This window comes from Euphorbia lathyris, chromosome 1 (genome assembly GCF_963576675.1).
Source record: "Euphorbia lathyris chromosome 1, ddEupLath1.1, whole genome shotgun sequence".
Classification (NCBI taxonomy): domain Eukaryota; kingdom Viridiplantae; phylum Streptophyta; class Magnoliopsida; order Malpighiales; family Euphorbiaceae; genus Euphorbia; species Euphorbia lathyris.
In genome coordinates this window covers 14,233,115-14,290,048 of record NC_088910.1, presented here as the reverse complement: position 1 = coordinate 14,290,048, position 56,934 = coordinate 14,233,115, and the positions used below count along the sequence as shown (strand labels likewise).

The following is a 56,934-nucleotide window of genomic DNA, read 5'->3' as shown; positions in this document are numbered from 1 at the left end:
GCCGAAGGGAAGGCACCTATGGTAGAGACTGGGATAGGGGAAGGGTCGGCTCCTAAGCCCGACGACCAAGTTCTCGAGCAGTTGAAGAAGACACAAGCTAAATCCACGGTGTGGGAAGTTTTATGCCATTCTAAGTATCATCGTGAGAACCTGATGAAAGAGCTGCAGAGTTTGGTCATTTCTACCGATACTGAGCCAGCAGTGCTAGTAGGGGCAATTATGGCTCGAAAGAAAACCGAGATCACGTTTACTGACGAGGATCTCCCAGAGGAGGGAAAAGCTCACAACAAGCCTTTGTACATCCGAGCTGAGATTAACGGAAAGAAGACTAGCTGTGTGATGGTCGACGATGGATCGGCTATTAATGTTTGCCCGTTGAAACTCTTGTCTAAATTGGGAGTGGAAAGAGGAGACTTGACGGCCTCGGAAACTGTGATTAGGGCTTATGATGATAGTCGTAGGCATATTGAAGGAGTCTTTAAGGCCAAGTTGAAAGTGGGGCCGCATGAAGAAGAAACTGAGTTCACAGTGCTGGATATCCCGGTAACCTTTGCTGTATTGTTGGGACGCCCATGGTTCCACAAGTTGGGAGGTGTGCCCTCCACACTCCATCAAATGATCAAGTTTCCCTTCGGGGAAGAGATAGTGACAATCAGAGCAGAAAAATTGAGCTCAGTGGCGGCATTGGGGATCGAGCCTCAGATTTTCTCCGGATTCCAAGTTTCTGGGATCTACGAGTCTAGCATGACCACCGATGTGGTGAAGATGATGAAGGGAGGTTTCATCCCAGGAATGGGCTTAGGAGCACACCATCAGGGGTTGCCAGAATTTCCGGACTTTAAGAGTCAGAAAACCCGGAAGGGTTTGGGATATGAGCACGGAGGTCCGTCCAATGCAAGTAGTGAAGGAAAAGTGGGCCTAAGAAAATACTTCGTGAATGAGGGGCATGGAAAGGTTTATTCGGGGACTCCCGAGTCGTGGACTAGCACCGAAGGGAAGATTCTGCCGGGCTTCGAAATCTTCAATGATGTTGCCGATTGGGGCAAAGGAAAGGCGAGCTGCTTTGTCGAGGAGATTATGATGTTAGACTTGAATGCCGAGGAGCAAGTCATCACCATTGAAGCAACTGCAGGAGCGGCGAATGAACCCAGTACCTCCAAAGCATATGAGAAACCCGAGAACCTTGATGATGAAAATTGTATTACTGCTTTGTTTGAATCAGATGATGTAATCGCCAATACTATCAATGAAATGAATTCTGATTTTGCTTACTTGCTTGATGTTGATCGTGATCATACCATGCATTCTCATTCATATAACATGCCTACATTTGAAATCAATACAATAGAAATGTCAACTTTCAATCTTGGTACGGATGAAAATCCTAAACTTATACAAATTGCTCAAGATTTAACTATTGAAGAGAGGAAAGAATTCGAGAGAATAATTAAAAAATACGAAATAGTGTTCGCTTGGACATACGAAGACATGCCAGGAATTGATCAATCAATTGTAACTCACCGCATTCCAACATATCCCGAGGCGAAGCCCGTAAAACAGAAGCTCTGACGCATGAGACCAGAATGGGCAGATAAGATCAGAGAGGAAGTGAAGAAGCAGTTAGAAGCAGGGTTCATCGAAGTAATCGACTATCCCCCTTGGGTCGCAAATGTGGTGCCCATCGCAAAGAAAGACGGCAAAGTGAGAATGTTCGTTGATTATAGAGATCTTAACAAAGCGTGCCCGAAAGATGAGTTCGCATTGCCTCATATTGACGTATTGATCGACAGTGCAGCTTCAAGCGTCTTACACACGAATGTGGACGGATTCATGGGCTACATGCAAGTTCAGATGGCCGAAAAACATAAAGCAAAAACCTCGTTCACAACTGAGTGGGGGACATACTGTTACAGAGTGATGCCGTTTGGTTTGAAAAATGTCGGGGCAACTTACCAGCGAATGGCTACAGCACTGTTCCATGATATGATACACAAGGAGGTAGAAGTGTATGTAGATGACATGATGGTCAAGTCGGAGACAAGAAATGGGCATTTTGTCGCACTCGAGAAGTTTTTGGCCCGAATTGCAAAATTCAAGCTAAGGTTAAACCCGAAGAAGTGCTTTTTCGGCGTTTCATCGGGGAAAATCTTAGGCTATGTAATCAGGAATAAAGGAATCGAAGTAGATCCCGATAAAGTGAAGGCTATACAGGAAATGCCGGCACCAAAGAATGAGAAAGAAGTGAGAGGGTTTCTGGGGCAGGTTCAGTATATCAGTCGGTTCATAGCAAGGCTCACCGCAACCTGCGAGCCAATCTTTAAGTTGTTAAGGAAAGACCAACCCACAATCTGGAATGATAAGTGTCAGCAAGCTTTGGAGAGCGTCCGGAACTATTTGTCTAATCCGCCAGTGCTGAGACCGCCTAAACTAGGAAAACCGCTTCTCCTCTACGTAGCGATTGAAGAGCGATCTATTGGGGCAATGCTGGCCCAAGAGGGGGACACCGGTGTGGAGCATGCGGTGTATTATCTGAGTAAGAAGTTCCTGGAGTACGAGCTCAAGTACAACATGATCGAAAAGACGTGTGTGGCGGTAGTATGGCTAACCAAGAAACTACGGCATTATTTTCAATCATATAAAGTGATCATTATTTCTTGGATGGACCCCGTGAAGTATCTGTACCGAACTCCGTCTTTGACAGGGAAGTTAGCCCGATGGTTACTACTTTTATCCGAGTTTGACATTGAATATGTAACGAAGAAGGTTGTCAAAGGGAGGGCCGTGGCAGAGTTCCTGGCCAACCAACCCCTGAATGCAGAAGAGGAAGAGATAAGCTATGATTTCCCCGATGAACACTTGAACGCAATAGAAGTCATACCCTGGAAAATGTTCTTCGACGGAGCAGTTAATTCGAATGGAGCCGGAGTTGGAGTACTACTTATTTCACCGGAAGGAGAAAGGATCCCGATGGCCAAAAAGTTATCATTCCCTCTCACCAATAATATGGCCGAATATGAAGCGTGCATTTATGGTTTAGAGTCATTAGCAGTACTGGGAGCATCGTATGTCGAAATTTGGGGTGATTCAAAGCTGATCATCGAACAGGCACAAGGAAACTGGGAAGTAAGGGAAGAAAGGCTACGTCCATACCTAGACCAACTAGATGGGTGGGCACAAAGATTCAAAGAATGTCGTTTTCATCATATCCCTCGAGCACAGAACCAGGCAGCGGATGCTTTGGCCACTTTGGTGTCAGTTTGGGACAATCCCCGGAACCTCGCCTCGAAACCGTTGGTATTGAGGAGATCTCACAAACCATGCTACGAAGACGTAATGCTGTTAGGGGCGGATGAAAAGCCATGGTATTTCGACATCGTGAACTTCATGAAGAGTGGAACATATCCGGCAGAGTCAGAACCTAGGGATCAAGCTGTGATTAGAAGATTGGCTCAGCAGTTCGTCATCCACAACGATTTGCTTTACAAAAGGCACATCGATGGGTTACAGCTAAGGTGTTTGGATGCGGGAGAAGCCCGCGAAGCGATGGAATCTGTACACTCGGGAATTTATGGGGCCCATATGGGAGGAGCAGTGTTAGCTAAGAAAATCATCAGACAAGGCTTCTATTGGCTCACTATGGAAAGAGATTGTAATGAGTATGCGAAGAAATGCCACGATTGTCAAATCCACGGCGATTGTAGTCATCTGCCAGCCATGGAATTACATGTGTTAGCACCTATTTGGCCATTCGCTGCTTGGGGCATTGACATCATTGGTGAGGTAAGGCCTAATGCTTCGAATGGGCACAAGTTTATCGCATTCGCCATCGATTATTTCACCAAGTGGGTAGAGGCAGAGTCGTTTAGCAAATTGGGATCCAAGCAGATGAGAAAGTTCATTGAGAAACACTTGATCACCAGGTTCGGAGTGCCTCATCACATGATTACGGATAATGGGGTCCAGTTTCAGGGGGAAGTCAGAAATCTCTTCCGAGAATATGGCATTGAACATCACAGGTCTTCTCCGTACCGTCCACAAGCTAATGGGGCAGTAGAAGCAGCTAATAAGAACCTTAAGAGAATTCTCGTAAAAACGGTGGAATCACATCGGAATTGGCATGAGCAGCTCCCACTCGCATTATGGGCTTATCGCACGACAATTAGAACCTCGACTAGGGCAACGCCGTTCTCCTTGGTATACGGTGCAGAAGCCGTTCTCCCGATTGAGATTGAAAAACGATCGTTGAGAATCGCAGTAGAAGCAGAGATTCCCGAGACGGAATGGGTGAAGAAGTGATATGAACAGTTGGCACAAGTAGATGAGAAAAGGATGGAAGCCCTTTACCATGTGCAGCTATATCAGAGAAGGATGACCCGAGCCTTCAACAAAAAGATCAAGGCCAGCCCTATCATAGAAGGGGATATGGTGCTAAAACAGATCCGTGTGACGCATACCGACCCTAGGGGCAAGTTCAAGCCTAACTGGGAAGGGCCATTCATCGTGAAGAAGATACTAAGCAAAGGAGCGGTGAAGTTAACTACTATGGATGGCATGGAATTCTCCGAACCTACCAACCTGGATAGGCTTAAGAAATACTTTTCGTAGAAAAAAAAAAAGAAAGAAAAATTCCCGATAGGTTGAAAACCCACAAAGGGCGGCCTATGCAACAGTCAGGGACATCCCAATGGGTGAAAACCCGAAAGGGCACTCATTTGAAAATTCCGGGATAGTAAAAGGAGAGGAGAAAAATCGCCAGGATCCGAAAACCGAAAGGCGGGTCCTGGTAACAATAGTTATAACTTGAGCAATTACAAAAACAATGTATAAGCGGCTAAGTATATCTGTTGTTTGTAAATGAATAAAGGCATGAATATATTTGACGAGAATGATTGGAATCATCATAATCTACTGAATGCATGGTAATATGAATCATGAGTTATACATTTCCTACCTTACTTTTCACAATAAAAAGCCTACATGCTATCCACCCCACTCCCTATACATCAGCTATACATCGGGGTAACTCTGATGAAAACCACAAAGCAATACATAACAAGCCTAATAAGGAGGGATATCCCAGTAGTCCTCAAAATCCCTCAGGTGCGATGCCCGCTCCGCAGATAAGGCCTCCTCGGCGACTCGAAGTCTCTCCTCGGCGACTCGTGCTCTCTCCTCAATAACAAGGTGGCCCGCAGTCTCCCTCCGCATCACCTCCGACCAGTGGTCGTTCCTCTCCCGGTAAACCTGACCAACCCTGGCATCGGACTCCTGCACCGACTCAATCCATCTCCGCTCATGTGCGCGAAGGTCACTCTAAAGAAAAGGAAAGGAAAAACAGATGATGAAAAAATAATAATAAGTAAGAAGCATCATAGGCAAGAACGGAAATCATACATACATGCATACATTCCACTACACTAAAATAAAGTAAAGATACATACCAGGTGATCGGAGCAACGCAAGCTAAGGCGGTCTCGGAGGTAACCGGACAGTCCTACATAATCTGTACAGGTCTCTCTCGTAGTCAGAGAAGCATCTGAAGGATCAAATGGGACCCTCGAGGTGAAGATAGAAGGAGCCGTCTCGACCCCTGCATAAGCTGCCCCGGACTCATCGTAACAAACCGTGGCAAACCTAGGGAAGACCTCTCCGGTCGGGCGGCGCTGGAGGACTCGCCGACATAATAGGGTGGCTCGTCTACGGATGTCTGAGCTCAAGTACCGTCAAAGAAATCGGATAGATGGGCACTCCTCCAGGACCCCTCCTGCAAATGAAAACACAATAAATACCGCTAACCATCTCATGGATAAAGGTAAATAGGTTGAACCACTCACCGGAACCTCTCCTGACCAAAGACTGCCGTGACCGCCTCCCGCGAAAATACGTCTGCCACAGGATCCACCTCCATCACCGCCGCTGGGGCATCCCTCGCGCTCAACAGAGTCGATCAGTAAAGATCACGGCCCCTGGCATGAACCCACACCTCTCTACCGACGAACCGACGGGTCAAGTCCTGACGGATAACCGACAAAGGCATGGTCCGCACCGCGAACATGGAAACGGGAATCTCGCTCGGTGACCAGTGTGAGTCCCTAATCCCGGTGATGCCCCGGTCGCCCAAATACCAAGCCCGCACGCAGGGGCCGGTGAGCACGCACTGCTGCTCCTGGATCGAGGTCACGTACATGTAGTCGGGACCAAAGTCAAGGTCGTCCCACCTAAACTTGATCTAAAAAAAACACAAAGAAAGGTCAGAGCCGATCAAACAAGAATCTAGCACGACTAGAAGATATCTACTTGTCCCAGGGTCCGCGAGTCAATCCAATCTAGGAGCCGCGCCACCGTCCGTCTCCTCTCTGCGCCTAGGTCAAACTCTCTCCATCGAGTCATGAGAGGGAGCCTCGGTACTCGTGGCCGAGGCCGAGACTGGCTGGGAAGAATCTGCCTCTCGTACGCCCAAACCTGCGGTAAAAACAAGGATTATGAGCGTGAAAGCGCGAAGAAGATAAAATGGGCGAATCAAGGATGCGTTACGTACCAGCAGGGCAAAGGTGTAACCACCGAAGTCCTTGCGCTTCCGGCAAGTCAGATCCAAAAATTTATATAGAAAGGCTAGGCCTGCCCCCGCCCAATCATAGGAAGCCGCCGCATCCAAATCACTCAGTGCCTGAATAAGACCCGCGTGTACCTTTCCGCCCTTGGTGCGGAAAATCGTCTCACTTAGAGTATATACCAAGAAACTACGAACTGCCAAGTCAGTATCGTCGGTCTCGCAAAAATCCCGTCGACTCAAAAGGCTCGCAGTGGAAATAAACTTCGCCGGAGTAGATCTGGCGCCTGCGCAAACTCCCGGTCCAATCAAAGCAGCGAGTCTAGCGAGGTCAACCCGCGGTCGCATCATGTCAAAATGAAAGGGAACTGGAGTGCTGCTCCCCCGCAGCCCCGTCAACAAAGAGAAGTCTCTGGGCGAGATGGTCATCTCCCCAAAGGAAAGGTGGAAAGTGTGGGTCGAGTCAACCCACCGCTCGCATAAGGCACGTAGGCCAAAACGATCGCACACCCCGTTGGTGCGGGGCAATGCTGAAATAAAGGGCTCGAGGCCCAACTTGCGCACACGGGCTCTCGCTGCGGTGCCCAGCCTAGCATAACACGAATGAATCTCGGCCGTAGTCCCGGAAATCTCGATGAACTAGAAAGAACAAGACAGGAAAATTTAAATACGATTCCTAAAGCATACGATTGATGAGAACGCGTTAAGACTAAGTATTCTTTCATGATCTAACCTAGAGACATCTGGTCAGTTAGGACCAACTTCCTGTAAAAATCTCTCCTTTAGGGTCGTTTATGTAAGGTTTAGTTAATTCTTTAATCCACTCTCATCCGCATTGACAAGGAGCATAGGTTAAGTTATACTATTCACGTGACTATTCATGTTTTTACTATTCACACGCACTATTCACGTTTACTATTCACGTGCACTATTCATGTTTTACTATTCACGTGCACTAGTTAAGTTTTCACTATTCACGTTTTCACCATTCACGCGCATTAGTTAAGTTGTACTATTCACGTGCACTATTTAAGTTTTTACTATTCACGTGCACTATTCACGTTTTTACTATTCACGTGCACTATTCACGTTTTTTACTATTCACGTGCACTATTCACGTTTTTACTGTTAGCATGCATAAATTCGTAGTGTCACTATTCACATGCATATAGCGCGCATTCTCACACAGAAATAAACAAGTGTTACTTGTAAGTGAAGAAATTCATGTTTTCTAGCTAAAGTCCTCTAAGGCAATCTAAAGGTTAGCGTGCAAATCATGTTCGGATAGGGATACTAAAGCCTAGAATTTAAATCAAACAAAAGTGAGAAATTACTTACCTCGTTGCAGCGTGTCCGGCTCAGATGCGTCGTAGGGTCGTGGAAAGGGTCCACTCTATCTAGGTTCACGTAAACCTCGTCCATGCCTCTCGTGCCATCCCATTCATCTAAATCCATCCCGAGAATAATTCAAATCAAAGTCTAGAGAGAGAAAGAAGAGAGAGAAGGTGTGGGGTTGAAATGAAACCCCACCACCTTATATAGGAAGAGGGAATGGCATTCCCGTACATAGTAAAAAGGATACGATTTGACATAAAGGTAAAAAGTAAATAATTAATTACCGGATGCACAGACCTCCGATTTGCAGTCCGTTTCAGCCTGCATTTCTCCCAGACAGCAACCAATATTGTCAAGATATGAACTCCAGATAATAGCCAATTTTTACAGAACAGTGACACCAGTCAAAATACAGACGATAGTCAACAGAAAAATAATCGTTAGTCTATATCATTCCAGACTAAGACACGTTCCCATTAAACCTCCGAGACGCTAGCTCCAGTGAGAAAATACAGACAACAGTGTTGTAAGAGAATCCAGAGACAATCCCTGCTTTTGAGCCATCTTACTCACGGTCGTAGACCAGAGTTGCTTTTGAGCCATTTTACCCGCGGTCGTGGACCAGGGTCGCTTTTGAGCCATCTGACTCAAGGTCGCAGACCTGAGTTGCTTTTGAGCCATTTTACCCGCAGTCGTGGACCAATGGTCGCTTTTGAGCCATCTTACTCTCGGTCGTAGACCAGAGTTGCTTTTGAGCCATCTGACTCAAAGTCGCAGACCTAAGTTGCTTTTGAGCCATTTTATCCGCGGTCGTGGACCAGGGTCGCTTTTGAGCCATCTTGCTCTCGGTCGTAGACCGGAGTTGCTTTTGAGCCTTTTTACCCGCAGTCGTGGACCAAGGGTCGCTTTTGAGCCATCTTACTCTCGGTCGTAGACCAGAGTTGCTTTTGAGCCATCTGACTCAAGGTCGCAGACCTGAGTTGCTTTTGAGCCATTTTACCCGCGGTCGTGGACCAGGGTCGCTTTTGAGCCATCTTGCTCTCGGTCGTAGACCAGAGTTGCTTTTAAGCCATTTTACTCAAGGTCACAGACCTGAGTTGCTTTTGAGCCATCTTGCCCGCGGTCGTGGACCAGGGTCGCTTTTGAGCCATCTTACTCACGGTCGCAGACCAGAGTTGCTTTTGAGCCTTTTTACCCGCATTCGTAGGCCGAAATCGCTTTCGAGCCCTCTTACTCACGGTCGTGCACCGAAATTGCTTTTGAGCCATTCTTACCCATAGGCAACGTACGCCAGATTCCGAGAAAAGAACATCCACCGACGGCCGCTTCAGAGGCGAGGATGGAAAGAATCGGAGAACGACACCGGAACTCGCAGCACGAAGGTCAGGTATGCTCCCTCCTACTCTTTACATGTCTTTTACTTTTATATGTTTTACATTGCATGTGTTACGTTAGCAAACAAAAAAAACCTTTTCAAAACACACACATTACTGTCAAAATAGAAAAGTAGGGGCAACTGTAGACACCGAGTCGGAGGACCTGTGACGAAAACCTGGAAACAAGACGGTTGAAGCGATTGATTCCGGAATTTTGAAAAACAAAAAATAATAAATACATAATAAGGGAGGAAGAGTTACGACGGGTCGCTGTTGTCGATCGGATGGCTTGCGAGTGCTCAGCGGTATGGTGCAAGCACCTAGCGGCAGCCAACGTGCGTTCGACGACAGTCGGACGCCCGCTCGACAGCACGAGGGGCACGCTCGGCGTTCGTCGGACGCACGAGTCCAACCGCGAACGGCACGCGCTCGGCGCCCGAACAACGCACGGGCCCGGAGGCGCGAGGCGCGCTCTCGTCGGCCACTGGGCGTGTACGCCCGGCAGCGCGGAACGCGCGTCCGGCAGCCACAGTGCGGGGGCGCTCGGCGGCGCGGGACGCGCGCTCGACGGCCACGGGACGTGCACGCCCGACGGCCCAAGACGCGTCCCGGCGGCCGTTGGGCGAGCGCCCAACGATCGTTGGGCGAACGCCCAACGGCGGTTGGGCGCGCGCCCAACGCTGTTGGGCTATCGCCCAACAATTGTTGGGCGATCGCCCAACAAATGTTGGGCGATAGCCCAACGAAGGTTGGGCGGCCGCCCAACTTGCCTTGGGCGGCCGCTTAACCCTCTTGGGCGACGCCCGATTTTACTCGGGCGTCGTCCATTCCGCCGGGGATCCGTTTGCCTATAAAAGGCACGGATCCCCATGCATTTGAGGAAGGAGGAGGATTTTGGAGCTTTCTCACTCTAAACATTTTTAGAGAGAGAAAGTCAATTTTTTGGAGAAAATATTTTTTTTCCCAAAAAAATCCAAATTTTCCAAAGTTAAATTTTTACTAAAAAACACAAAAAAAACCGGAAAATCACGACTCGTGAAATCAATCGGCTTTGACTATCAGATACCGAACTTGAGGTATTATCCGAAGACTAGACTCGCTTTATTTTATTTAATTTATTTATTTCCTTTATTTATTTTTATGTTATATTTTTTATTTATTTAGTTATTCATTTATTCATTTATTTTATCATGTTTTATTTAATTTTGCGTATTTATTTAATTTTCGTCTCGTGTTGAATAAAATTTGGTTTTGTTTTAAAATAAAAACCCTCGTTTTAATATCCCAATACGAACCGTGATCCGATAAAAAGGTAGTTCGGGTATTAAAAACGTTGTAATTATAAGTTTTAATTTAAAGAAATTTCCGAATAATGTTTTAAAATAAAAACGTCGTTTTAGGGACTTCCGTTATTAACTATGATCCATTTTTTGTAGTTCGGAAATCCAAAACGATTGAATTAGACTTAATTTAAAGCTTTTGAATAAATCTGGAAATAATTGGAGTGCTGCTGTAATTTTCCGTTTCTGTCGCTAATTGCTGTTTACTGACGGATTTTCCGTCGGTAAATCTGCCAGAATGTAAAAAATGTTGTTTTGGTCCCTCCTTCTCAACTTTTAAGATTTTAATCCTTGGTACATATATGTATTATTATGTAATATATGCTTTTAAGTTATTTTTAGATACTTTGTACATATATTTATTTAATGCGTTTATATATTATTTTCAATTAATTAGACTTAATAAAGTATATACATATATATATAGATTTTTCTTCTCATTTCATTTAAGTTATATTGGGTTTTATTTTAAAATGTTATTTACTTGGGTATCTTGAGGTAATTAATTAGTAGATATTTAGAGGATAATTAGGAGTCATTTTAATGTTTAATGTATATTTGGGAAAGTTATTTTCTATATATTACAATAGTCATTTTGGAATATAGCGTTTATTTTCTTATTAACAATGAATTTTGTTTATTATTTTACATATTTTTCTTAGTAAGGTAAAAGTATATTTAGTATCTTTCATTTTCATTATTATTGATATATTTAGCTATTGAGTAGCATCCTTTACTTGGTTTTCTAAAATTATATGTATATCATTATTTTTAAATGAATGTATATATATATGCCTATATTATTTTCTTTATTCGTTGGACATTTATGGGTCCATATTTTAAATGGGTTTTATTTGGAGTGGATTTTGATTTGATATGTTCATTGTTGTAATTATGACAAGTAATGAGTCTATTGAGTAAAAAGGGGAAAATAAATCACAAAAAGAGTTTTCAATTTAATTATTTAAACTAAAGGTTTTTTAGAGGTTCCTTAATGTAAATAAATAGTGTTTTCTTGACATTTCAAATCGTTTCTCAAAACACCGCGTTTTAAAACCTTAGTCCGTTCCAACGACGGATTAAGCGAACCTTGTAATTAAAAATCGTTTTCATTGTAAATAATGAAGTTTTGAATCGCTTTCTTAAAGGATTTGTATAAAAATAAAATTGACTTGTATGTTTAACCACGTTTTCTTATTAAAGGTTTTTATCTCAGTGTTTTCAAACGCCCGAGTCGTTCCAACGGCGATTCGGGTGAACTTCATCAAACGGGGTTTTAAAACGCACTTAAATCGTTCCAACGGCGATTAAGGTGCGAACCATGTAAATAAACTCGTTTTGGGGAAATAAGTTAGTGTAGAATTAACTCGCAACACGACATGTAAATCACGTTGTAAATAAACCACTTCTTCCTTCCTCCCCTCTCTTTTATATTGAACTGATGTAAATGGGTGATTCTTTACTAAAGTGGCTTTTCAATAATATATGCTCAAAACGGTTTCCAAAATGAGAAAGAAAAGGTTTCAAATGAATTTTAAACTTAAAGAAATATGCGATTAGTCCGTTATCGCCTAACATGCTGAGTAGGAGGCCGGTGGTTCATAACCGGGCGATGTCGGGGTGCCTAGTAGCCTTTCTCCGGAAAGGAGCTAGCCTTCTCGGCTCGTACCCAAGTTTTCCGAACCCACACCGGTCTCCCGCAAGGGATCGGTGTTCATTTTCCCATTCGTGGGTGGCGACTCTTCCATATCTCCGAGCTCTGGTCCTGCCGAGCAGCTTGATTCCACGATTGGTTGCTTTCGGCGGCAATCACCGCTTACGTCGCCATGAGGTTGTCCACCCCCCGGTCCGCCCGGGAGATTAGGCCGCGACACCTCGTCTAACAGGTACACTTGCCCCTAAGTAGTGGCGTCTAGTAGAGATAGAGCATTTAGGAAGATAACATCCATAGTCGTAACGCACTTATCATAATATATATTTTTAGAGCTCTACCGGACACCCATCAAGTTTTTGGCGCCGTTGCCGGGGATTTATAATTTCTTGCAATATTAGACAAAAACGTTTTATTATTAGTCTAAGCATTATTTTTGTATAAATTGTTTATATATACTTGTTACTAACAATATTCTTTCTTGTTTATAATTCTTTCCATTTGTTTATTTTATGCACACCCGATCTCGTAGTGATACTCTCGTTCCTATTGATCTTGAAATTGAACGTACTCTTTGTAGGATTCGGAGAGAGAAAATGGCAAACCTCAACAATGAAGCTAACCAACCCGAGGTCAACCAAAGGCCGCCGGTGCAGCCCGTGAATAACAACCGCAATGGTGGAGGCAACGACATGCGCTCAATGATGGAGATCCTTGCTCCGCACGGTCCTCAAAACCGCAACGGAATCGTTGCCCCCACCATTCCGACCAACACATATGAAATCAAGACTAGCATGATCCAACTCATCCAACAACTTGGCCAGTTCGGAGGAGAACCCCATGAAAACCCTAACGAACATCTCGATAAATTTCTTATGTGTGCCGAAACTTCTCGGCAAAACGGTGTTCCGATTGAGGCCGTCCGACTAAAGTTGTTTTCTTTCTCTTTGACAGGACAAGCGTTGGAGTGGTTGCACTCGTTGGAGGCGGGTTCGATTACATCATGGGTGGAACTTGAGAAGGAGTTCCTTTCTTACTACTTCCCGCCCTCCAAAACGGTTAAGTTGAGGAACGACATCACTACCTTTCGGCAGATCGAACACGAAGCCCTTCATGCGGCTTGGGCAAGATTCCGGAAGTTGCTTCGAAGCTGCCCGCACCATGATATCCCCAAGCACGATTTGGTAAGCACTTTGTATCACGGATTAACACCTACTAATCGTGCCACCGTGGATTCCGCAGCAGGTGGGGACCTGTTTAGGAAGTCGGCCAGTGAAGCATATGAGCTCATCCACGAGCTCGCAAGGAAAAGCGTATAGTGGCAAGAAGATCGGCTTGCCGGACCTTCGCGACATCAAACGTTCGCCGTGGAGAAAGAGGCTCTGAAAAGTTCCATGGCGGAAATGAATAAAAAACTTGACGCTTTGATAGCCCAGTTGAGCCTTAACAAAGTTGCACAGGTCCTGATGTGCAATCATTGTGGTGGAGATCATGACGGACTTAATTTCCAAGCCGGTAGCCCTTTCGCCGGCGACACCGAAAATGTAAGTTACATAGGAGGCAATCAAAGGTACAACCCTAACCCGAACTCCTACTCACACCACCACAATAATAATAACAACGGATGGAGGCCTCGGTACCAACACCCTAACTTGTCGTATGGCAATAATAATAATGTATTGAGGCCCCCATCCGACTTTGATCAAGAATATCGGGAAAATGGGCTAGGGCAATCACAAACCATGCCCGGTAATCGGAACACTCCACCTCCCGATAATGTGCATGGCCAGTCAGTAACGTCCTTGTTAAAGGATATCTTAACCCGTCTTGCCGATAGTGAGGTGTTTTGCAGGGACCTTAGCCGCCAGGTAACCCACTTGAATCGTCAGTAACAGGAAAGGCCGTTAGGAACTCTTCCGGCAAACACCGAGCAAAACCCGAAGGGGAAAAAATAGAGAGTCCGGACACGTAGTAACTCTCCTTAACAATATAAGTTCGGACCCATCGAGTTCCAACTCGGACAACCTGCAATAAGCCGCCGCAAGAGAAAGTCGAGCTACTCCGACTTTAAACGTAGCCTCGGTTTGGATTTCTCAAACCCCTTGTTTGTATATATCATAACCGTTTTTACCTTATTTTTATTTCTATATTATTTGTATTTTTCTCTCTTTTATGTTGTTTTTATTTTTCTCTTTTTATCTAATTTTATTTTTATCTTCCTTTCCGCCTCATAAATCAAAAGAAAAACAAATCCCATTTTTAATCCAAAAATAGGCCACGCGGAGCGTATACACCAGTACGCCCCACGCAGCTATATGTATGTTCCATTTACGAAATAAAAGACGCATTACGCGGGGCGCCCCCTACCACGCCCCGCGTAACCTTCGGCAGTTAGCCCCCCTCTCAAATAAATGCCACGTATTGGACACGCGGGGCACCCCATAGGGCACACCCCGCGTATCCTAGGGGAGTTGCGAATTGCAACTCCCCATGGCAGCTTCCACCTTTCCCATCACTCTCTCCTCTTCCCCTTAAATCTTTCCCACTTCCACACTCCACCTCTTCTTCCCTCCAATCACCCTTCACCTTTTCAAATTCAAATTTCTTAAACTTCCCTCTTCATTAATTTTTAACCACCCTCTTAATTATTTATTAAAATAATAAAACATTAAATAACAATTAAAATCCATAAAAATTCAAAATTTCCGTTTTTCCTTTTTCCACGCGGGGCGTACCCAGTTCTACGCCCCGCGTTCTCGCCTTTCTCCCACCAATTTTTGGCTAGGAGATGCGATACGCGAGGAGTGCTCCCAGGCACGCCCCGCGTACCTCGACGATTTTGCATAAAATAAAACCAAGAGGTGGGATACGCGTGGCGTGGCCCCTTCACGCCCCGCGTACCCCTCCTGGAATTTCGAGAATCCATTGGAATTCCACTCCTCCCCTATATATACTCCCCCCTTTTTTTTCTTCTTCTTCCTCACAACTCACTCTAACTTCCCACACTCTTCCTACACTCTTGCTCAATCCTTCATTAACACCATGGCAAGACGCAAACATGTCGCCGATATGCGCCCCCCGCGGTCCACTCGGGCCCGTACTTCTCGTTCCCAACCACGCCAATCACCACCACCCCCCGAACGAGAAGGAACACCACCACTCACCCGCCAATATCGGGCTCCTTTCCATATTCTCACCAAAGAAGAGGCCCAATCCTATCAAACACTCTCCGCTGCCCACGTAATGGAACTCCCGTACATCGAACGTAGCGTTCTTGATCGCTACGATGTTGGAGGTGCTTTCGAGGACCGCCTCCGCGCTCTAAATTGGCTCGATCACTATCGGGCACGCCACCACATTTATTCTTCGTTGGTCGTGGAGTTCTACACCACCCTAGAATCCAATAATGTTCTCGGAGCAACCCTCTTCAACTTCCGCCTTCACAACCACCCCTTCTCCATTGACACACAATGGCTCTGCAACCATTTCACCCGTCAAGCGGAGGACGGGATAGCACATTGGCCCGAAGGTGTCTCCCCTCATGATTTTTGGACCTCCATCACCGGGTCCGAAAATTATGATGTCTCCAACCTCCGTCCGGCCTGCATCCGCGATCCAATCCTCCAACTTCTCCACCGCTTCATCTCCTTCTACTTCTCGGGGAAGTCCGAGTCCACCAAGGTCAATAAGCACGAGCTTTTGGCCCTTTATTGTTGTGCAAACGGCCTCACTTACGACCTTTCCTACCTTGTGGCTGTCCAACTCCACCACATGCCCACCCGAAAACGTGGCAAACTCGGGTTGGGCCATCTCATCACCATCTTCGCCACCTCCGCTCTTAGCGAAGCTGCCCTTGACCGCCTTCCCAGCTTGGAGCCGCGACCTTTGGAGAAAAATGCCTTCAAATCACTCAAGCGCCCTACCTCCGGCCCAGGTGAGAGTTCGAGGTCAGCCCAACCCCAAGACGACGAGGATGAGGGATCGAACTCGGACTTGGGCCTAAACTTTAGCCCACCGCCCAACCATGACTTCAACTCCATATATGCCCGGTTGGATGCCTTGGAAGGCCAACAACGTCAAGATCGTGCCCACTACGATTCTCAATTCGCCAACCTCAACGCCACTCTCACCACCCGCTTCGACACCCTTGAGGCTAATCGCCTCATGGACCATTCCACCTTCACCACTCGCTTCGATTCCATCGAGGCCCAACGGTGTGAGGATCGGGCTAATTTTGACGCCTTCACCAACGCGTTCTTCACACATTTCAACATCAACGGGCATCCTCCTCCGCCTCCACCCTAGTTTCCCTTTCTTTGTTTTATGTTTCCCTTTGTTTTGTGTTTTCTCTTTTCGTGTTTATGTTCTTAGTTCGTTTTGTTTTGTGTGTTTCTTTTGTTGTTTTTGTTATCTTTTTGTGTTTCTATTGTACTTTCTTTTTTTATTTTAATATATTTATGATTTTCCTTTATGTTTCGTTTTGTTTATTTCATTTTTTCGTGTTCATTTTTCTCTGTCTATGCATCATTTATAATCTTCACGCGGGGCGTACCCCATTCTATGCCCCGCGTGCCCCGCCGTTTTCCCATATAAACTGGCCCAAAGCTCGGAACATGCGGGGCGCCCCTCTTAGTGCACCCCGCGTATCCGAGTCTCTGGCCAAAATTGGCTTAAAACGCACCTCCTACGCGGGGCGCCCCCCTGGGTGCGCCACGCGTAGGACCTGACCTTCAAGGGTCCCTTTTAAATTCCATCTCTATTTTTGTTTTTGTTTTTCTTTTCTTTTGCGACGTCCTTGGAATGGACGTCATTTTAATAACGCGGAGGGCCGTGCAACCCCGCACTTACCGTTTGTTTTGCACTAACAAAAACAAAAATAAAAATAAAATAAACAACAAAATAATTAAACTAATTTATTGATTCTTAAATTTTTCCGACACACTACCCCCCTCGGAAATTAATTAAAAGTTCCGTTATTCGTTCTTAAATAAAAAGACGTTAACACAAAGGATCGGTTTAAGTAAGAAATTTTAGTCTTAATTCTGAAGTTATAGAATTTATGCAAAGCCTAGGTTCGTACTAAACAAAAACATTGAGTCCTAACCCACAGGTCATCTCCATAATGAAATTTTAAAAGGCAATAAAAATGGGATAGTTGAAAATTTGACGAGAACTTGAACGTACACAATTTAACCCGAAATTTTGTGAGATATTTTTGAGCCTAAAAGAGTTCGCACGAGAACTCTATTTCTTTCACAATTTTTCGAGAGCTTTGACTTCACTCGATTCATAGAGTTTGCACCTAATACCGGGTCAAGTACACCTATTTTGGTATAAATGGCAATAGATGATAAAATGAGCCCACTTAGGCTAATTATTTTCTTAACTTATTTTTCTCGTTTTCATTAACCTCTAGGAAACCCCCTCGAGCCTATTAACCGACTTTTTGTTGTTAATGCCCTTTTAACATTTAACCCTTTTTCCTCTTGTTTAAATACCAACAAAATCAAATCGCACCAAGACTACCCGAAATAAGCCAAGGCCTTGATGAGTAAGCACCATAAGCGTTCGAAATCGTTTTTGTGCCGCTCTTAAAACAAAAAGAAAAAAGAAAAACACAATAAAGAGAAAAAGGCATTCTCAAGCTCAACCCGAGCAATTTCGAGTTATATTTTACGAACTCACCAAAGCCAAAATAAAAACACGGTGCGATCATCAAAATGGTGTTTGAACTCGAGTTTCCAAAAAGTAACCACTAAAGCCACCCACATTACAACCCCCCTCCGGGTTCATTTTTAATATTGTTTGGACCATAACATAGGAGGAAAAACCCGGATGAAAATGCAAACTCAAAGTGACTTCGAGTAAGTGCAAAGGAGAGTGCAAAAACACCGACCCACCAAAATTTGAGCGTAAGAGTGAAATCCCTTGGTGAGGTACTATCGGGTTCTCAAAAGGTAATCGACCCCCGTTAATATTGCCTATTAAATTTGATCATGGAGGTTTCAAACAAGTTTTGGTCACTCATTTGTTTGCGTAGGTACTTGCCGAAATCTTTGCATAAAACTTTAGCTTTGGGATCACACACTTGGTAAAACCAACCAACGGTTTGTTTCTTAATAATCTCAATCCCTTGTCTTTCGATTTCTTTTACTTGAGCACAAGTAAAACTTTAAAGTCCGAGGAGGTTTGATAGGGGCGTTTCGTCCCTATCTTTTAGCGTGATTTACGGTTTAATTTTAGATAAAATAAATAAGTTTAATTGCAAAAATAGAATGTTTTAATAAAATAACGAAATAAAAATAAATTTCGTACTTTCGGTTAATTTTCCTTATTTTTGATTAATTTAGAAAATAAAAAGGTCAAGCTAACTCGGCTCTCGAGAATTATATTTCAGGTACGAGTAAGGAGCAAAAATCCACCGACATACGCGGCGCGTATCACCCTCCACGCGGGGCGTGGAACACACTGTCAAAAATAATTGCTCAATCCGCAGGCACCACGTGGAACTTACCCACCGCCACGCGGGGCGTCCCACCTTCCACGCGGGGCGTATGAGCAATGATAAGCAATAATGTCTCAATCATGAATGTTAGACTGCAAGATCTTCTAAGTCAACTGAAAATACGCGGGGCATACAACCATACACGCGGGGCGTGTATGGGAAGTTTTTCAGTCCAAAAAAACCAGAGACTTACTTACGCGAGGCGTGCTTCAGCTACGCGTGGCGTAAAAGACCCAATTCAAGCAATAAAATCTCAGAAACTCAACCACGCGAGGTGATGCGCGTTTTACGTATACGTGCATGTGAAGGCAAGTGTACCTTAGTCATGTATCAAGTAATAAAGTGAAAGTAGAGTATCATTCCCACGAGGATGGTGATTATAAGTACTAATCTCTTTGCTTACTATCTATTATTTAAACAACCGAAATGTAGAGTTTGTTGGACAACCAAACTAAGACTTAAGCAAGAAATGAAATAAAAATTACACAAATTAAGTGAGAGATTACTTATAATAAAAGAAACTAAGGCTTTTAGCTTCACTTAACCTCTTTGGTTAGTAATAACACTTAACCCCTTTTAAGTTTGTTATCCTTCTTAAGATGGCGATTTTTCTTATTAACTATTAGTTCTCGAGATTGGTTCTAAACTCTTGACTAATTACTTTCCCTTGGTCCGGCTCAAGTAATTAATCAAGAGAAGCATTAAGTCTTCTTAGTTCCAAACCTTCGATTTATTACTTTCCCTTGGACCGGCTCAAGTAATAAATCTAAGATTTGTGATAAGATTTAATCTAAACCTTTTTAACCTACTTTACCTTGGTCCGACTAAAGTGATTATTTAAGATTCAAGAAAAACCGCTCAAGTAATTAGTTCTAAACTTTCGATTAATTACTTTCCCTTGGTCCAGCTCAAGTAATTAATCCAAAGAAGCATTAAGTTTTCTTATTTCCAAACCTTCGATTTATTACTTTCCCTTGGTCCGGCTCAAGTAATAAATCTAAGATTTGTAATAAGATTCATGAAAAAACCTTGGAAAACCAATAAGCCACACTAAATGGTCATTAGGTCCAACTTATGAATTTCGATTAATCAATTTAATCACGATCAATATAAACGATTAATTATACCCAAGTAGAGAGTTGGCCCATCTCCTACAAGCATTAAGAATCATAAGTTAGTTCTTAAAAAGGATAAAGATAACTTAAATAGGTTAAACGTAATTACCACATAATTAAGGTTAAGATCCGCTTTTAGCCTTAGTTAAAGGGGGTTTTAGCCCATGATTAGATTAAAACACACATTAGTAAGATAGATAATGGAGTTCATAGTAATAAAAGAGATTAAAGTTTAGAAGAAACCGTAATGACGATTGTCGAATGAACTTCTTCGATAACTTAAAACTTACTTTTATTGAATGAACTCTTGCACAAACAACAACTTGAGCACAATAACAACAATTATAATAACACAAACAACTGATTTTTGAAGAGAAAAATCAGCAAAGTAACATTATAGAGGGAGAAGTTAAGCCTAAGCTTGGTGTGTCTTCAAATGGCACCCAATGCCTCCTTTTATAGTAAAATGGCACACAAAATTCCAAAGACCAAGTCATCCTTATGGCCTCCCACTCCTTATCATCTGAATTTAGCATTTAAGAGAGCATGGGGGAAGATTTTAATAATTTAGGAGTTGAAATGTCAAAGGAATCTTAGGCTTCAACATATTCATCAACTTTGGATAATTTTCTGGGCCTGATGCACTTCGAATTTGAAGATGATTATTATTAGACATTTGTTCATCTTTCTCTTAGCTTTCCAACACATTTTGAATCGCCTCAATCCGAGTCCGTATGAGGGTGATAAGTTGAAAATACGAAAATATGTCAAATCTGTCCTAGTGTGAACAATTGGACTTTATTTTACAGCACCTATCCGCGACGAAGTGCACGCTAGGTGTCACTAAAACTCCTTTTTCTGGTCCCTTTTAATCCCGAGTTGCTGCCTTAAGCCCCGACTTGGTTATTTGTGCCGAAAACCTTGTGAAAGTGCCTAGAAAACACACAAATTGGCTTAGATACATAAAATGAAGAAAATATACAAAAACCATTATTAAAATTTATTAAAATGGTATAAAATAACTAGTAATTAAATACTAAAAATGCTATAAATTACGACGACAGCAACACCCCCAAACTTAAGTTTTGCTTGTCCTCAAGCAAAGAAAAGCTGAAAACAAAATTTATCGTCGAATAAGCTAACGTAAAGACAGGAATTATTTCAATCGAAAATGAGTAAAAATTCTATATTCAAATCTCGGACTATTTCTTTGGATAAAATGATTTGTTTTTACACTCTTATTTTCCAAACCGACATTTTTCATTATGTTGAATAAAATTGAACAAATTTAAACACCTCGCATGGAAGTCACTCTTACGCTCAAGTGTTTAGGGCATTAAATTTTCGCTCAAATCCGATAAAAACACTAACTATTAAAAATTTGCATGGTCATCCAAATCTTTACCAAACACGACTGACTATAAACACGATCAAAAGGTCTTTAACGGGTTGTAACGTTGGTTGAGGGTAAAGGTATGGAGAAAAGGAAATTTGTGGGTAAATAAATTCACGGGTAATTATTTGATAGATTCACAAGAGGAATTTTGTCTTTCGGAAATTCAGAATTTTTGTAACGGAAATCTCTCTTTTATTTTTATTTATAAATATATGATACTATATATTTTTATTTTTATATATATATATATATATATTTTTTCTCTTTTTTTTTTGACTTTATATATATAAATATCAATATGAATTTTATTTATATGTATATATATATATATATATATATATATATATATATATATAAAGTATGAAATATACGAAAATAGAGAGGTATAACCGTTATATATCGGTAGAAGTGTTTGTCTGAATTTCGTATTTATTGTGAATCATCATCTCAAGCATATTGGTTACTAATTACCCATAAATTTAGGGGGAACAAAAATGGTATTTACGAAGGGAATGCGGCTTGTAACGTGGTGAAATGAATGGAATGTCTAGGCTCGAAGGGGTGAACGACGGAAAATATGTTTAAGGTGGGCTATCATTTTGAGTATGAAATGTGGGGGTAAAACAAGGAAGGCCTTAATCATGTCGTATTTTGAGCTAGACGCGTGAGGTTTTGATCGGTATTTGATGCAAATTCTCAAGTTTCGTGTAATTATGGAACACTCGTGAGAAAAAAAATGAAGCATTAGTGAATGCTTTTTAAATTAGGCTCAAAAACTCACTTTGGAAAGGTAATGTGTGCCAATTAACTCAATTTTATTCCTCAAAATGTAAATGTCGATTTGTTAAATACCGAGTGAAATCAAAAACTTTACGTATTCAAAATAGTCCAACATTCGTTTTCAAAATTTAAGATTTTCAAATAAAATTTCATCCTATCAAAATTTAACATTTATTCTAGACAAAATTTTGTTTGATTTTCTTGTTCGATTAAAGCAAAACTTTAGAGTGGGGTTTTTATTCAAAATTATTTAACAAAAAAAAACATTTATTTAAAAGCTAAATAAAGATAGTAAAAATAAAGAGAAAAATAAAGGTGGTAAAAATAAGGTGCAAAATAACACAAAAGTAAAAATAAAGTGTAAAATAACACAACATTAAAATTAGAGGTACGTCACACAATTGAAACAAAAGTACGAAAATAACGATTAAAGAGAAAATAAAAATAACGTTCTATCCTTTACTCCCATCCCCCATTAGTGTAGCGTTTTGTCCCAAAATGCGAAATAACACGAAAGCAAAAAGTAAAGGATAGAAGACTCCCTGTCTAAGGCAATTGCTAGTCGTGCTGACTAGCATAGTGGGCCATGAACTGGGCCATCTGCTGGAGTATGGGGTCCTGCTGTAGCTGACGTGCCTCCTGCTGCTGTTGATACGTCTCGATGCGCTACAAAGTGGCCTGATTCTCCCTCCCTAGTAGCTCGAGAGCCTCAAGCCTCTCGTGAATGGAACGTGGGTCAACTGTCGGTGCACCATTAGGATCAACTGGTTCCTCATCCCCCGCACCCTCCATCTCATTTTCCTCCATTTGATCATCCTCAGTTGGGTCCACGGGCCAAAACTCAAAATTTTCTGTCATATATTGTGCTTTCCGCAAATAGGATTTATTGAAAAATTTAGGTGCTAAGTGAGGGACGCCCCCTAGACGGTCCTTATACCCAAAATGATATGCAAATTGAGTGATGACATGACCAAATGCTAAGGTTCGCCTGGAGGTGTCTATGATGTCTTGCATTGATTTGAAAATGAAGTGGGGTACGTTAGGTCGGGTTCGGGTGGATAAACAGTGGAGTAAAATGAGCTCCCTATTGTTGACTTTATCTGAATGTTTCTTACCCAAAATGCTATGACATATGAATTTGTGCATCAATCTCAGATTTTGATCAACAATTTGATTGTTTAGCAATTTGTTAGAATCGTATAAAGCATTGTCTGTGATTGAGGCCCAAAGTGACTCAAATGTAACCTCTTCGGGGTGTAATTCTAAACCTCCCTCGGGCATGTTAAACAATGTGCAAAAGAGCCTTTCAGTCACTTCCCTTTCCTCCCCCAACAATCTAAACATTATTTTGGTTTTGTCTTGTTCATCCGTACCCATCCTAAAGCTAACAAAAAATTCCGTAATCAGTGACGGGTAACTAGAAATTGGTTTCAATGCAAAATCATTCCATCCTAACCATTCTAAGAACTCACGAATAGCACCCGAGTTTCCCAATTTATCCAACATAGGAAAATCAAAATAGTGAATATGAGCAAGAGACATGACACGTAATCGATCATACCGGTCACCTTCTCGAGGAGATTTGAGGAGGAACGGACACTGGTACTGTTCGGATAAACGGCTCCGTGGTTGAAGAATTGGGGCATTTGTCGCGGCTCGTGTTCGTGACGTGCTAACCGGCGGGTTGTTCTTTCTTCCTCTTTTTAAAGCCATTGCAATGCTTAATTGGAGGAAATTTGAGTGAATTTGGTGTTTTGGAGAGAAATAGAGAAGCTAGGGTGTGATTTGGGGTTTTTGGATTCAAGGAGTTTTTGAGAGATTTGAGTGGATATGGATGAATATTAAGCGTGTTGGAAGTGATTTGGGGTGGATTTTGGGTGTTTGAATGGAGGTTTCGCCGGAAAATGGCCGGAGATGGAGGGAGGGAGGCGGACGGTTGCGCTACAAAAGAGAAGGGAAAAGTTAGAAATAGAGAAGACAAAGGAAATCGGGCAATTAAGCCCTCCTAATCACCAACCTCGTCGAGGTTGATTTCAACCTCGTCGAGGTTGGGATTCACCTCGTCGAGGTCGGGATGCACCTCGTCGAGGTGATGAGTTCCAGAGACTTGCAAAGTCTCTGGAACTTTACACTTCGACGAGGTGATGTTCACCTCGTCGAGGTGAGGAGTTCCAGAGACTTTGCAAGTCTCTTGAACTCTACACTTCGACGAGGTGTACCTGTAGCTTTTTTTTTTTTAATTACGAAAAACAAAACGAAAATAAAATTGAAATAAATATATATTATAAAAGAGTGAAAGTTGAGATAAAGAGGTTAGAAATATCGGGTTGCCTCCCGACAAGCGCTAAGTTTAACGTCGATCAGCTCGACGTTATTGAGTGGCTAGTTGCTCATGGTCGGGGCATTGAGGTATATGACGGTCGTTCATGCTTGTGTCTCCGACCTCGTATAGTTTCACTCGTTGTCCGTTCACTTTGAATGGTGCCACACCTTCTCGTTGAACCGCGACCACTCCCGAAGGGAATGTTTCGGTTACTTCATACGGCCCGTGCCATCTCGACTTCAACTTACCGAGAAAAAGTCGTAACCGAGAGTTGTATAGAAGAACTTTATCCCCCGGTTTGAATGTTCGTGTAATGATATGCTTGTCATGCCAACGTTTAGTCTGTTCTTTATATAATTTCACGTTTTCGTATGACGAAAGGCGGAATTCATCGAGTTCGTTGAGCTGCATCAAACGTTTTTCTCCTGCAGAACACATATCAAAATTTAAAAACTTTAGAGCCCAAAACGACTTGTGTTCTAACTCTACGGGTAGATGGCATGCTTTTCCGAAAACTAGACGATACGGTGAGGCACCTATAGGGGTTTTAAAAGCCATCCTATAAGCCCACAAAGCATCGTCTAACTTAATCGACCAATCCTTTCGGGATGAATTTACCGTTTTTTCTAAAATGCTCTTTAATTCCCGGTTTGATATTTCAACTTGACCACTTGTTTGGGGATGATATGGGGTGGCTACCCGATGGGTGACTCCGTATTTCGCCAACAATTGGTCAAATTGCTTGTTGCAAAAGTGTGTGCCACCATCACTAATGATTGCTCGGGGTGTTCCGAATCTAGTGAAGATGTTTTTCTTTAGGAACTTCGTAACCACCCGAGCATCATTAGTAGGTGAAGCAATCGCCTCTACCCATTTGGATACGTAATCAAATGCAACAAGCACAAATTGGTTACCAAATGAATTCGGAAAAGGACCCATAAAATCAATGCCCCGCACATCAAAAATTTCACAAACCAATATACTCGATAGGGGCATTTCGTGTCCACGTGATATGTTACCCGTTCGTTGGCACTTATCGCAAGATTTTACAAACGCATAGGCATCTTTAAAGATCGTAGGCCAATAAAACCCACAGTGTAAGACTTTGGCAGCCGTACGGTTTGGACCGTGGTGGCCACCGGGTTCACGTGAGTGACAAAACTCAAGTATAGATCTTACCTCTTCTTCTGGAATACACCTACGAATTACATTGTCTCCACAAACCCTAAAAAGGAAAGGCTCATCCCATAGATAGTGTTTTGCATCGGTGAAAAACTTACGTCTTTGTTGGTATGTGAGCCCGTGAGGAAGTATATTACCTGCTTGAAAGTTTGCGAAGTCGGCGAACCATGGTAAAGTTGATAGGCTAAACAGTGATTCATCTGGAAAGAACTCCTTGATCTCTCTTTGCACGTCGGTTTTATGTGGTTCAGACTCCAATCGTGAAAGGTGATCGGCAACCACATTAGCTACCCCTTTCGTGTCTCGTATCTCCAAATCAAATTCCTGGAGTAGGAGAACCCATCTGATCAATCTTGGTTTTGCATCTTGTTTAGATAAGAGATATTTTAGTGCGGAATGATTAGTGTAAACAATAACTTTAGAGAGCACAAGATAAGAACGAAATTTATCAAAAGCGAAAACAATTGCTAGTAGCTCCTTTTTGATTGTTGTATAATTTTGTTGTGCTTCATTCAACGTCCTACTAGCAAAGTATATCGGTTGAAAATTCTTATCTTTCCGTTGTCCCAAACATGCTCCAACTGCCAAATCACTAGCGTCACACATTAGTTCAAAAGGTAAACTCCAATCGGGACTAATCATTATTGGTGCATCAATTAACTTTTCCTTCAATAGTTCAAAAGCGGATAGACATTCATTGGAAAAGTTAAACTCAACATCTTTCATCAATAGTTGGGTCAATGGCTTTGAAATTTTCGAGAAATCTTTTATGAAACGCCTATAGAATCCTACATGTCCTAGAAAGCTTCGGATAGCCTTAACAGAATTAGGCGGTGGCAATTTTGCAATCACCTCCACCTTCGCCGGATCTACTTCTATGCCTTGACATGATACTTTATGGCCTAGAACAATCGATTCATTAACCATAAACTGACATTTTTCCCAATTTAGAATCAAATTAGTATCTTCACATCTTTTAAACACTAGTTCCAAATTATGCAAGCAACTATCAAATGTTTTTCCAAACACGGAAAAATCGTCCATGAAAACCTCCATGAAGTTTTCAATCATGTCATCAAAAATTGCCATCATGCACCTTTGAAAGGTAGCCGGGGCATTACATAATCCGAAAGGCATTCTACGATAGGCAAAAGTTCCATATGGGCATGTAAAAGTTGTTTTCTCTTGGTCGATTGGAGCAACCGGGATTTGCATGTATCCGGAATAGCCATCTAAATTACACATATAAGCATGTCCCGACAATCTTTCAAGCATTTGATCGATGAAAGGTAAAGGAAAATGGTCTTTCCGAGTGGCATCATTCAATTTTCGGTAATCAATACACATGCGCCACCCGGTTACCTTTCTTACCGAGATTAGTTCATTTTTTTCATTAGCTTGAACAGTTATACCTCCCTTTTTAGGTACAACTTGTACCGGACTTACCCAACTACTATCCGAGATTGGATAGATGATACCTGCATCAAGGAGTTTTAGAATTTCAGTTTTCACCACTTCCTTCATGCTTGGGTTTAGGCGTCTTTGAGGTTGGGCCGTCGGTTTAACTTGTTCTTCCATGAAAATTTTGTGTGTGCAAATAGAAAGGACTTATTCCTTTGATGTCCGCCAATGTCCATCCGAAAGCTTTCTTGTGATCTTTGAGCACATTGATCAATTTTTCTTCCATTTCACCTGTCAAAGAAGAAGAAATTACAACAGGTAAGTTTGAGTTTTCACTTAAAAATGCATATTTCAAATGAGATGGTAAGGGTTTAAGGTCTAATTCGGGTGGCTCTTCCAATGATGATTTGGGCCTCGATTTGTCCCCTCGAACGACTTTCTCATACTGGTCACGGATCCACATGCAATCCTCGGGGTCATAAGTCAAGTTGGCAATTTCTCGATCTATCACGACCTCCTCTTGATTTAACCCGAGACCATTTAACATTAATTTTTCCAATGGGTCTTCACACATGTCATTTTGAAAAACATCTTTAACAACTTCGTCTGTTATATCAAGAAAGTTACAATGGTCAATATTGTCGGAAGGATACTTTAAAGAATTGAAAACATTAAAAATCACTTCCTCATCTTGTAACCGGAGAATTAATTTCCCTTGTTGCACATCTATAAGTGTTCTCCCGGTTGCTAGAAAAGAACGACCCAAAATTATCGGGACTCGATCATCCTCCTCCATATCAAGAACAATAAAATCAGTCGGAAAGATGAATTTATCCACTTTAACCAACACATCTTCTACAAACCCTTTGGGGTATGCAAGAGAACGGTCGGCTAATTGTAAGGAAACCTTAGTGGGTTTCGGCTCTCCTAAACCCAATTTTCGAAAGATACTTAATGGCATGAGATTTATGCTTGCTCCAAGATCACATAGAGCTCTTTCGAAATACATACCACCGATAGTACACGGGATAGAGAAACTTCCCGGGTCCTTCAATTTGGGTGGTAATTTATTGAGTAGGATAGCCGAACATCCTTCCGTTAATTTCACTGTTTCATTATCCTCCAATTTTCTCTTTTTGGAAAGTATATCTTTTAAAAATTTAGCATACATGAGCATATTTTCCAAGGCTTCCGCAAACGGAATATTTATATGTAATTTCTTGAAAATGTCGAGAAATTTGGAGAATTGTTTTTCTTGTTTCTCCTTGTTCAACCTTTGGGGAAATGGAATTTTTGTTTTGTAAGGTTGAACAAGTGGATCCGCAAAAAGGTTAGGAGGAGATGAAACTTGAGGTTGAGAAGTACTTACCTCATTCGTGGTATCTTTTACATGTTTACTCGGAGCCGACTGTAACTCTTTGTTGTTTCTCAATGTGATGGCTTTCACATGCTCCCTTGGGTTTGTTTCCGTGTTGCTTGGAAGGGATCCCATAGGACGTTCGAATATGGCTTTTGCTAATTGGCTTATGCTCATTTCAAGCCTTTTTGTAAACGTCTCTTGATTTCTCTTCCACTCCTCCATACCTGCAAGACGAGATTCCATTTTTGCAAGAATTGTTACAATAGCCGAAGCTTCATCACCAACATTTCTCTTTTCATTAGGATTAAATCCGGGTGGAGGTCTTTGCGGATTTTGCACATTTTGATTATTAGTCCATGAGAAATTAGGGTGATTTCTCCAACCATTATTGTATGTGTTGGAATAAGGATTAGATTGCTTAAAATTACCCACAAAGTTTGCACTAGCGGTATCCCCAAGGAATGGGTTTGCCGCTTGACAATCCTCACTCTTATGTCCATTTAAACCACATAAATCACACAAATTATTTTGGTTCAAATTAGCCATTAATAGATCCAATTTTTTATTTAACTCATCAATGCCGGATCTTGATGACGAATCAACCAAATATGTTCCCGCTCTTGTTTCGAGGTTTTTCTCCACTTGCCAATGAGAGCACCTTTCCGCCAATTCTTGGATTAAATCATAAGCCTCCGTTTGGGTCTTCTTAAGGATGTTTCCACCTGCGGCGGAATCAATTGCGGCACAGTTAGCGGAAGATAAACCATTATAGAAAATACTAACCTGTTGCCACTTTTCAAATCCATGATGTGGGCATTTCTTCAATAGTCGACGGAATCGCTCCCACGCATCATATAATGTCTCTCTCTCGGTTTGGCGAAAATAACTTATCTCGTTTTTGTACATCGCCGTTTTAGATGGAGGGAAGTACTTAGCTAAGAATTTCTTAACTAACTCATCCCATGTTCCAATGGATCCGGCCTCGAGAGAATCCAACCAGTTAGCTGCATCATCCCTTAAAGAAAAAGAAAACAATTTTAGTTTAATAGCTTCTGGTGGTACCCCATTTTGCTTAAGCATAGAACAATGTTTAACAAATTTATTTAAATGGGAGTTTGGATCTTCTCTCGGATCTCCGCCAAATTGACCGGGGTTTTGTATAAGTTGGATCATTGCTGGCTTGATCTCGAAGTTGTTTGCTCCAATGGTAGGTTCCACGATACTTGAATTCATGTCCAAACGGTTTGGAGTGAGTAGATCCATGATGGAACGTTCCTCTTGTGCCATGTTTGCTCTTCGATTAGCCAAGTTCCTATGGAAAGTACGCTCAATTTCAGGATCGGGCGATAATAAAGGCCAACTTAAACTTCTTATGTTCATAAAACAACAAAAAAAAAGAAAATAAAACGTCTAAATTAATAGAAGCTCGACTAGATTAATATTATAATTCTACTATCCCCGGCAACGGCGCCAAAAACTTGATGCGCGTTTTACGTATACATGCATGTGAAGGCAAGTGTACCTTAGTCATGTATCAAGTAATAAAGTGAAAGTAGAGTATCGTTCCCACGAGGATGGTGATTATAAGTACTAATCTCTTTGCTTACTATCTATTATTTAAACAACCGAAATGTAGAGTTTGTTGGACAACCAAACTAAGACTTAAGCAAGAAATGAAATAAAAATTACACAAATTAAGTGAGAGATTACTTATAATAAAAGAAACTAAGGCTTTTAGCTTCACTTAACCTCTTTGGTTAGTAATAACACTTAACCCCTTTTAAGTTTGTTATCCTTCTTAAGATGGCGATTTTTCTTATTAACTATTAGTTCTCGAGATTGGTTCTAAACTCTTGACTAATTACTTTCCCTTGGTCCGGCTCAAGTAATTAATCAAGAGAAGCATTAAGTCTTCTTAGTTCCAAACCTTCGATTTATTACTTTCCCTTGGACCGGCTCAAGTAATAAATCTAAGACTTGTGATAAGATTTAATCTAAACCTTTTTAACCTACTTTACCTTGGTCCGACTAAAGTGATTATTTAAGATTCAAGAAAAACCGCTCAAGTAATTAGTTCTAAACTTTCGATTAATTACTTTCCCTTGGTCCAGCTCAAGTAATTAATCCAAAGAAGCATTAAGTTTTCTTATTTCCAAACCTTCGATTTATTACTTTCCCTTGGTCCGGCTCAAGTAATAAATCTAAGATTTGTAATAAGATTCATGAAAAAACCTTGGAAAACCAATAAGCCACACTAAATGGTCATTAGGTCCAACTTATGAATTTCGATTAATCAATTTAATCACGATCAATATAAACGATTAATTATACCCAAGTAGAGAGTTGGCCCATCTCCTACAAGCATTAAGAATCATAAGTTAGTTCTTAAAAAGGATAAAGATAACTTAAATAGGTTAAACGTAATTACCACATAATTAAGGTTAAGATCCGCTTTTAGCCTTAGTTAAAGGGGGTTTTAGCCCATGATTAGATTAAAACACACATTAGTAAGATAGATAATGGAGTTCATAGTAATAAAAGAGATTAAAGTTTAGAAGAAACCGTAATGACGATTGTCGAATGAACTTCTTCGATAACTTAAAACTTACTTTTATTGAATGAACTCTTGCACAAACAACAACTTGAGCACAATAACAACAATTATAATAACACAAACAACTGATTTTTGAAGAGAAAAATCAGCAAAGTAACATTATAGAGGGAGAAGTTAAGCCTAAGCTTGGTGTGTCTTCAAATGGCACCCAATGCCTCCTTTTATAGTAAAATGGCACACAAAATTCCAAAGACCAAGTCATCCTTATGGCCTCCCACTCCTTATCATCTGAATTTAGCATTTAAGAGAGCATGGGGGAAGATTTTAATAATTTAGGAGTTGAAATGTCAAAGGAATCTTAGGCTTCAACATATTCATCAACTTTGGATAATTTTCTGGGCCTGATGCACTTCGAATTTGAAGATGATTATTATTAGACATTTGTTCATCTTTCTCTTAGCATTCCAACGCATTTTGAATCGCCTCAATCCGAGTCCGTATGAGGGAGATAAGTTGAAATTACGAAAATATGTCAAATCTGTCCTAGTGTGAACAATTGGACTTTATTTTACAGCACCTATCCGCGACGAAGTGCACGCTAGGTGTCACTAAAACTCCTTTTTCTGGTCCCTTTTACTCCCGAGTTGCCGCCTTAAGCCCCGACTTGGTTATTTGTGCCGAAAACCTTGTGAAAGTGCCTAGAAAACACACAAATTGGCTTAGATACATAAAATGAAGAAAATATACAAAAACCATTATTAAAATTTATTAAAATGGTATAAAATAACTAGTAATTAAATACTAAAAATGCTATAAATTACGACGACAGCACGAGGCGCACCCCAGTCTACGCGAGGCGTGGTTGAGACAACAAGATCTGGATTTGGTCCACATGCAGGAGATTTCTGACGGAATGGGCAAATACGCGGGACGTACTCCACCAAACGCGAGGCGTGGCATGGGAAATCTGCAGAAAATCATGTTCCTCCATGCTTGCATCTTGTGAAATTACAATTCTACCCCTAGCTTGATGTGTATAAATAGGAGTGACCAGCACTCATTTAGGAAGCTTTTTGGAGATACAATTCTTAATATAGTTTAAGTTCTTGTTATATAGTTGGAGATTTTATTTTACATAGCAAAACTCTATCACCTTGAGAGCTTGTTCGTTAATTCTAGCATTCCGTCAAACCTCCGTTCCATCTCCGTTCACCAAGCTCGAAAGCTCCACCTCCAAGTCCTAAGAGACGGTCTTGAGTCCGGTTAGCTAGTTCCGAGGGTGGATTCTTCCCTTTTCACTTGCTAATTAGCTTGTACTCTTCCTATGTACTAGGCTTGGTTGTATTTCATATTTACATTCTCCATATTTATAATTTATGATTCATAATCTCTTTTTCTATATATGTGATGATGTTTGCTACTTGTTTTGATACTCGTAATTGATTATTGTGTAGGAGAACGCGATTTTCGACGCCATTCGGGCTATCTTTAGGGATTCATATAGGTGTTGCCTTACCGGAAGTGATGCTCCGGAAACCGTAGGAATTGACAAACCACAGAACTTACGGGCCCTAATTTCTGGTCCCAAGCATTAGACACGCCTTGACTAGGAACCACGTAGTCTAAGTACTTCACGGATCGGTCACACTACACGTAGTCGTCATTGCAAGAGTAAATCATTAACCGTATATATATTTGGAGTCATTGTTTATCATATTTATAACTTATCATCATCCGTATCATTTCGTAGAGTTTTTGTTATATAAATTTGTCTCACCCGTAGTTAGGAGTAGTTTGTAGTTGTTCCCCGAATCAACTCAAAGTATTCACCGCTTAGATAACATATAAAACCGAGTCGTTTAATACTTGTAGTTATAAATCTCGTGGATTCGATACCCGGTCTTAACCGGATTATTACTTGATACGACGGGGTACACTTGCCCCTAAGTAGTGGCGTCTAGTAGAGATAGAGCATTTAGGAAGATCACATCCATAGTCGTAATGCACTTATCATAATATATATTTTTAGAGCTCTACCGGACACCCATCAGAGGGCTCTAGTCTCCCTCGGCTGGTTAGAGGGTAGTTTCGTTTTTGTTTTTCGGGGTTCCGTCCCCTCTTCTGTTAACCAAAAAAAAATGACTATATATATTAATTTATTTGTTACAATATATTTTAGGACACAATTAATTTTCACTAATTTACTCATACTATTGAGTTAATTACATAACAATCTTATCGATCAATTTTTTATGGTGAGTATTTTTACAAAATCAAAGTGAAAATTATATTGTAGTAGGACAACAATTTATAAGAAGATCTGTATATTTATGAATCACCGCAAAAAGTTATGAACAACCGTAAACCATTTTTTATCCTTAAAAATAATATATGAATTATTTGTGAGCTTATATGGGTTGGACTCAGTATTTGAAAACCCCATTTAAAAACCGATATTGTTGCCTTTGTGAATTACAAACGCCAATGAGTCTTTGTACTAGCTTTATTTTTCTCTTTCCACTCCACAGAAATTCATGACATTATCATTATTATTATTATTATTGATGATTTATTATTTTATATTTTTAAACTTGCCATTATTATTACATTATTATTACTTACATTATTATTGCTGTCGGCGGTGGATACCCTTACGAACAAAAAAAAAGTAATGTTAGTTTTGATTTTTTATTATTTGATAAACGATAATAACACTGTACATAAACAAATTTTTGCCTAGGGCCTCCAAAATGCTGGAGACGCCCTTGATGGAAATGGAGCTATTTTGGTTCTTCAAGCGATTTCTAGCAACAACAGTTTGATGAATTCAATGGGTCGTTTATGTCTCTCCAAGAGGAAGTGGAAATATTTGGCGGAGAACTGGACGTTATTCTGAAGAAGGTTGAAAACGACATTATTAAAAACGGTAAGATGGAACAACTTAATGAATTTACTTACGGAAATAGAGAATTTTTGGAAAACTATATATGACGTGTAAATGGTAAGCTGAGAATAGGAGTTCAGGTTTGAGAGGAGTAAAGAATACATTTGATGCGAGTGTAAAAAGTAAACCTTGATACATTATCAATTGAACTGAAATGAAAAGATAAACAAATTTTTGTTACATATGTTTATATTAATTAATTGCTAGACCCTTATCTTATCGACTTGCAAAGTCATATATATGCAATTCTTAGTTAACTTTATTCCATTTATATAATAATTGCCTCAGTCAACAAAAGGAAAAAAACAGAAATAAAGAAAGAAGTTATGTCTTTCTAGTATATATAAATATATTTGGTCCAATTTTGATAATATTCAAAAGATACAGAATTGGAATATATGTTTGACCCTTTTGACCATATTCGACCAGTTTAACAAAAAAAAAAAAAAAAAAAAAAGTTAACAATTCGCTCAACTTATCATTTTTTTCCGATTGGGTTTGTAGATGGAACTTTGTCTGGCGAATATACAAAAGAGCCAGATTCATCAAGTTCTGATGAGGATGAAAAACGCAGGAAGCGGAATTCTCCATTAAGAGCAAAAAATTGTTGACCTTTTTATTTGACTTCACTTTTTACACTCTGCATCAAAAATGAATTCTCTAATCCTATTACTCTTAAATCTAAATTACAATTCTCCACCTAGTCTTTACATATGGTTTCCCATAAGTATTTTATTTCCGCCACTAAAATATCGTCGAGTTTCTCCACTAAAACATCATGCTTCTCATGTTTCTCACCATTTTCATCCTTCTTCTCACCCTTTTCATCCTTCTTCCCATCATTCTTAAAAATATCCATTTCAATCTTATCCTGAATTGCGTTCAGTTCCCCAGCAAATATCTCCATTTCTTCTTGGAAAGATGTAAGCAACTCCATGAATTCATCAAGGGGTGCTGCTGGAAATCGTTTGAAACACCAAAAAGACGTCCATTTCCAGAATCAGAGGCAGAAAATCTAGAATGACAAGTGTTATAGAATCATCCACAGCCACAGCCACATCCATAGCCTTCCCTTTCCCTTTCCCTTTTTGATTGTCCATCAGTCTTTTGATTACAAGGACTACGCTTGCAGCCACCACTGACATTGAATCGGCTTCCATCAGCCAATCCAAGATTCCTATCACCACTTCCAAATTCTTCTGCTGCTTTGGTTTATCAAGGATGTTTTCCATGAACCAACAGAGTCTGCAAGTCAATTTGATTCCGCAATGAACAAAAAGAGCCTTTATAGAAGCTAGATGCCAATGATCGTCACGGTGACGTTTCATCCACCAGAAAAAACTAACCATTCTTTTCATTAGTTTCTTTCTGCAATAGAGACAATGCAATTGATTTGGTCATTTCAAATTTCAATAATGTGAGCTATAAAACGATTTCAATGTCATTAATTTTGGGTTTTTCTTTTTGAAAGTGTTTTTGTATATGCAGGCAGCATGTCCTTTGTTATTAGTGAAGGTAGAGAACATTGTATATGCAGTCAGCATGTCCTTTGTTATTTTCTCTTTGCTTTATTTGCATATTGTAGGTTGTTGAATTTCTATTTTGTTAAATGAAAATCCTAGATTTGATAAGTGTGACTAACTTGTTGTGATCTTTACAAAATCAAAAACCCAGATCTTATTTCGCTCTTTTGAATTGAGTTTTTGCTATTTGTGGAATTCTAACTGAATGTCTGTATGTAAGAAGTTTCATATTTTGGAAGCTGAAAGAAATGCCTTTGCCGGTGATAGATTGAACTAGGGATTTATTTATTTTAGGGTCAATTTTGGATTGCTGAAGCTTTGAAGTTTGATATCATATGCAAGTTTTGCTGAAAAGAAAACAAATTTATATGTCTGTTTGTGTATAAAAAGGCCACCAACCGATGAAACCAACCCCACATTTGATTTTTCATTTTATTATTATACGAATATGAAAATTATATGTTCATCTCTTGTTTTTCATAGTTCGTAATGTATGAGCAGATGTTTGCTATTTCAATGGTCTCTATCTTTCTTTCTTTCTATCTGAAATCATCTGGTAAGTTCCTCCCCATCTCGTACACTGTTGGTTTGATCTCGACTCGACATCTTGAGTTGCTTCAATTTACTTGTTGTCAAAACACTTGTAGCTTTTCTAAGTAAACTGAATTGTAATGCATTTGCTGACTTGACTTGTAGCAGCTCTGCAATTTACATATGATGCTGCTAATATAAAAGTGAAACCTGCTTGCTGATGGCTAAGCATTATTGATTTTTGGTTTCTAATCCAATTAACACCTCAATCTATTTGAATCAGGTTTCTTATGCAAAATAATATTATTCACGAACTTAATACTTGTTTTGGAGTCCATTCTGGGGGATAGCAGAAATTGTCTCCTTTTGTGGCTTCTAATGAAGACTGGTTAGATATAGACTCTTTAAACAACCACACAAGTAAAAACCTCATCATTTCGTAAAATATGAGGTGGTTTAGATACACAATTTCTACATACAAGTCTCTATTACCATTCTGATGATCAAATTCCAAGATGAACAAATTACAATTGTGCTTACATAAATTGAGAGGTGAAGGAGAAAGTGAAGAAGTTGAGGGACGGAGATTCACAGAGAGGGAAGATGAGTAGTTGAAAAAGGATTATGTTTGCGATTGATTATGCTAGTAGACTTTAAAAAAATAGTAAAAATTCAAGGAATAGTTCTAAAAATTTAAGAAAATTACATGTCATCAGTTTGTGTACCGCTTTATAATATAGTATAGATGAGCTGTAATATTAGAAGTTCATCACGCAAAGCAGACAGAACAATTACAAAGGTCTTGGATGACCGAGTTGTAGTCCTGGAGCACTAGAAAGAAGGGAGAAAGAGAGCTCCAGACATAGCATTCAGTGCTTGAACAACCAACTAAAAGTCGGACTCGACCTGGACGTTCTACCATCCCTGCGCCTTGATCCAAGAGAGGGCCTCCCGAAGAGCTAAAGCTTCAGCCATTGACGCGTCTACTAAACCCAAAAAAGACTCCATTTTTCGCAGCAAAAAGACTACTATGCTTATCCTGAGTACACAACCATAGCCCACAAACCCAAACTCCTCAGTTCAGGATGTACAATGTCATGGGGGGGAGAGTTTTGGCATAGGCAAACTCATCCCACGGCATGGGCAAATCCATCCCAAGCATTTGTAGGAGCACGGGCAAGGCTACGAGGAGGATTGAAGGCGAGTGATGAATGAGACATATAATGTCCAGTAGGGCCTTAACTAAGCAAGATCTATGCGAGGTGGCGGTCGAGCTTTAACAAAGCGAGTTGTTCGTGGTGTGTGAGCATGCAAGCTTTAACTAACATGTTTTCTTCGTAGTGTGAGCAAGCATTGCTTTAACTAAACGAGTCCTTCGTGATGTTGGCGAGCAATATCAAAATTTCCCCAACGAGTTGACGGGAGGAGATTTTTACAATGCTTTCTCCGAAAAATATTCTGTGATGACTACTTTGAGACGAGTCATCACCCCATGCTCTTTTTACAATGCTTAAGGAATCATCACCCCATGCTCTTTTTCAAAATCAACACATTTTTCTCCCCATTTGAGACAAGTCAATATTTTTCTCCATCATATGGATCATCATTTAGTCAATCATTAGGCAATCATTCATCTCTCATAATTGGCACAAAAACCAGTACTAACATTACGGGTAAATTTCATCAATGGTGTACAAGCTTTGACCCATTTCACACTTTGGTATACAACCTTCAATTTGTCTCACTAATATGTACGACCTTATAGGTGACCTCCCACTATGGTGTATACAACAACAAACAACAACAACAAAGCCTTAGTCCCTAAATGATTCGGGGTCGGCTAACATGAACCATCATATAAAACCGTGAAATTAAGTCGTGCAGCGACACAAATTCGCTCCCTCCACTCCGTCCTATCCACTACCATATTTTCCTCAATTCCCAGTAAACTCATATCACTCTCGATCACCCTCCTCCAAGTTTGCTTAGGTCTTCCCCTACCCCTCACCACTACATCCCTTTGCCACTCTCCGGTTCTCCTAACCGGTGCATCAAGCGCTCTACGTCTCACATGACCAAACCACCTTAGTCGGTTTTCTCTCATTTTATTCTCGATAGATGTGACCCCTACTTTTGTCCTAATTATTTCATTACTCACCCGATCCTTTCTCGTATGACCACACATCCATCTCAACATACGCATCTCCGCCACCGACATCTTATGGATGTGGCAGTGTTTCACTACCCAACACTCCGTACCATATAACAATGCTGGTCTAATTGCCGTCCGGTAGAATTTTTCCTTCAATCTATTAGGCATGTCGGGGTCACAAAGGAAACCCGTAGCACTCTTCCACTTCGACCAACCAGCTTTAATCCTATGAGCAACATCTCCATCTACTTCTCCATCCGTTTGGATAATAGATCCTAAATACCGGAAGCACTCCGAGACATGCACAACTCTCCCATCTAGGGTGATTGTCTCTGCCTCCCTACTCCTATGGCCGCTAAACTTACACTCCAAATATTCTGTCTTACTTCGGCTTAACTTAAAGCCTCTAGATTCTAGAGTTTGTCTCCATAGTTCCAACTTCCTCTCCACTCCTTCTTTCGTCTCATCAACCAACACAATATCATCTGCAAACAACATTCACCATGGTATACCATCTTGAAGTGAACTTGTTAGTTCATCCATAACGATGGAAAAAAGAAATGGGCTTAGTGCGGAACCTTGATGCACTCCAATCGTAATAGGAAACTCTTCAGTCTTCCCAACACTAGTACGTACACTCGTGCATGCTTCCTCATACATGTCCTTTATGATGTCAATATATTTCCGCGAAATGTCTTTCCTTATCAAGGCCCACCAAAGTACTTCCCTTGGTACCTTATCATATGCTTTCTCCAAGTCAATGAAAACCATATGCAAGTCTTTCTTCTTATTTCGATATTGCTCCATTAATTGTCTCATTGGATGGATGGCTTCCATAGTTGATCTTCCCGGCATAAAGCCAAACTGGTTTTCCTAGATCTTCACCGTCCTCCTTAGCCTTTGTTCTATCACTCGCTCCCAAAGTTTCATAGTGTGACTCATTAATTTGATTCCCCGATAGTTGGCACAATCTTGGACATCGCCTTTGTTCTTATACAAAGGGATTAAGATACTTTTCCTCCATTCTGATGGCATCTTATTGTTTCTCCAAATTTTGTTGAAGAACGTCGTGAACCATTCGATTCCTCTTTCTCCCAAACATCTCCAAATCTCAATAGGGATGCCATCAGGTCCTACTGCTTTCTTCAACTTCATCTTACTTAATTCCATTTTGACTTCACCCTTTTGAATTCTCCGTAGGCATTCATGATTTATCATGTCGTGATGGATACTTATATCTCCAACATCTTGTCTGCGATCTCCATTAAATAATTCATCAAAATAGGACCTCCATCGTTCCTTGATATCCTTATCTCCAACTAGGACTTTCTGGTCCACATCCTTCACACATTTAACTTTTCCAAGATCTCGCGTCTTCCTATCTCTCATCCGAGCAATTCTATATATGTCTCTTTCCCCTTCTTTCGTATCCAATCTTGTATACAGATCCCGATTCACCTTTGCTCTAGCATCTCATATGACCTTCTTTACTTCCCTTTTAGCCTCTTTGTATTTTTCGTAGTTCTCATCACTCCTACATTTCCCCAATATTTTATAGGATTCTCGCTTACTCTTTATTGCTTGTCGTACTTCTTCTGTCCACCAAGATGTGTCCTTACCCGGTGGCATGCTACCTTTAGATTCCCCTAGAACTTCCTTCGCTACTTCCCTTATATTATGCTCCATCTTAGTCCATATCGAATCTATATCTAAATCCATATTACAAGTCCAAACATCTTTTTTGGTCATCTCATCCACAAATTTTTGTTGATTCTCCCCTTGCAATTTTCACCACTTAATCTTAGTCTCTACTTGTGGTGTTTGTTTTCTTATACATTTCCTACTTCGAAAATCAAGCACCACTACTCTATGTTGGGTTGTCGTACTCTCACCAGGGATCACCTTACAATCAATATAACTCTTTCTCCAAGCACTCCTTACTAAGAAGAAGTCAATTTGGCTCGCATTACCACCACTCCGATAAGTCACTAAGTGGGATGTTCTCTTCATAAACCATGTGTTCATGATACTCAAGTCATAGGCTGATGCGAATTCCAAAATATCATTTCCTGCTTCATTCTTATCTCCAAAACCATACCCTCCATGAACACTCTCAAACCCATCTCGCCTAGAACCCACGTGTCCATTGAGATCACCCCCCAGTACCATTTTTTCATCCCTAGGAACCTGTTGCACCACTTCCTCTAAGTCCTCCCAAAAAGCTTGTCTTATAGAGACATCTAATCCTATTTGTGGCGCATATGCACTAATGACATTCATAACCTCATCCCCTATCACTAGCTTAACACTCATAATTCTATCGCTCTTCCTAGACACCGCTACTACATCATCAATATACTCCCTATCAATAAGAATACCTACTCCATTTCTACCCTTATCCTTTCCTGAGTACCAAAGCTTATAACCCCAAGGAGCTATCTCTCTAGCCTTGGCTCCAACCCACTTGGTTTCTTATAGGCACATTATATTTATTCTCCTCCTCTTCAGAACATCTACAATTTCAGCTAATCTTCCTGTCAAAGAACCTATGTTCCATGTCCCAAAGCGTAACCTACTACCCTTACCCCTACCCCTACCCTTACCCCACTATGGTGTATAGCAGGTAAAAATGACTGGTCAACACTTGGTCAACGCGCCATGTCAGCATTTTTTAACTCTTAAAAAATTGAATTGTGGGACCACCAATTAAAATTACTTTTATACCCATTTCTTTTCCCTTAATTCAAAACTCTACTTTCTTCCTCCTTCAACTTCTATCTCTTGCACTCTGTCTCTCTAACTCCTATTTCTCTCTCATCTATTTGGGCTTCATTCCTCTTATCTCCCTTCCACACTCTCTCTAGTCTATTCTGCCATAACCAACAAATTTGTCACATACAAAAATCACAAACTGTATTTTCACTAACTCGAATCATATTGAAACCTTTTGCTCTTGTAATTTGGCAGAATAATAAAGAGAGAAAAAAGAGTTAGAGAGAGAAAGTCTTATTTCATTAGATTAAGATCGTCGCCTTATTTCATTTTGATCATTGTCTAACACCTCCACCAAGCACCACCATAAGTGGTTTTGTCCTGCCAGTCCCCATGTTATCACCGTTGATGTTGGTGGCTCCGGCGAGTTCCGGTTGGTCGATGTTGCTATTGATTCTATCCCTGAAAATAATACAAAAAAAAACGTGCTCCTCCTAATTGTTGCTGGATATTACATGTAATGCTTCAATTTGGGTTAAGATTGAATAATGCATATCATAAAAATGACAATTGTTTGAGTAATTCAACCACTATCTGGGCTATACTACTTGTTTTTGTTATTTCCACATTTACAGGGACTAATGCAGACGGGAAGCAGGTCGATACATATTTGGAACTAGTAAAGACTTGAGGCAGAATTGGAACCACTTGGGAGAACTCAAAAGTCAAACTGGAAGTTAGTCTTACCCAGTACCAAGAAAAAGCGGGATTTGCATAATTCTTAAAACGCACAGCTTACCTTCCAAACCCGTCTTAACTTGTTTTTCAATTATAATTAATGGCTCGCAACCACTATTTTGAACATGGTTAGTGGACAAGATAGGATGTAACACTTTATCCCTTACTTTTAGGCATTAGTGGAGGGGAAGTTTCTTAAAGGAGAATCATCTTCCCTTTGAACGTACATTTTTTCTATTACTTTCTGTTTAATTTCATTCGGCAAGAAAAACTTTGTGCTTCCATGGCTATTTGTAGCTAATCATTTACTTTCAGTTAAATGTTAATTCAAATGCGGATTTTCTTTAATTATTGTGAAGATCGTTGATTTTATTGCATTCTTATTATTTCAGCATCGTTTATATTTTCACGTTGATTATGGAAGAATTAATTTCCGCATTGTTATTTAGTCTTGAGTAATTAAGGTCAGTTATTTAGCAGTGACCGAAAAGTGACCGGTCAATGCTTATTTGACCAATGTGACACTTAAAAATAGTTCCACCACACAAATTGCTACCATGAAAAGACAATAATGTCCTTTAGTATCTTCCTTACCAATTTCAGTCACATTCTCTCTCTACATTTTAGTTTCTCTCTCTCTAGTTTCGAATACGATCAGTTTCATTTCATCAGTATTAGCAAGAGGTAATTGAGGGACGAAGACACCATTGAATTTTCATTTTTAGAGAGAAAGGAAATGAGAGGGAGAGAAACAAAGGAAGAAGAAGAACTATGGTACTGATATAAGACAAAATTAGAATTTAGCATGTTTACTATTAGTGTCCTATTCATTTCATATATGGCTTATCTTCAGTAGTTTTTCATATAAAATTGTTATTCTATGACAGGTAAGAAATGACAAGATTATTGTTATTTAAATGTGTTTCTTCCTTGCTGATTAAATTATAGCCTTTATTGCGATCCAAAGTGCTATTAGAGAAGCAGCAGAAGCTGCAGCACCTAGCACTGAGGAGGGAACTGGCAGTACTATTAGGCAACCCTGTGAGTGTAGATTTATTTGTCTGGTTTATTGCTTATCCTATCATGCTCAAATACTAACTAATAAATGCAAGATGGATGTGTCTGTCAACTTATTGTACCTAGCTCAACTTATTGTACCTAACTCGAATTAGACCATTTGAGAAGCTTGCTTCAAGAATAAAAAGAAATGGAGTTTAAGTTGCAAGCAGAGGTATCAGAGCTGAAAATAACAAAAGGTTATTTGATCTCCCAAGGGAGATTGAATCCAAGAAGAATGAGGTAGATGAGCTTTCAAACAGAATTGGAGTGTTGGAGTCCGAGAAAAATGTACTTTGTGTGGCCCGAGCTTTGCCTTGTTCATGCTTGGCTCGCTATAAAATTAACGAGCTCGAACCCGAGCCGAGCTTGCTATAAAATTAACGAGCGGATCCCGAGCCGAGCTTCCAACTTGTTTCGAGCCCAATTCATTAAGAAAATTATCTAACCATGAATTGTTTGTGACTAAATTGTTAATTATATTTGTGAAGTTTCCTCGCAAATAACTCTTTAATTGTGTGCATAAACAAACTCACAAGCAAATTTCATGAATAAATAAACAAGATGCTTACAAATAGTTCGTCTATTACTCATTTATTAAGTTTGTAAACGAATTCATCTAATAGCAAATGAAATAATATTAAGTTTAGATATTTGTAAACTAAGACAAAACTATATAGTTTTCTACAAAACTAAAATTTGTTCATAAATGTTCTAATCGAGCCTGCTCGCGAGCTTTCGAGCCGAGCTTTTATCGAGCCGCTCATGAGCGGCTCTGTTCATTTATAGCCCTAACTTTGTGAGCAAGTTGCTGAAATGTGTTTCATGTCGGAGAAGATCAAAGAGGTATTAAAGAGGGATGGCAATGAGAATTCAATGGAAGTGATAGAGTTATGGAGGTTGAACAAAGAGCTTCAAATGGAGAAGAGGAATCATTCTTGCAGATTATCATCTATAGATACCCAATTGGCTTATGTTTCCAAAGCTTCCAAGTTATTATTATTAACAACTCTTCTCTGATACCTCTAGCTATATTATTTAAAGAAGGAAGAATTCCAAGAAGAAGACACTCTATCAGTGGATCAAAGTTGGGAATTGAAGAAGTGTTATCAAATAAAAGAAGGCAACCAGGTTTTACGTGTGCAAAAGAATTGGAGAAAGAAAGTAGTGTGGATCAAAGAAATTGCACAGAGCATGCTAAGTTAGTATCATGCTTTGACCTTGAGAATTTGAGGGTTCCAAAGTTGAGAATGAAATTTACAAAGTTGAGAAAGAAATTGCCTCCACCACCCAAGTTCTTAGTGAGGACTAATGAGCAGGAGTGGTGCAGAGAGAGCTCCACAAGTAGTTGAGTTTTACCATTCATTAATAAAGAGAGACTCGGGAAAGGAACCTGAAAATGGAGGACATGACCGATCCTGAGATTCTAGAGGCGTAGGGGCGAAGTAGCAAATGAGGGCCCTCAAGTAAAAAATAAAGTAAAAAAATCAATTATGTAAAGCTTTCACAATCTGCTGTTTTGACAAACTCAAGAATTTTAAATACTGACATCAACAATTTTGGCAAAATCATTTGCAACAATTCTGTATTTTTTTTACAAAAATTTATTTTTCGGCCCCTCTCCTCCTTTTATTTCTAGATGTATTCTGCGATTTGTTAAGGCCTAGTATTATTTATTTAACGGTTGCACCTTTTAAAATTTAATTTCTATATTTCTTTTTTGAAAAAATATTATTTTTGGGCCCCTACATCCCTTGGGCCCTGGGCAGGCGCCCCTCCTGCCCATGCCTAGGGACGGCCCTGATGGAGGAGTTTGTGATTCCTCAGAGATTGCAAATGTTAGGAGCATGATTGGTGAAACTGAAAATAGATCATCACATTTGCTTGCGGTAGGTTGTTTTTTTTTCTCCAAAACCTTGGCTTTTCCAATTCTCATATATGTTCTGTTGTTTGTCTTGTGCCCCAAATTCTTAATTAATGTTCTCCTTTCTCTTAATTTGTCCGGGTTTTGATGTCAAACAATTTTCGATTGATGTAACTGTCTAAATTAAGTAAACATTTAGTATTTTTTTTCATACTATATTGGACCATTATTCATTGTAAACTCTATGAAAAGGTTGTCCTAAATTCGTTTGTCTTTACTCTAGAGAATAGTATACCAGTATACCTGAGTTCTCATAGCTTTTCAGTATTATTATATGCAAATTAGTAAGCTAGCATCAGTGTGGACACTCTTTAATAGCATGAACTTGTTGGGGTTTAGTGTCCTATAGACAATTGTTCTAGGATATGAACCTAATGTAAATGAAGTGTTCTTTATATCATTTGTTTGAATAAGATATGGTTTCATAACTATATAAAGGCAACCTCTTTTAAGAACTAAATAAGTCTAATAAAAGGAAATCTGTAAGTTTGTTTAAAGTGATTATAAAGTGTTCATACAAGCATGAAGTGAGACAAAACTTTATAATAAACTAATAAACTTAAAACCACCCCAAGTCAAGTTATATGTTTAGGATTGATATATCACTATTGAGACTTGTATGTAACAATGTCTTCTGTCCGACAGAAAGCTGATCTCACAAGCTTCATATATATAGATATCTGGACAGTTACATAGATCCGATGAAACGTCGTTCATTAGGATTGGGGATCCGATTTGAGATAACAGGATGGGTAGATTCATCCTTGTCACCTGTTCATCTCATTGGTATTAATAGGTATAACTAATCCTCAGACTCAAAGGAATGTTAATTGATCATCCTGAATTACTGAATGTGAGACTTTGATCCTGCGGTCCCACGATCCTTAACATAGATGACTCTGGGGTGTGAACTGCAAAGGTTGGGTGTCACAAGAGGTAATGTCAGGGTAGTTATACATTGGATTGAGCATTTATCACTCCCGATTAATGGGAGATACATCCAAGGATCGCTTGTGGAAGACTCGACTCTAAATCCTTGCAAGGTGATAGCTTAAGAGTAAGAAATACAGATTTCACTTAACCTATCTATTTGAGTTGACTCGGCCTATACAAGTAAAATGAACGTCTCGCTATATGTGACTTGACATCACCCATAGTCATAAGATTCAGTTCAAGGATGTAGTTGATAAAGGATCGAATTATACTGTAACTAATACGGAAGGGTTAACGACAGAATCAACCTGTCTTCTTAACGGACTCTGAGGGAATGATTACAGACTTGCCAATAACATACTCAGTACATCATTCCGTTATGCAAGGATTAAATATAATTCTTGAAGAAATTAATTTAATAGTTGCATACGGCCAGAAGTAGTAAGAACCTAATGGATCACACATAAGACTTGGAACCAAAAGAGAGATGGATGTCATTAATAGATGGAAGCCCAATTGAGCCCAGTAAGGCCCATTTAAATAGAGGGGGCCGAAATTTATATATAATAAATAAGGAATTATTTTAATTCCATTAATCCTAATTTGATTAGGTTTATGAATTAAATTAATTAAGAGATAATTAAGTTAGGAGTTTTAATTAGATTAATATACTCCTATTATTATCCAATTAGGTTATTTATTATTATCCTAGATATATTAGATGTATTATAAGATAATAATTGGGAATCCTATTCCGAATTGAATTCCTATTAAGTAACCTATTCCTATCTAACTAGGGTTTAGATACAAGTTATTATATATATCCCCCTACTACATGAATTTCAACTAAGCCTAACCCCTCCCCTCATTGTGATTTTCGAAACATACAATTAGAGAGAGAAAGTGAATTCGCATCCCCTAGTTCGTGGATAAGAATTCATACGGCTTCCATCGATCGATTAATTTCATCTATCTTTCTTTCTCTTTGATCTTGTGTTGGTTAATTAGAGGCAATCTATTTTGGTTGCATCTCATACGGTTGATTCTAACTTAACCTCACCGTGTTATACTTCGTGCTTGGGAACTCGGAGAAGAATTGTGGGCGCTTCTTTAACAACGGTAGATTGTTCTTCAAAAGGTATTTCTTCTTATCCCTCTTTATATGAAATAACGATTAACGGATCCTATGGTTAAAAGGAAGTAGGCTAAAATTTTATATTTCCGCTGCTATACCTTAGCCTTAATTTCCTTCAGTGGTATCAAAGCCATCGTTAAATCCGTTATTTCATATATGAAAATTTAGAAGTTTTTCAATAGGATTGAATAAATATTTATGGTTAGGATTAATTAACAAATAGTTTGATTAATTAATTCTAAAGATAAATAAATTTTAGTTAATTGTTAATTAAAATAGATTATGCGTATGTTCCTAATTATTTCGGTTGATAATCATTATAACAAAATCTATTAGTTTTATAGTTAGGTTAATAAAATTAGTTTTATTAATTCTAAAAGATAAAACGGAAATATATTGTAGTTTTTCCTATTTCTGAAAATCGTTTTTAAAACCGTTTTAAAATCTGATATATATATATATATATATATATATATATATATATGTTTTAAAAAAAAATACGACAGCGGCTCGGGTCGCGCCTCACGGCGCGACCAGCCGCTGTCGCGCGGCTACTGCCTCGCGGGAGCAGCCCAGTTTCGGGCCCCCGGCCCGAATCCCACTTGATTTTAATTGTTAAAATCGGCTTGAAAACAATTTGTATATATATATATATATATATATATATGTTTCAGAAATTAATAGTTTTCTGTTTTGATTATCGAATGAAAATTCGTTTAAAAGTTTGTTTTTACCAAGTTGTAAATCAAAGTGTTAAATGAATTGAAATCAAAATAATTGGGACATGCATAATCGACGTTTTATATGGTTATATTAATCTAAGGATTAATATAAAGATACAAAACGATTAGAAGTAAAATTGGATTAAAGTTAATTTGACAAGTTAATGTGATTAACCTAAATATTACATAAGCCGGTTATGTAATCAACCAATTAAATTTATTTAATTGAGTCTATGCATGTTTGGAGTTATGGACATATTTGGACCCTCTTTTAGTCTTTTGGTATTTTTGAAATATGGCCTGCGCGTCCTGCCTTTCTACTATCTATTGTTATTTCTCCTCTCATCTGATTCCCTTCAATTCAATTGAAGTTTTCTTATAGTAGTATAGAAATTAATATGTAATTTCAAGGCGCCATGGAGAATACGGAGGACCTAAAGAGAAATATGTAATAGTTAGTATTTCCTTAGGTTTGCCCTTTTATTCCGTCTCTGGCTCGACGGAATAATTTAGATGATATGTCCATAACGTCAATGTATGTGAATATATGTATGTCTGATGTATGCTAAAGCAAATCAAGACTAAGTTAGATTATGAGACCTAAATAAAATCCCTCGTTAAAAAGTTAAGTAAATAAGCAAGTTATTAAAATCGGTTGCCCCTCCCTAATATTATAATTCAGCCGGCAGTACTGAGGGCCTTTGGGTTGTTGAGCAAACTCAAGCTCGGGGTCTTATGGTAACACCTGAATTATCGAAAGTCATTCTTTCATGAATATGGGGTAATACTTAAATTAGATTATGATAATTGGATGAGCAAACTCATGTTGTCATAAACTAATGGGCAATATGGTTGAGATTAATGTGAATATCATATTAGTTACTAATGTGGTTAGTAACCCAATAACCTAGGAGTCACATTCAAGATGTGATTGATTACATGAATCTACCTAACAAATGAGACTAGCTTGTTGAGCAAACTCAAGGCGAAATCTCAGGAGTTAGGATCCTAGCTCACTAAAGGATTTGTGAAATTCTTCGAATTAATATGGAGGGCTATTAATTTGGCAAAATAGTGGGAGCAATCTGAAATAAATTAAAAGGCCTATAATTTTAGATTGTTATACTTTAAAGCAAATGAATGATGTACGTATACTCTTTCTCACTCTCAGGTTTTGTTTAAACACACTCTTAAAATCATGACTAACACCGATCTGCGTTACATCATTACCGATAACAAATTGAATGGTTCAAACTTCACCGACTGGTTTCGTAACCTCAAAATTGTTTTGAAGTTCGAGAGGAAAGGGTATGTACTTGATACACCGATACCCCCTTACCCAACTGATGATGCTCCCTACCAAGAATTTTATGCTTACTTGAAGCATAAATCTGATGATGATCAAACGGGGGACATCATACTTGCATCTCTGACACCGGAAGTTAAAAGGCAACTACATTCAGATATGGATGCCTATTCCATGGTCAAGCACCTCAAAGAGTTATTTGTGAATGAAACTCGGTGCGAACGCTTCGAAATAACCAAGGAGTTATATAAAAGCAAGATGCAGGTGGGCACATCTGTAATGGCACATTGTGCAAAGATGATCAGCCTTATCACCAAGTTTTCTAGTATTGGAGATGCGATGGACCATGAACTAAGTGAAAACTTACTTCTTCAGTCCCTCCCCGAGAGTTACTCACAGTTCATAATGAACTACCAAATGAGTGGCTTGCAAACCTCTCTTGTAGAGCTTGCACATATGCTCGAGTCAGTCGAGCCCATTATAAAATAAAACGAGGAGATACTGGCCCTTGCTATTGAAGGATCGAGAAAAAGGAAAGGGGTCGCTCCCAATCCAAACCATCTTGATAAAAGCAAGGGGGCTGTGCTCACCGAAACGAAGGGAAAGGAACCAAAGAAGCCCAAAGGAAAGTGCCACTATTGTGGTGACTTAGGGCATTGGAAGAGGAACTGCATGGAGTACCTAACCTTCCACGAGAAGGAAAATAACGGTGCTTCAGCATCTGGTATGTTTTATATTGAAATAAATACAGTTTCACTGTCTGAATCTTGGGTACTTGATACCGGATGTGGATCTCATATTTGTACGAATATGCAGGAGCTAAATCAGACTAAGGAACTAAAGAAAGGAAGCATAAACTTGCGAGTGGGAAATGGAGCAAGAGTTACCGCCCTCGCAATTGGAGATTATGTTTTACCTTTGCCCTCTGGGCTTGTAATAGAATTAAGGAATTGTTTGTACGTTCCTGAGATTCCTCGTAACATTATTTCTATTAGCCGTCTTGTTGACGACGGTTTTCATATTTCAATAAAAGACAAGAGTTGCAATATTTATAAAGATTCGATCTTTTATTTTTCTGGAATTTCACAAAATGGGATTTATGTGTTAGATAACAAAATTCCTGCTTTTGCAATTGATACCAAAAGACATAAGCTAGATAATTCAACTTACTTGTGGCATTGTCGTTTAGGCCATATAAACAAGAGACGCATGCTAAAGCTACATTCAGATGGGCTTATAGATCCAATCGATTCCGAATCATTGGAAACATGCGAATCATGTTTAAAAGGTAAAATGACAAAGACACCCTTTAGCAATAAAGGTGAGCGTGTATCAGACACTCTAGGACTCATTCATTCAGATGTATGCGGTCCTATATCGGTCCAAGCAAGAGGAGGATTCAGATACTTCATAAGCTTCATAGATGACCATACTCGATATGGTTACATCTACTTGATGAGGCACAAATCAGAAGCTTTTGACAAGTTCAAATGCTTCAAGAATGAAGTAGAAAATCAATTAGGAAAGAAAATAAAGACGCTTCGATCCGATCGAGGTGGCGAATATCTTTCTGATGATTTTCTGAATTATCTAACTGAATGTGGGATATGCTCACAATGGACACCTCCCTATACACCACAACACAATGGTGTATCCGAGAGGAGAAACCGTACCCTATTAGATATGGTACGATCCATGATGAGCATGGCCTTACTTCCAAAGACGTTCTGGGGCTATGCCTTAGAAACTGCCCTCTTCACCCTGAACCGAGTACCAACTAAATCCGCTAGTTCCACACCATATGAATTGTTCGTTGGTAGGAAACCCGTGTTCTCATTTATGAGAGTATGGGGTTGTTCAGCGTATGTCAAACGCATAGCGTCCGACAAACTAGATTCTAAATCTGATAAATGTTTCTTCATTGGATATCCCAGGGAAACCGTAGGGTATTACTTCTATCATCCAGATGATCAGAAAGTAATAGTATCCAAGCACGCAACCTTCTTAGAAAAAGAGTTTCTCGAAGAAACACAAAAGGGAAGCGTGATTGAACTCGACGAAGTTCAAGAGGAAGAAACACCGACTGAAACAACAGAAGCGGTTGAGGTACCCGAAGAAGTCCCATTAGATGAGACTCCAGTGGCACCTATTCGTAGATCATGAAGAGTTCGTGAACTCCCAGTTAGATATGGTTTTCTAGTGGGAGATGATAACGAGGTTCCCGTGTTGGACGACGAACCCGACAACTACAAAGAGGCTCTTACTAGTCCAGATTCTAAAGCATGGCTTGAGGCCATGGATTCTGAAATGGATTCCATGTATACTAACCAAGTGTGGACTTTGGTTGATCCACCCGAAGGGATAATTCCCATTGGGTGCAGGTGGATCTTCAAAAAGAAGACTGACATGGATGGAAAGGTTAGCACCTACAAGGCTAGGCTGGTAGCGAAAGGATATCGTCAGAAACAAGATGTTGATTATGACGAAACCTTCTCTCCTGTTGCTATGTCCAAATCAATCAGAATCATGCTTGCTATTGCCGCTCACTACGATTATGAGATTTGGCAAATGGATGTGAAAACAGCTTTCCTAAATGGAAACCTGCTTGAGGATGTATACATGATGCAGCCTGAAGGTTTCATATCAAAGGATGCAAATAAAGTTTGCAAACTTCAGAGATCCATTTATGGACTCAAGCAAGCATCTAGAAGCTGGAACAAGCGTTTTGACGAAACCATAAAACAATTTGGTTTCGAACAAAATTGCGAAGAAGCTTGCATTTACAAGAAAGCAAGTGGGAGCTCTATAGCATTTCTCATACTATATGTGGACGATATACTGTTGATGGGAAATGACATTGCTCTATTACAGTCGGTAAAAGTATGGTTATCCGGTAACTTCTCAATGAAAGACCTTGGTGAAGCAGCTTATATACTTGGTATAAAGATCTATAGAGATAGATCGAGAAGACTGCTTGGTCTTTCACATGCTACATACATTGAAAAGGTGCTAAATCGGTTTAGCATGCTTGAATCGAAACGAGGTAACTTACCCATGCTACATGGAGTAAAGTTAAACAATCATCAATGTCCTAAAACTGATGATGACAAACGACGCATGGCTGTAGTCCCGTACGCCAGCGCGATCGGTTCGATTATATATGCTATGCTATGCACTAGACCTGACGTAGCGTTCGCGTTATCTGTAACGAGTCGTTACCAAGGGAATCCGGGAGACGAGCATTGGATTGCCGTCAAGAACATTCTTAAGTACTTAAGAAGGACTAAAGATATGTTCCTAGTGTACGGAGAAGGAGATCTGAAAATTGAAGGATTTTCAGACGCTAGTCATCTCACAGATGAGAATGATTTTAAATCCCAATCAGGATACATGTTTATCTTGAATGGGGGCGCGGTCAGTTGGAAAAGTTCCAAGCAGGGAAGCGTAGCTGTTAGACGAGGTGCCGCGGCCTAATCTCCCGGGCGGACCGGGGGGTGGACACCTCATGGCGACGTAAGCGGTGATTGGCGCTGAAAGCAACCAATCGTGGAATCAAGCTGCTCGGCAGGACCGGAGCTCGGAGATATAGAAGAGTCGCCACCCACGAATGGGAAAATGAACACCGATCCCTTGCGGGAGACCGATGTGGGTTCGGGAAACTTAGGTACGAGCCGAGAAGGCTAGCTCCTTTCTAGAGAAAGGCTACTAGACACTCCGACATCGCCCGGTTATGAACCACCGGCCTCCTACTCAGCATGTTAGGCGATAACGGACTAATTGTATACTTCTTTAAGTTTAAAATTCATTTGAAACCTTTTCTTTCTCTTTTTGGAAACCGTTTTGAGCATATATTATTGAAAAGCGACTTTAGTAAAGAATCACCCATTTACATCAATTTGATATACATATAAAGAGAGGGGAGGAAGAAAGAAGTGGTTTATTTACCACGGGATTTACATGTCGTGTTGCGTGTTAATTCTATACTAACTCATTTCTCCAAAACGAGTTTATTTACATGGTTCGTACCTTAATCGCCGTTGGAACGATTTAGGTGCGTTTCAAAACCCCGTTTGATGAAGTTCACCCGAATCGCCGTTGGAACGACTCAAGCGTTTGGAAACGTTAAGGTAAAAAACCTTTAATAAGAAAACGTGGTTAAGCATACAAGTCAATTTATTTTGTACAAATCATTTAAGAAAACGATTCAAAACTCTATTATTTACAATGAAAAACGATTATAATTACAATGTTCACTTAATCCGTCGTTAGAACGGACTAAGGTTTTAAAACGTGATGTTTTAAGAAATGATTTAAAATGTCAAGAAGACACTATTTATTTACATTAGGAACCTCTAAAAGACCTTTAGTTTAAATAATTAAATTGAAAACTCTTTTTGTGATTTATTTTCCCCTTTTTACTCAATAGACTCTTTACTTATCATAATTACAACAATGAACATATTAAATCAAAATTCACTCCAAATAAAACCTATTTAAGGTATGGACCCATAAATGTCTAAAGAATAAAGAAAATAATATAGGCATATATATATATACATTTATTTGAAAATAATGATATACAAATAACTTTAGAAAATCAAGTAAAGGATGCTACTCAATAGCTAAATATATTCATAATAATGAAAATGAAAGATACTAAATATACTTTTACCTTACTAAAAAAACATGTAAAATAATAAACAAAATTCATTGTTAATAAGAAAATAAACTCTATATCCCAAAATGTCTATTGTAATATATAGAAAATGACTTTCCCCAAATATACATTAGACATTAAAATAGTACCTATTTATCCTCTAAATATCTACTAATTAATTACCTCAAAATACCCAAGTAAATAACATTTTAAAATAAAACCCAATATAACTTAAATGAAATGAGAAGAAAAATCTATATATATATGTATATACTTTATTAAGTCTAATTAATTGAAAATAATTTATAAACACATTAAATAACTATATGTATAAAGCATTTAAAAATAACTTGAAAGCAAATATTACATTATAATACATGTATGTACCAAGGATTAAAAGCTTAAAAGTTGAGAAAGAGGGACCAAAACAACATTTTTTACATTCCAGCAGATTTACCGACGGAAAATCCGTCGGTAAACAGCAATTACTGACAGAAACGGAAAATTACAGAACTACTCCAACTGTTTCCAGATTTATTCAAAAGCTTTAAATTAAGTCTAATTCAATCGTTTTGGATTTCCAAACTACCAAAAATGGATCATAGTCAATAACGGAAATTCCTAAAACGACGTTTTTATTTTAAAACATTATTTGGAAATTTCTTTAAATTAAAACTTATAATTACAACGTTTTTAATACCCGAACTACCTTTTTATCGGATCACGGTTCGTATTGGGATATCAAAACGAGGTTTTTTATTTTAAAACAAAACCAAATTTTATTCAACACGAGACGAAAATTAAATAAATACGCAAAATTAAATAAAACGTGTTAAAATAAATGAATAACTAAATAAATAAAAATAAATAAAGGAAAGAAATAAATTAAAGCGAGTCTAGTCCTCGGATAATACCTCAAGTTCGGTATCTGACAGTTGAAGCCGATTGATTCCACGAGTCGTGATTTTCCGTTTTTTTTTGTGTTTTTTAGTAAAAATTTAACTTTGGGAAAATTTGGATTTTTTTGGGAAAAAAAATATTTTCACCAAAAAATTGACTTTCTCTCTCTAAAAATGTTTAGAGTGAGAAAGCTCCAAAAGAATCCTCCTCCTTTTTTTTTAAATGCATGGGGATCCGTGCCTTTTATAGGCAAACGGGTCCCCGGACAAATGGGCGACGCCCGAGTAGAATTGGGCGGCCGCCCAAAGCATGTTGGGCGGCCGCCCAACCTTGCGTTGGGCTACCGCCCAACAGCGTTGGGCGAGCGCCCAACGCGAGGTTGGGCGTGCGCGCCCAACTGCCGTTGGGCGTCCGCCCGACGCGGTTGGGCGCTCGCCCAACGGCCGCCGGGACGCGTCTCGCACCGCCGGGCGTGCACGCCCCCTGCGGCCGTCGAGCTCACGTTCCGCGCCGTCGGGCGTCCACGCATCGTGATCGCCGAACGTGTGTTCCGCGCTGCCGGGCGCACACGCCCCGTGGCCAACGAGCACGCTCCTCGCGCTGCCAAGCTCGTGCATTGCTCGGACGTCGAGCGCGTGCTATTCCTGGTTGGATGCGTGCGTCCGACGGGCGTCGAGCGGGTGTCCGACTGTCGTCGAACGCGCGCCGGCCACCGCTAAGTACTCGCACCATGCCGCTAAGCATTCGCGAGCCATCCAATCAACAACAGCGACCCACCGTATCTTATTTATTTTATTATTTTTTTTCGAAACTTCCGGAATCAATCGCTTCCACCGTCTTGTTTTCAGGTTTTCGTCACAGGTTCTCCGACTCGGTGTCTACAGTTGCCCCTACTTTGCTATTTTGACAGTGATGTGTGTGTTTTGAAAACATTTTTTTGCTAACGCACACATGCAATGTAAAACATATAAAAAGTAAAAGACACGTAAAGAGTAGGAGGGAGAATACCTGACCTTCGCGCTGCGCGCTCCGGTGTTGTTTGTCGATTCTTTCCAGCCTTGCCTCTGAATCGGCCGTCGGTGGATGTTTTTCTCTCGGAATCTAGCGTACGTTGACTATGGGTAAGAATGGCTCAAAAGCAACCTCGGTCGTGGACCGTAGGTAAGATAGCTAAAAAGCTACCTCGGTCGTGAACCGTAGGTAAGATGGCTAAAAAGCTACCTCGGTCGTGAACCGTAGGTAAGATGGCTAAAAAGCTACCTCGGTCGTGAACCGTAGGTAAGATGTCTAAAGAGCTACCTCGGTCGTGAACCGTAGGTAAGATGGCTAAAAAGCTACCTCGGTCGTGAACCGTAGGTAAGATGGCTAAAAAGCTACCTCGGTCGTGAACCGTAGGTAAGATGGCTAAAAAGCTACCTCGGTCGTGAACCGTAGGTAAGATGGCTAAAAAGCTACCTCGGTCGTGAACCGTAGGTAAGATGGCTAAAGAGCTACCTCGATCGTGAACCGTAGGTAAGATGGCTAAAAAGCTACCTCGGTCGTGAACCGTAGGTAAGATGGCTCAAGGGCAGAAAAGTTCTTTCTAACGATTCTGAATTCTTTTAAAACACCATTGTCTGGAGCTAGTGTCTCGGAGGTTTAATGGGAACGTGTTTTGGTCTGGAATGATATAGACTAATGATTATTTTTCTGTTGACTGTTGTCTGTATTTTGACTGGTGTCACTGTTCTGTAAAAATTGGCTGTTGGCTGGAGTTCATATCTTGACAGTATTGGTTGCTGTCTTGGGAGAAATGCAGGCTGAAACGGACTGCAAATCGGAGGTCTGTGCATCTGGTAAATAATTATTTACTTTTTACCTTTATGTCAAATCGTACATTTTCGGTATTTACAGGAATGCCATTCCCTCTTCCTATATAAGGTGGTGGGGTTTCATTTCAACCCCACACCTTCTCTCTCTTCTTTCTCTCTCTAGACTTTGATTTGGATTATCCTCGGGATGGATTTGGATGAATGCGATGGCACGAGAGGCATGGATGAGGTTTACGTGAACCTGGATAGAGTGGACCCTTTCCACGACCCTGAGACGCATCTGAGCCGGACACGCTGCAACGAGGTAAGTGATTTCTCACTTTTGTTTGATTCAAATTCTAGGCTTTAGTATTCCTATCCGAACATGATTTGCATGCTAACTTTTAGATTGCCTTAGAGGACTTTAGCTAGAAAACATGAATTTCTTCACTTACAAGTAACACTTGTTTATTTCTGTGTACGAACGCGCGTTATATGCATGTGAGTAGTAACCCTGTGAATTCCTGCATGCTAACAGTAAAAATAACGTGAATAGTAAAAACGTGAATAGTGCACGTGAATAGTAAAAACGTGAATAGTGACAACTTAACTAATGCACGTGAATAGTAAACTTAACCTATGCTCCTTGTCAATGCGGACGAGAGTGGATTAAAGAATTAACTAAACCTTACATGAGCGACCCTAAAGGAGAGACTTTTATAGAAAGTTGGCCCTAATTGACCAGATGTCTCTAGGTTAGATAATGAAAGAATACCTAGTCTTAACGCGTTTTCATCAATCGTACGCTTTAGGAATCGTATTTAAATTTTCCTGTCTTGTTCTTTCTAGTTCATCGAGATTTCCGGGACTACGGCCGAGATTCATTCGTGGTATGCTAGGCTAGGCGCCGTGGCGAGAGCCCGTGTGCGCGAGTTGGGCTTCGAGCTCTTTATTTCAGCGCTGCCTCGCACCAACGGGGTGTGTGATCGTTTTGGCCTACGTGCCTTATGCGAGCGGTGGGTTGACTCGACCCATACCTTCCA

The 56,934-nt window shown here is 40.0% G+C and overlaps 1 non-coding gene across 1 annotated transcript; it reads left to right on the top strand.

Moving 5' to 3' along the window:
• Positions 1-29,113: 29,113 nt before the first annotated feature.
• LOC136216221 (small nucleolar RNA R71) lies at positions 29,114-29,220 on the top strand. The gene has a single exon (XR_010683212.1). It is a non-coding gene; the product is annotated as a small nucleolar RNA R71 (small nucleolar RNA).
• The last annotated feature ends 27,714 nt before the right edge of the window (positions 29,221-56,934 follow it).